Source organism: Mercenaria mercenaria, chromosome 10 (assembly GCF_021730395.1).
Source record: "Mercenaria mercenaria strain notata chromosome 10, MADL_Memer_1, whole genome shotgun sequence".
Lineage (NCBI taxonomy): Eukaryota > Metazoa > Mollusca > Bivalvia > Venerida > Veneridae > Mercenaria > Mercenaria mercenaria.
In genome coordinates, this window is record NC_069370.1 from 7,123,746 (window position 1) to 7,195,834 (window position 72,089).

Here is a 72,089-nt window from a genome sequence, read left to right on the forward strand (position 1 = left end):
TGAAATATTTTACTCAATAATATGTTTTAAACGAAATGTCACATTGCACAAATGTGCTGATTAATTTACACACATACTGAGTTAGTTATTCGCTTTGCTGAATAATTCGCAATAATTTTCGCCCGAACTGAACTCTGCCGCAAGACGTATTACCATTTCCGGTCATGGCGTGTATAAACAATGACCTACTATTGGCGCCATGCTTGCGCGAAGAAACAGTTCCATAATATTTGATATAAATTGTGCACAAAAGAACATATTAGAATCGAAATAACTTATAGCAAAACATTGCTTCATCACTGTTTATACACTCGGGCGGTTATACGTCGTCCGAAATAATTTCACTCGGACTGCGCCCTCGTGGAATTATTACGCTCAACGTATAACCGTCCATCGTGTATAAACAGTGATAATGCACTGTTTTGCTATAATTTACTTCTTAAATGACGTTTAAGAGGAACATGTCTTTAAGAGAATAAACAGAAAGGAAATGTCATACAAACTACAAGTTTTCTTGCATACCAGACGGGGATTTCCGGTATTTTTACCGGTGCTGGAAAAATCCATCTTACACCCCGGGGTGTAAGATGACTCTCGTGCTTTAAATGACGTATTACGAACTACATATATGTAGAAGATTTATGTAGTTATTTATATTTTATTTCGAAAAACGGAATAAAAATCCAATACCTTGACAGTTCCTCTTTGTTCCTGATAGTATATTTCTCGATTCAAAACACGTTATTTTATCAAAAATTCATAACGTTACGCTGGAACTGATAAAGCAAAACCGGAACTAAACATTGTTATTTGTCTTTGAAACGTCATGACGTCTTTCCTGTTTACGGACGTTGATTTCCCGCGCTTTGTTTAAATACGCTGCTATAAGAAATAGTTCTGAAAAGAAAGCCGTTCGACTGATTTTATTTTTATTATTATATCTTGATATCGGTATGCAAGAAAAAGATTCTGTCACTGGTTATAGGTGCAGATGGGAATATCCGGCTCTCGGGTAACTGTTTAGGCGGTAACTCGGTAGGAACCTCGTTACCGCCTAAACAGTTACCCTCGAGGCCGGAAATTCCCATCTGCACCTATAACCAGTGAAAGAATCTTATAATCTTTCCTCAGCTTTTCTGACCAGACATAATGAAATTTCTCATTTAAAAACTACACTGAAAAATACGATCCTACGATAGAATTTCGTTAATAAATTTCAATATTTAAATAATCAAAGTCAGTACCTGAAGCCACATATAACGAACTAGTAGGTCTTAACTTTCATATAATATAGAAGAAATAAGATTATACAAATGAAAATTAATGACGAGAAATGACTAATGGGGATGATGGGTATATCGGGTATTACATAACATGTATACCCATGTGTGACAACAAAAGTAGGCATTGTTACATATACATGAAAATGACATTTTTATTAAAAGACAAAACAATATCTTACATACAAAATAATCAGACTATGTACTCCAAAACATAAAAAATTCATGTAGTGCAATTTAGCCCTGTGGCACTCAGTTTCAATATAGCAAGTCTGTACCATCACCGATGTCACATAGACAAGTAATCACCAGAGCATATTCGTGCTCAACTCACCACTGGTCTATATGTTTTATATTCTTTTGTAAGTCATATTTTGATGTACTAGGTAGTATCAAACTATTGTGTTATTGCACTTCTCAATAGTTATGCTTCCGTAATCAATTTGAATGAACTAGAAGCAAAGAATCCAACAAATCTAACATATGTATTGTGGTCTAGTGATTAATACATCGGACGCTCAACCCGTGGGTAGCGGAATAGAACCCACTAGAGTAACAACCACACCTTCTCATGTAAAAATAGTACTTCTTTTCAGTCAGCGGACACGAGAGTTGTTGAAATAAGACTGAAAGTTACATCACAGTCCAGCTGAAATAAATTAAATTAATATACAGATACGCTTCAAAAAGTTGCTACATAGGTAAATGTCACAAAACTTTTCGTGTACTTTTTAATTGGCTAAACAATACTCACATTCGCGGGTATATATATATAATCTTAGTTTATTATTTTTCTTAAAGGATTCATTAAGATGGTTTGAATTGATATATCATTTTAAATCGACCAAATTTGACATGATATATCGAATGCATAAACCAATTGCGTTAGTGAATAAGTAAGATTGTACTGATTATTAAAATTTATCACATGATAACACGAATAACAAACAAAACGACACTGAAGGCCTGTTACGGACGAAATTTCGGACTAGATTTTTTGGCTTTCAGTTTTATCTGTATTGGTTCCAATTAATTGGTTCCAAATGACAAATCACTACTAAGATTGACTATAAATTTAACGATCAGCCCAAAGCTGGTACCACTATATTTGTCTGATTTCGCCTTTACATAATATATGGGCAAACATTTATTTTTGTAAAATGTGAGACGTCGAATACTGAAAAGTTGATGCAATTGTTTTCTTATCTCCTGATTACCAGTCTATAAAATACTGAACTATATTGTCTACGTACGAAAAAAGCCGACATTGTTACTTTTCTCCAGGATCGGAAGCTTGAAAACTATATTCGATAAGTTTTAATAACCGGATTATTTCCTTGTATACGATTACATAAAGTTACAAATGGTCAATCAAAATAACCCTTGGCTTTGTAGTCACTGCCAGGAACTATATCGGACATGTCCGAGAGGTAAGAAACTACTTAGGCCTAAATCATAATTATTTGATTGAATCTGGTGTTTGTCGTGTGTCCAATGTTGGTATTCTAACCTGTCGTCTCGATCATTTACATGCACATACTAATAGGTCATTGTCGGGTGGGCCATTCGTAGTATGGTCCTTCGAGCCACTTTTTTTTCAAAGCACCGCCATTCCCGCAATATTTCTCCGAAAGTTTTATTTATTGTTTGCTTTCAAGTGATGCTTTCACTTCTGCTTCTTGTGTAATTAGACCCAGATGACGTGCACTTAAATAATTTGCCGTCTTTAAAGGACTGACATGTAGCACTGTATATAAATAAATAATCAACTATAAAGAATTTAAACGGGATCAATTCTTATTACAATGGCTATTTCTATTGCCATTTTTATTGAAATTATATCATTTTCCTGTATGTTTAAAAGGGGCACATATGCCGACGTACGGATTTATTCTGTGGACTGCTCGGCAAGATTAGGTCTCTGCACACAGCTTAATGTGACTGGTTAACTGTAATCTGCTCGATTATAATGGATCTCTGTGCACTGCTCAGTGTAAATGGACTTCTGCAGACTGTTCATTGTAACTAGTTCTTTGTACACTGCTCCATGTGACTAGTTCTCTGCAGACTGCTCGATGTGATAGGATCTCGGTACACTGCTTTATGTGACTTGAACTATGTAGACTCATCTTGACTTGACAGAATTCTTTATTCTTTGGACGTGTTATCAGGGGCTATCGGTAAGGATAGACCCCAACATTAAAATTTTGGAAAAATAACAGATTTAATTTATTAAATATACAACAAACAACAATCGAAAGTTTCTAGAATTTACTTAATAAACTCATAAACGAATTATAAAACGTTCAATAAGATTTAAACACGAAGAAGTCGACAGGTTACTGTCAAATACATGCAAATTAACTGCTTCAGAAGCCAAAGCTTGATTCCTGTAAAGATATTTTAAGGCTATAAGATAATTGTTTACGTCTCACAAAACTTAAGATGCCAAATTGAAACTTATAAAATGTGCACACCTTTCTAATTTCGATATCAAGCCAAAATTCTGTAAATTTCAAAAAATGCCCCCAAATACGGTGCGCTACGTGCATTTTGTAGCTAGAGACCTCGGCTGTAGGTGATCGAGCTGACTATTTACACTAAACAGAGATACACAAAAACATCGTGGTAATCACCACAATAAAATCGTTAAACTATATCAAAAAGTGTTGAAGAGTTCCCAAAAGAAACAATGTGGAAGAACACTTCACAAAAAAGCTTAGACACAATAATTCCTCGGGATCCACGCAGTCACCGTCGGAAATACCTCTAAACAATAAAATTAAAGTAAATCTTATAGAAGTCAACAAAGTTACGAAAATAATAGTGATGAACTGGTATTTCGTTATATAAAATACGACTATACATGAAAGAAAATTTATGTAAGCTATAACACCAGTTTCCTTGGTTGCAGAGTGACCTAAGTTTACTCGGGTATTCCGGATCAATCTAGAAATGCGAGTCACTCTAAACGTTTTATAGCTGATGACAAAATACTCCAACAAAAATTAGGAAATAATTATTTTTGTAAACTTCAAACATCTGTGCACATACATTTACATCGTTGGACCCGGGCCTGGCAAAATTCCCTAGAGTTGAATACAACATTGCAAGAAAAAGATACTGTTAAAATTACCCTATTATATCTTATACCTCTGAAAATAATGATGTTTCTCTTATTCTAAAAAACCAAACACTTGTACTTCACACAGATGCAAATATTCATATCCTAAGTGAGTTATTTGAACATATCGTGCCTCTATACCACCAAGGAAACTGAACGTATGGATGTCGTCAATCTGACCTGGAACATAACCAACTTGTTGCATGGACTGCTGGGATATACCAACACTCAACGTCATGTTACTTGCCCTTCTCGCTGAAATATCCAAAATAATTATTGGTAATTTATATCACTTAAATAAGAAAATCTGTCTTTGAACCCATTATGTTATTAGGCAATCAGTGAAAAGAGATTTGATTTAGTTCTCTTCTTATTTTTTTTATAGATTACTACATAACATCTCAAATACATGGCTGATATTTGTTTGCTTAAGTGTAAGATCGAAATTTCTTTCGATTTCAAGTTGAAACAGTGAAAATATCGATTTTATTTCATTAATGAATTTCTGTATTTCACTGAAGAGCATAAAATAAATTTCATTAATCTATGGCATAGAGGACTCTTTTAGAGGGGTTTTTTTTAAATCGGAACAAGGAGGCCAGTCTAAGGAATAACGGACTAGATCTTCTACCTCCATCAAGATAGCAGCGAATGGCAATGCAGCATTCTGAAGTTGATACAAACTTAATGTAGTTCTGCATGTTTGATACAATTATTGTTGTACACAGTAGAATTTTATCAAACCATAGTTTTTCAAAGCATCGTTGCATCTGAAGGTACATCCGCCAATAAAGAGAGGATCGTGTGTTTGAGTTGTTGTAAGACCCAATTGAAAAGATTGGATCTAGTTGTAACGGTGTCGGCCGGTCAATCCGGGGTCGTGGGTTCGAGCCCCATGGTGGTCACCACCATGACTTCTCATATAACACCAGTACTAGTTTTTCCAGGAAGCGGATTCAATGGTGGTTCAAATAAATATTAAGCTTTCATCACAATCGAGCTAAAAGAAATTAATGAAACTTTTCATAGGTGTACATTAACCTATTTTCAGTCATAGGGTCAAATAAAATGTATAGGTTCATGACCTTACCTGTTAATAAATTGCCAAATATCAATGGGAGTTCTTACATTACTGCTAATTTTATGTTATAATTCTGAATTATTTTACATAAATACCTATCTGCAGCCAACTGTATAAAACATTTAACCGCGCGGTAACCACTAAATGCCAGTAACCAACATGGTAACATCGTGGTAAGCGATTGTATAAATAACGTCATTCGTGGTAACCACAATATAACCACGGTTAATTTTAACCCACCTACGGAAGCTTGGTAACCACAAAGTAACCACTCAAACATGGCCGCCGTACAATTCGACGTATTGACAGACAAAATTTGACGGACTTGACGGATGAAAAATTACGCAGAAGTTATTCAGGTGTTCAGCTCTGACACCACGGCAACAGATTTTATCCGACGACGAATCATGAGTGGATTTAATGCCGTTATACTGTAGGGCTCCCGTCTGTAATTCACTAATCAGTTGTATTGACTGGACCCGTGTTAAATTATCCGCATTGAGGCCGCATTTGTTAATAGAAAACATCAACACAGCATGTCCAGGCGAACTGCGACCACAAAGGCATGCATTTAACAACGGTATTGCACCATTGCACACTAGCTCTCGGTACATTACATACACATTGATACAGTATGTGAAATAAAGAAGCAAACATCTTACTTGATAATCCACATTCAGAAATACAGAACGCGTTTGTAGACATTTCAAGAAGCATTTCCCTTTACAGTCCTACTGTCACTATAAACAAACATTACTCCGAAGATACTTTTAAAATCCATATTTTAATTAAATGCACAGATTCTCTCTAGTAAATGCAATTGTTTACACTGTTTAATAGGGATTATCTAGAATCTTGTATTCGATAATCCTTCTTAAATACATCACTTAGTGGGTGGGTTGGTGCGTTTTTGGTAATGGTACGGTACGGTACGGAATTTAGCAATGCCGTAGATACTCTTCAAAAGAGGCGCAATATTATCACAATCCGGGAACTTGCTGGAACTACCAAAAAAGCGCTAAACAATTGAACGCAAAAAAGGGCATTTACAAGTCATTTCCAGTCCTTTTCACTATGCCTAGAAGAAAGAGCACCAAAGCGGCGTCATGGCCGGACAAGCGGGGACGATTGGAGACAAGAGTTTCTTCACCTAGAGCGCAGGACGAGACTTACGAGAGGCCGAAGCGGGGCAGACGTGATGCCGACGTCGGTGTCTCAACCACGAGGGACACAAAAAATGATAGCCATGGCCAGTTAGAAGGTATAAATACGCCTTCCTTCAGTTTTCCTGAACCTCCATTACATTTATTGCAATATGAGCCTTTTGACACATTGATTGATGGTACGTCACGCCCACCAAATTCTGAGGTTTCGGATACCTGCAACAATTTAGGTAGTGGCATACCATTGAAAATAAAAGAAACAAGAAGCTGCGTTCAATAAACGCTTGATGCCCCCGCTGGCATCCTTGTCAATACAAAGCAACCTAAGTCCAAAACGAGGTCAAGGTCAAACTGAGGTCAGGTGATGTTTGAAGATGAGGAATGGTCACAGGTTACATCTGTATTAGTATCAACTCATTCTTGTAAGCGGTATTAATGCTAGACGAAACGGTCCCATTTGGTTAACCAAGAGATGGCCCATATAAAGCAACCTAAGTCCAAAATGAGGTCAAGGTCAAACTGAGGTCAGGTGATGTCTGAAGATGGGGAATGGTCACAGGTTACATCTGCATTAGTATCAAGTCATTCTAGTTAGGGGTATTGATGCTAGACGAAACGGTCCCATTTGGTTAACCTAGAGATGGCCCATATAAAGCAACCTAAGTCCAAAATGAGGTCAAGGTCAAGGTCAAACTGAGGTCAGGTGATGTCTGAAGATGGAGAATGGTCACAGGTTACATCTGCATTAGTATCAAGTCATTCTAGTAAGGGGTATTGATGCTAGACGAAACGGTCCCATTTGGTTAACCAAGAGATGGCCCATATAAAGCAACCTAAGTCCAAAATGAGGTCAAGGTCAAGGTCAAACTGAGGTCAGGTGATGTCTGAAGATGGAGAATGGTCACAGGTTACATCTGCATTAGTATCAAGTCATTCTAGTAAGGGGTATTGATGCTAGACGAAACGGTCCCATTTGGTTAACCTCGTACGGACGGACGGACGAACGAACGGACGGACGGACAGGACGATCACTATATGCCTCCCACATCAGTAGATGCCGGGGGCATAAAAATCTGGTCAGGGGAATTTATAGACTTGGCACTATTGTTAAAATCCACACGCCAGTTACAAGAATACTCATAAGACGGTCCATTTGGGGAACTGCAGTTCAGAAGTGGCAAACTGTTCATCACCAAACCGAGGGGGTCATCTTCAAAATTGCCAATCGAACAATGGTCATCGGCCTTCATCATATTTATAAGTGTTTTTCTCGAACGTTTCCCACACAGGTCCCAGGAGCTGCTAAAATACCTCTGGGATATCCGCCTGGCAGCAACAATGTCAGATTCATGATGGAAATATGATGAACAATTTCGCCAACTGCAATCATCCAAACCCTCCAGTTCATGGGGCACCATTAACTTAGAACTTTGGTTACTCAATGTTAATGGTCAATCCGCTAAAGCACCTGTTTATGTTAGTCAAACCCCTTATCATGCTTCACCTTACAGCATGCAACAACGACTCCCCCCTCAACCATCCGCTGCTGCATAAAGGGTAAATAAACAACATGGTCCTGTTCCCAATGCATTAAATTAACATGCAATCATTACAATTCGGGACATAATTGTCCTTTTATTCCTACTTGTAGGTACAAGCATGCCTGCAGGCTCTGCGGAGGCAAACATCCAAAGACAATATGCCGCACTGCTCAACGCCACCCCTGTACCAGACAGGTAACACACCTTTGAACATTTCTGAGTTAATTAAAGCTTTGCAGTTATATCCAGACAGCACAGCAGAAGATCTAATAGCAGGCTTATCAAATGGTTTCCCCTTGCAATATGAGGGCCCCCGGGAACACAGAGACTCCCCAAATTTACTAAGTGCTAAACAATTACCAGGGATTTTATATAACAAAATAATTAAAGAAATTCATGCCGGCAGGGTGGCAGGCCCATTTCTAAAGATTCCCTTCACAACCTTGCAAATTTCTCCTGTCGGTTTAGTTCTTAAGAAAGGCGGTGACTACCGCCTTATCCATCACTTATCATACCCCAGAAATAAGTCGATAAATGACTTCATTGATGAACGTCTTTGCTCAGTATCGTACTCAACCATTGATCAGGCTGCTGATATGGTCGCCAGACTTGGCCAGGGGGCCCTACGCTGATGTTAAGTCTGCTTTCCGCCTTCTCCCAATTTCCCCAGCAGATTTTGATCTGCTCGGTTTCAAAGCATTGGTCAACTTTAAAGGCAAGATGGTTACCTATTATTTTTATGATAAAATGTTGCCTTTCGGGTCTTCAATTAGCTGTGCTCTCTCGGAAAAATTTGCCACTTTTTTACACTGGGCAGTAGTCGCCGCTAGTCACAATTCTGACATTCTACACTATCTCGATGACTTCCTTTTTGGCGAGTCAAATATGTCGTGCCAACCAGGTCATACTCTGCAGTCCTTTAAGAATACTTGTAAAAAATTTGGAGTCCCGGTTGCACTTGAAAAAACTTGTTCTCCGTCAACATGTGTAATCTACTTAGGGGTGGAATTTGATACTGTCCAGATGACAATGACCGTCGTTTATATGACTGAAAAATTGTTGAAAAAGACGTTAAACCCGAACACACACACCAGATGACAATGCGACTACCTAGCGACAAGCTCGAAGAACTGACGCAAAAAATAATCTCGGCTATAAATGCAAAGAAGATTTCCCTAAAAGAGATGCAGTCCCTGCTAGGCGCTTTAAACTTTGCGTGCAGAGTAATTGCACCAGGGCGCGCATTCTGTAGAAGGCTTATTAACTCTACAATGGGGATAAAAAAAAAAACACCACAAAATATGGGTTTCGGTTAATATGCGAAAAGACCTTAGTCTTTGGTTACACTTCCTACAGTCCCACAATGGAATAACCTTGATAGCCGACTCCATTTGGCTCTCAAATGACACTCTTCAATTGTATACCGACAGTGCGGGTGGCAATACTGGGGGGTTTGGAATCTATTTCGCTGGCCATTGGTCACAGGGCTTATGGCCTACCCAGTGGGTAGAAGAAGGCCTTACCCGGGATATGACCCTGTTATAGTTATTTCCAGTTGTGGCAGCTATTGTCACTTGGTCAGAATCATTTCGCAATAAGAAAGTTCTATTCCACATAGATAACCAAGCTGTCATACACATTATTACATCCCAATCGCAGATGCACTTTCTCGTTCACAGTGGTGCAGATTCAGACAGGCAGCGCCAGACGCAGACTGGTAACCCACACAGATTCCGCCCCACCTCCGGAACATCTAGATTGCCTTACGCAATTTTTAATTACCAGTTCGGTGGCAGCATCTACCCGTAAAACATACGCTACAAGCATTCAAAAGCTATCCAACTTTAGCGTAAATTATCATTTACCTGACATATGGCCTGTTCCTCTAAAAGATCTGTTACTTTTTATCGCTCACTGCACCTATCAAGGTCTATCTGCATCTTCCCTTTCCACTTACATTTCGGGAATCAGTCATGCCCACAAAGTACGGGGTCTTATGGACCCAACAAAATCTTTCTTGGTGGTTAAAGCAGTTGAGGGCTTACGCCGTATTCAAGGAGGTCAGGTTAACGATCTGAGGGCTCCAATAACACTTCCCTTGCTTAGCGAAATAATAGGCAGTTTGAAGTTCATCTGCAGCAATACATATGAACAAGCTTTGTTCACTGCAGCTTTCTCTTTGGCATTTTTTGGATTGTTACGTGTCAGTGAGTTCACTGCACCTAGCATCACGTCAAGCAGTCAAAAACAATTGCTAGTCAGCGATGTACAGGTGTCCAGCAACACGGTCCTCTTACAGATTAGATGGTCAAAAACCGATCAACTTGGTTTGTCAGTCACTCTACAAATTGAAGCCAAAGGTGGCATCTATTGTCCTGTTGATAGTTTATCTAAGTATTTAAATATCCGCCCTAATTCAGGCAGCAGTAATCTTTTCATCCACTTTAATACGAAACCGCTTACAAAGTACCAATTTTGCTCGGTTTTGCAGAAAGCCTTGCGTTTCATAAATGCACCAGGTCACGTCAGATCGCACAGCTTCCGTATTGGTGGAGCGACCTACCTTCACAATGAAGGTGTGTCCGATGAAAGAATTAAGGTCATGGGTCGGTGGAAGTCTGAGACTTTCACTCGATACATCAGGTTAACCCCCTAAGCGCCTTTCCCATTCCACCTTACCTCATTATAATTATATCCTATTTTTCAAGCCATTCAAATTCTAACCGTCCCCAAGTTATTTCAGGTCATCAACGTCTCTGGATAGTGGGGTCCTCAATTGTACATTGGGCTGAACGGGCAGCAAAACAAGGTGACCCACAACTTGGACTCGGGAGGTTGAACATGTCAGTTAAGTGGATAGGTCGCAGAGGCATCAACATGGATGAGCTCGATAATCTTATGGACTCTATGTTGAAAGAGACACCAAAGCCACAATTCATAATGATCCATTGTGGCTCTAACGATCTGACGTTAGACGGTATCTCTGATAGAGAAAAATTTAATAACCTTGAAATTAGTAAAACACAATACCAGCAATCTTCACAAAGGCAGAAGCGCCGGCTGTGTAAGAAATATATCGGATATAATAGATTCCCGACAACATTTATGCTACCAATATAACGTCTACCATATTATCATTCAAGGGTTTTCTGATAAATAATGTCAACTACCTTAATTGACCCTATAACTAAATTGCTGGGACGAGTGGACATTGGGGCAAAAGCTACGTGCAATAATACAATTCCGAGACGATTAATACATGCGTGAAACAGTAATTCTTGCGTGCCAGACGAAATTTTCCCATGTTACTGTCGGTGCTGGAAAATTTATCTTACACTCTGGGGTGTAAGAGGACTCTCATGTTGTAATTTATTATTGAACGCGTAAATTCATATGCTACTAGAATGAAATAATGCTTATTAGAAAAAAGTTTGTTTTATTTTATTTTTCCCTTTTATCTGAAGAAAGAAATGAAAAGATAAAAATCTGTCACTGATAGAAGGTGCAAACTGACATTTCTGACTCTCGGCAGAGCCTCGTTACTGCCTTAACAGTTACCCTCGAGGTAGATATTTCAATCCGCACCTTCAAACAGTGAAAGATTCTTATAAGCTTAATCGACTGAGAAATATACGTCTTGTGACTTACCTACTCTCTTACTGTCCAGTCTATTGAACAGTTTTACACTGTGAATTTCACATATCGCCCCAAGATCAACCCGCCACCATGGGTCTTGTTGGAGGTCTGTATGAAAGCAGGATCTTCCACTAAAATATTGGGTGGTATTGCCGTCTACTCAAAACTTTCCATCATTACGTTTCATTATACTTGACATCGTGGTTTGTTTGTGTTTTGCAAGATTTGTGTACGGGACAAGATCTGAAATAGAGTCCGGACAAGCAGTAAACAAAACTGAATATCCTTAAAACTAGTTACTGTTAAATTCTGTTATTATGAACGTGTAAGAAAAATAGATTATTTCACAGTGAAACGCGTGCGCAATTTCTATTTTAACATACACCAACAGGATATTGTCTGAAAAGCCCAAGCTGGTGCTGTAAGCAACTTCATTATTAATAAAACCATTTATGGATAAACGCGATACTACTACAAGAAAAAGAGGATAAAAGAACGTTGTTTTTTTTTGTTATGTTATGTTTTTTGCTATCAGGTTTGCAAAGAAATGCATGCAATTTCATATGAGACATGAACCTGTACTGTCAATTTAAAATTAAATGTATCTGCCTTTGATTTTTAAAAGCTTGAAAGAAGCTTGCTATAATTCATATTTTCATTCTGATTCTTGTGTCTATTTTTGTGTGAAATTGTTACACTTGTGTCTATTTTGGTGTGAAATTGTTACACTTGTGTCTATTTTGGTGTGAAATTGTTACACTTGTGTCTATTTTTGTGTGTAAAATTGTTACACTTGTGTCTATTTTACACTTGTTACACTTGTGTCTATTTTTGTGTGAAATTGTTACACTTGTGTCTATTTTGTGTGAAATTGTTACACTTGTGTCTATTTTTGTGTGAAATTGTTACACTTGTGTCTATTTGTCGCATATCATAAGGGCATAGCAGCTGTTCTTTCAAAAACATTTCTTATCTTCAATGGAAGGCTGTATTTGAAAACTGTCTAGTGTATAGCGAACAAAATACTATTTAGTCCTTTAGACATATTTTAATAGGGTGGAGGGAGGTGGAGAGCAGGACACAAGTTCAGGGTGTAGGCCTTATCAGCAACATACGATAAATGGGGATATGAATTGATTTCCTGTTTAGCATTTTTGGTCTAAATTCTGAATAACTGAATACCATTAATTAGAAAGAGATCGAGGAATACAGCGACCTGACTGCAGACATCAGTTTAGTAATACCCCAAATGCTTTTCAACCCCTGGAAGTAAGCACAGGAGTTGGGTCATGTGGTATATCCCTGGAATATTTTAAACGTATATATGAAGTGATGGCCTCGTCTGCATTTTCGTGTATAACCTTTTATGATTACAGATCACTTCACAGACAAATTTGGAGCACACCAACCCCATGGATCCAGACATGCCAAGCTATTTCCTTTCTGATTCAATAATATCTAGGTTTGTGACCATTTGCATCGATGGCCTAGGATTTTACTGACAGTCTTCCCTTTAGCTTCTTACATATCCCTTTGAGAGATACATTGTGTATTAAGCAAGTGAGTCCGCAATGACAATCGGGAAATTACGTTGTTCTCCGTATGCGATTTCGGCATTTTCCGGTCTTTACGGAAAGTTATGCGGGCGCTTAGCACCAACGCGTCCGAACAATCGAGAATACGTATTCACGCGAGAATTACCGAGTGGTGTTACAGGTCCTTCGTCTTAAGAGTGCTTTTAATCACCAATAGGTGAGCAAATTATTGAGTTTGTTTTGTTAATGACCCCCTTCCGATGGAAATATGGGGTTAGTATGATAAATGGAGTGGACAGAGCGTTAGCCCAGTTCCTATATTTATCATACTGACCCCACATATTTCTGTGCAGGGTCACTATCAAACCCTATAATTTATTTGTTTTATCGAAAAGTAATTTTTAGCCTAGATCTATATGAAAACCTACTGATCCTCCGTAGAAATGCAGATTGTCACCACGTGACCACCTTTTATCCAATGAAAATGCTAGAATCTCATTGGAGGTTTACCGAACTTACCTTTTACGCAGTCTGTGCCATTCATACTCCAGTTACCATTGGGAAGACATACCGCTTGTTTAGTCTCATTAGCTTCCCTGTATTTGTATCCGGTGTTACATGCAATTTCTACGACATCACCAACACTATTCAAGTTTCCTAATATTGTGCCATTCTGGGAGGCATTCTAGGAAATAGAAATTATACTTTTAATAGATTTATTACGCATTTCAGATGTTTAAAGAAATAGTCTCACCTCAATTAGATTTATATCGTGAAATCTGCACAAGTTCTGTAGTGGAGTATTGCGCGACTTCAGTTCAATACTGCAACACGCTTTAGTCCAATAAAAGTATGTTCAGTAAACATGATTTATTCAACTCAAAAACATAAACATGTAACTGCCATTGTTGGCGTGTTGTGAATGTTATTACGTCCCAAATTTAGAGAATTTAAGAGGCGACAGTAACGTATGTTATACTAGAATAAAAGTTAAAATTGTACAAATTAGCTGATATTGACATCTACAAACCTTTAGGATAAGGAGATATTCTTAAAGCATTAATAGATTTGTTTTGGTACGTATTACATTGATTGCTTAAATTGATTGCGGAATATTACGGGTTTTCAAGATGAATATATATTATCAAAACTCCATGTGTTCCGAAGATGCCACTTAAGTGGGCGGGGTATTTTAACCCGTAAATTTAAGTGGGAAACGTCAATTGTTTTAATGAAACGGCTACAGCAAGATTTTCATTGCTTTGGAATGATGACATATCTTAAAGAGAGCAAATTCCGCAACTTTCATATACCAGGTTAGTTGATATGTGTACAGATTTTGTTTGACATACGGTAGAAAGCGATATCCCCGCTTAAACTATCTCAGACTGATAGCTATAATGGCTGTGGAAGAAGAGCCAAATTGCCTAATCTTTTGATTGTGAAATCGAAAATACTAAAGGAATTGCCGAACAACATTGACCTTGACTTGAAACCCAAAAGTAAAACATTTTGTCAAATTCGACTTAAACGGTCTTCGAGTTTAAAATTCTGCGAATTCTTGGTTATCGTGGTTGGGTCAGTTTATGAAATTAAATCTCAGTCCAATCTATTTATCTTGTTTGTTTGTCTGTTTGTTTGTTGTTGATTTTTTTTGTTGGGTTTAACGTCGCGCCGACACAACTTTAGGTCATATGGCGACTTTCCAGCTTTCATGGTGGAGGAAACCCACATGTGCCCCTCCGTGCATTATTTCATCACGGGCAGGCACGCGGGTAGAACCACCGACCTTCCGCAAGCCAGCTGGATGGCTTCCCAACATGAAGAATTCACATGAAGGATTCAACGGCCCGAGTGAGGCTCGAACCCACATCGATTCAGAGCAAGTGATTTCAAGTCACCGACCTTTAAATCTTTGAAAGCATGTATTTACGAAATGGCCGGGTTTTTTTTACCCAAATCCGAAAATATTTTGTCCACAAAATTAAATGATTTATTGTCTACTACATTTGAGCCCTGGATATTATTTTATGATTACAGAAAAAGCAAACAGATACCTTTGTGCGTGCACATTTGTTCAGTAGGTTCACACGCTTTCTCATCTTCACAATTCTCGCACGGTTTCTACAAACAAATGAACAATAGAATTAATTTATCGTGGGAATGAAGTAGACAATAGCGTAGTTTTGGTAATATACTAGTGTAATCTCAGTATATATAGAAAACAATAAAGAAAACGTTATTTTCTTGTTTTGAAATTATACAAAATGACATGGTTATGTAGTGAACGCCAAGAAGAAGAAAAAGACATGATTATGTAAGGAACGCAGAAGAAAGTAAAAGCTTGTTTGTATAAATCAAAAAAAAAAAACATGATTATGTATGAAATTCAATAGAAGAAAAAGAAGAAGACATGATTATGTAGTGAACGCCAAGATGATTATGTAGTGAACGCCAAGAAGAAGAAAAAGACATGATTATGTAGTGAACGCCAAGAAGAAGAAAAAGACATGATTATGTAGTGAACGCCAAGAAGAAGAAAAAGAAGAAGACATGATTATGTAGTGAACGCCAAGAAGAAGAAAAAGAAGAAGACATGATTATGTAGTGAACGCCAAGAAGAAGAAAAAGAAGAAGACATGGTTATGTAAGACTGCATGGTAAGTGTTTTATTTATTATGTGTAATTTATTTAGCTTGTGTGTACATATTATCAAAATAAAAAAAAATCTCATATCATTCTATATCATATTTGACATATCTGAAATTTTTCTAATTATCTGCTTAATAAACAAATGGTTTACCTGTTCAGTATATATATCAGATTTCCGTATTTCAACACAATTGCCTTTACTAATGTCACCATCGAGGAATGTTGACGAATAAAAATGGCATGTTAGAAACAATCTTTTATAGTTTACAGATTCGCAATAGGGGCGTAAGCTACACTCTTTTACACATTCCGGAAGTGCTATTCCTTGTATTGTACCGACTCTGTCTTGTTCATCACGGCATGTTTGTTTGAACCTGACTGTGTAACTGATCGTAACTCCATCTTTGCTTGTGTAAGTAAATGCAAGTGTTCCTTTAAATTGAAGCAGAAGCAACAATAACAACAGTAAAGCTTTCAAAATCCCGAAAAACATCACCTGAATAATTTGTATTGCATTGTATTACCTAACCTTTAATCATTTAAAGTCCCTTTATTAGGAAATATTTTATGTCTATGATAATACATATTTTGTACATTTATTTTAAATCCACTTGAATTGTCGTTACGTCTTTACCAAAAACACGTTTCACCTACGGTACCACCAGTCTAAAGCCGACAGATTTCCAGTACAAATTCCGTAACTTACTGATAGCTTTCCATTAGCATAAAACCTCTTGCTTGATATTCATTAGAAATGATACATTATACAAAACTTTTAATTGCTTCTCCTGAAGTACAAAGTAAAACATCATCTGTACGTTTAAATTTGACAGTTTGTCACTTAGAAAACGTATTTTTCTTGAACAAGTTTTCAAATACACTGTTGCCCAGCTATAAAAGCCCCCTATTGGAAGTGGCATTATTCAAATTTATAACCACAAGGACCACATTTTGTACTGAAACTTAAACGAAGAACCTGCATGTTCCCCAAACAACCTACCATCTATGATTCAGGTTTCTATCATTTGTAACATAGTGGGAAGCACCCTGTTCGTGTCATGTGAGAAAGCAATCCAGCTGGCTTGCGGAAGTCCTGAGGCTCCACTTCCTCAAGGAGTTATGTGGCTCCACTTCCTCAAGAAGTTCTGTGGCTCCACATCCTGAAGGAGTTATGTGGCTCCGCTTCCTCAAGGCGTTCTGTGGCTCCACTTCCTCAAGGAGTTCTGTGGCTCCGCTTCCTCAAGGAGTTCTGTGGCTCCACTTCCTGAAAGAGTTATGTGGCTCCACTTCCTCAAGGAGTTCTGTGGCTCCACTTCCTCAAGGAGTAATGAGGCTCCGCTTCCTCAAGGCATTGTGCCAGTGACAGTCCAAACGGAATGACAAAGTTATTCTTCAGGTTTCGTCATAGATTATAACTGATTCAGAAACTCATTGAGTCAGTTTATTATTCTTTTAAACATAATTTTAAAAAGAAACACACCTTTGATTTGCAAAACTTGTGGCAAACATAACAATGTCTGATTCAGTACTGCTTGTTTTTTTCATAGAGCCGATGTACTTAATTTTGAAATGCAACTGTAAAGTAAAAAAGGAACGCGGTTTCTAAACGATTCTTTGTATTTCAAATAAACTACACACGCTTAATGCATTTACCATTATCTTCTGATGATCTTGTTTTGCAATGTATTTTCTATACTGAATTACTGAAGTCCTGAATTCCCCAGATCGTATTAAATTGATATATGATAAGAGTTAAAAGGATTTCGTACGGAAAACTGTGAGCGCAGGGACACCGAAGTAATGTTTATTTTAGAATTTGCAGAGAAAATATTGGTCAAATGAGTTTCAGACTTTCAAATAGTCCTAAATCACAAAATAAAACGTTTACCAAATCTCTAAACTACACCTGTCTTCAGCATACGTCAGTCAACTCGTAAACTTGTTTTGTGATTTAGGACTATTACTTATACCAGTGCTAAATGTCAAATGACAATAGTCATACAATCTGACTAAAGTACTTGATCTAAGCGTAGCGTAATAGGAGATGTACTTTAGTCAGATTGATAGTCATACAGCTAATGTTATTGTCAAATGATAAGTGATATTCTTCAAATACGTTTTATGATTTGTAACTCTTAAATCAATGTATATAACTTATAATAACATGTTCTACCGGAGGAAAATGCGACCACAACTGTTTTTGAAAAAGTTTTCAATGAAAAAAAAACTTTGGAACGAAAGCCAATGGTTATGTTAATGATGCATTTATCAATTGATACATTCAGCTCTTTATTTGAAGAAACACTTAGCAATAAACATTTGGCAATTATTGATTCGCATTTTGAAATTAACAAAAAGCATTAAATTTTATCATTTTGACAATTACCCTGATCACTAAACAACATACACCATTACAGTGCAATTTTGAAAACAATTTTAAATTTTGAAGGTTATACTTAACTGATTAAATAAATGAAAATTATAAACACACTAGCAAGGTATTGTTTTAATAAGAGTTGTCCTCTACTGATCATGTGTCTTTATTATTATTATTGTTGAAATTTTTATGTTATGTACATACTGAGAATTTAGTAATAAACTTGGAAACTTGTTTGTTAACGCGAAAACAAACTTTATAACTGCCGTTAAATGCAGTGCTGTTCATAATTCTCAACAACGGTATATGGCAGTTAACTTTTGTTCTCAAATTCTGGTGGAATTTCAATATTAAACTTTTTATAGATGGCTTTGGCTTCCTCAAATAGTTCGTTGGTCAGTGCAATATTGGCAATATCAGGTGCGTCGAAATTGTCGAATCTCTCAATGAATTCCATGACGCGGGAACGGTCCGCTTTGATGGCAGTGAGTATAAGCAAGTTCTGTAGATTCCTGAAACAAAGGATGTGAGCACGTGCTTAATGTTAAATATTTTAACCATCAAATACTTGAAATTCACATATCTAAAAGAAGCAAGCCCTGCGATTAATGATCAAATTGTCCTATTGAAGGTAGCAAGTCTAGCGATTTCTGTCAAATAAGCATGCCTAAAAATGCAAGCCCGAGTTTTATTGTTAATTTAACATGCCTAAATATATCAAATGTTCCAAAACTAAATGTAATAGGAATTCAATTATACTTTTTGTCATAATTAAAAAAGAGTTAGCTCTGTATGCGCGTCCATGGATGCTCGGCAGACAAAAATAATTGCTCGGCAGACAAAAATAGTACTGGACAAAGAGCGGAAAATAGAAAGAATATTTCGATCAAAATAGATACAGACAGATACGGACGGACTGGCATTTGATATATATTCACAACAGCTCTCCTTCGGTGGTGAGCGGATAAGACAAAATTACCTGTGCTCGCTAAAAACAGAACCTGCCATGACCTTGTCAAGCAATGTTATTAGCTCAAGTGGTAAATCTGCCACCATAAAAGCCTTCACTGCCGTACTAAATTGTTCCGGGTCTTGGATGTCAACAGCGACGTGTACACATTCCTCAATCAGTTGAAGTCTATACACATTATCTTCCTCCAAGACAATGGACCAAAGATGAGGGTCTTTACGTTTGAACACGTACCTAGCTTCACTCTCGAAGAAAGCATTATCATTGCATACCTAAAAAAAACATATACAATATATATATAGTTCATAATATATCATTCATAATCATTTAAAGGCACTGGCTGCCTCCAGATCAGAAAAAAAGGAATACGGAAATTAATGCTATATTTCTTAAGAATGATCTGAAACTTAATTACTGACATACTATTTGTTATGGAAACACATGAGAACTGCTTGTTTTACTAATTTTTACGATGAAAATCGAAAAGCGGTTGTAAAGCTTTACTAGAGGTAAACCGTCCTATTAATCATTAAAAATCTTTACTTAATATTCGTTAAACACATAGTCCTCCTTGGCGGTATTGATGAAGACAGAAGAAAAGTTTTCACTGCCGTGGTGGCCTGGTTTCCATCCTCGAAGCGGGCATATTTTTCTTGATTTTGCATTTTAAGAATCAAAAACTCATAAGGGAGTAGGCCCCCTGGTCCCTGTTCATCCAGATGGCTTCCTTCACTTGCCTTACTCTCTGATTGTCCTCCTTATCGATTACTTTCGCCCCTTCCCAGTCAATTACATGGTTGGTTCTTGATGTGTGATCAGTTATTGCACTCTTTTTAAATATGTTCTCTGAGTTCTTTCTTTCTGATCTAGTGTAAACAGCTGGTGCGTTTAAAGAGTTAATTTAATGAGAGAGTGGCAAGTGAAGGAAGCCACCTGAATCGCGAGCAGCAAACCAGTGATGAACAGGGACCAGGGGGCCTACTCCTTCAGCACCATTTACGGACAATTAGTTCACTCTGACCTGTCCAGAAGTGAACCAGTCCGTACCCGGAAGTCGTCACAGTTCTGAGGAAGGTCAGTGATACCGACCGAAACTGTCAGCCAGGTAAATAAATTTCTGGATATGTCATGATAAAAGTTTACATAAACTACATCTACTATCCTGATGAACCTCATTAACGACCAAACTTCTATTTTAAAGAATTGATCACCAAACTGGAAACAAGGTAAAGTAATTTTCCAGGAGAATGAGTTTACAAATACATTTAGTTTGTCGTAAATGTTGTCGTAAAAATATCAGCAAAATTATCCAGAAGTTTTGATTAGTATATTTAAACAAGGAAAACTTTTGTTATTGTGGCGATATATAATTGGAACACAAATATTTAAAATGGCAGTTTATAGCATATGTGTTTGTCTATACAAAACGCATAGTGGGCATAAATCTTTAGTAAAGGTTTAGCTGCCATATACACATAAAGAAACAATATGTGTACTTTGTTTAGACATCTCCAAGTTTTTGTTAACAGAAAAACTTTATTACCAGATACAAGTAATTCTGCGTGTAAATGTTTAGCAACTAAAAACACAAGGAGAAACGTCATCTGTACATTGTTTAGAAATCCCTGTCATAAAGTCATAAAGGGAGAAAAAGATATGGATTAAACAAAACGTTCTACCATATGAATCATTATTCAAACTTTTGTTGAATATTAGAAAACCAAGTTATCGAAAATAGAATTTAACAAGTTTAATATATTTCATTTTCATAACAAAAAGGTGGCAACCACATTATTAGCAAAGTCTTTACGAGCCTTTAACATATAAAAATTGGAATGCTTTTCTACATTACAGTTTAAGAGACCTTTCTCTTGCCACTTATTTTAATGTGTCTCTGGATAAATAATTGATAACTTGAGACTTTGCATATGACAAAACAAACAATTACCGTAATGAGGTTCATGTCGCTGTGGTAACGTTCATAAATCGAGCAGGCAAGGCGGGGATTTTTCTTTCCACAATACTTTCCTACGTCTTCCATATCATAGTATTGATTAGTGCTGTAAAGAATTTCATTGTAATATGTTAATGCTTGTTTTTGAGCATTGCAAAACTCTTCTGAATAAAACATTTCAATAAATATAACAAAACCGTGATTATGTAGATCACAGACTAGTAAAAACTAGCTTCCTAGTTATTTTTAGGTGTAAAACCTTTTGTATTGCTTTGCACTGTACAGTTGCAGAAAAGGTATGTACGAGAATTTGAAAATTTTCAAACAGTACCACATTTTCTACATTAATTGCACCTTGCAAAGTTGTCCAAAAGTATTAATCTGCCATTAGATAAATAGATGGTGCAAACTAATTGGCAAAAGTATTGAGTATCTCCTCTTTCTGGTGGCGTATCTTTAAAAAATTATCTTCTTAACCTTCCACTGCTAATTTGCTGAAATGGACTGGTCTATCTTTCAATTTGGACAGTTGCATTTATTGCTCGAAGGGGTGTTCACTGAAAAAATTACTGACTGAATAGCCAACAGTGCAGACCATGATCAGACTACACGGATGTGCAGGCTGATCTTGGTCTGCACTTGTCGCAAAGGCAAATACACTTGCCGCCAGCATGCTAAAATGTTAAGCAGACACACGTTATATATGTTTTACGTTTTGTATAAATATATCTAAATTCAAGATAGTTCGATGCACACAGATATTACCTTAAGAACTTCTCTGTTTTGCGTCTGATGTCTGTATCATTTAGTTCAGTGTCCTTGTCTACATATATTTTAGCGAGAGCGGTGTGTGTTTCAGGATCTGTCATCCCTTGTTTCTTGCGGTCCTCCAGCCAGGACAACAAAAGGCGTCTTTTGCCTCTCACTTCAATCTCCTCGACAAGCTCTTTAACCGAACATTGACCAATCACAAGTTGGTTCATCTGTTTTACAATGTCCTCTGATTTAGACAATGCCATAAGGTCGTCAACAAGTACGGATACGCCAGAACGGACAACCTAATACAGAAAATAATTACAAAAACAATAAGTACAGTTATACAGTAGAATAATAACGTTATATCAAAATGCAGAAGGTTTCATCAAACTAGCGCTTTAGACTGGACATGTTTAAATTTAAAAAAAAAGAGCTAGGCTACGTAAGCCCGACATCTCTCTATGCCTTTTGCATCATAAGCTTTTAAAATCTAAATTCAAATGAATAATGACTAAAATACTGAACTGAAATAGGGAATATTAACATGTTTCTACATCTTTATCTTCATTATATTATTGCCATATCTTTAGAAAGAATAACTGGTGTTTATTTCAATGCTTTTCTGTAATATTATTTACAAAAACACTAGTTATGAAAAATGATAAGTAGATCTACTATAACTACATTTGAGCCGCGCCATGAGAAAACAAGCATAGTGGGTTGGCGACCAGCATGGATCCAGACCAGCCTGCGCATCCGCGCAATCTGGTCAGGATCCATGCTGTTCGCTAACAGTTTCTCTAATTGCTATAGGTTCTGAAAGGGAACAGCATGGATCCTGCCCAGACTGCGCGGATGCGCAGGCTGGTCTGGATCCATGCTGGTCGCAAGCCACTATGTTGGTTTTCTCATGGCGTGGCTCATTTGTTGATTCGAAATTCTCAAGAAAAGATTGTAACATTTTTGACATCTTCTTCTTCAAAGAAGGTTTAAATGACTGTAATATTTTGCATACATTTACGTAACTCACTTACTTTCCTTGATTTGTCTTCTTCAACTCTTCCTATGGTATCCGTTTGCATAACAGCAGCGATTAAATCTTTGCTCTCTGTAAATTTCATAAGTATTTGCTCATGAACGAGTAATTCATCTGCTGAAGCTAAATGTTTCTGTCCAAGTTTAAGGTAAACAAACTTTTCTGCACTGCTCAAATTTTCCTTTGAAATCTTTTCTTTACACTCCTTCAGGTTTGCAACAGTCATTGCAATTACCTTAACTTCGTCTTCAATTTGTTTTGAAAATTCAGTACGTGTTTCTTCCACACCTGTTTTTGCCTTTTTCTCTAAATCATCTAGATGTTTAGTCAACCGTTTTCGGAGTTCTTCAATTTCTTTTACGATCGTCTGTTCACTGCCTAACAAAGACTTGACATTTTCCTTTTTCCTCGCACAAGTTTTCTCTAATGCGGAAAGAGTATCGTCGACGTTTGTTTGCAATGCTTGGAATCTAGAAATGTCCAAGTAAGTCTGAGCAGCAGCTGAAACGTCATCCACATTAGCACAAGCCCTGTAGCGAAACAACCCAAACATTGATTAATACTCTACAAAATTACTCGCAAACATTAACATGCAAAAGGAATACTTGTTTTCAATTATTGTTGCTGAGGAATTATTTTGTATTTCCGACCAATTATTACAATACAAAGCAAATTTTCTAACTTATTATTTGCGAATATTGACCAAATTACTCTTTTTCTCTGAAACAATTAGTAGACGAACCATAATTTGAAAAAAAAGCGTCTGTTATTTATTCTCCAAATGTTCTTGCCTACTTAGCGGGGAAAGTATCGATTTGTCCAAGCACGCACCAGGGATAGATATTCCTGTCTTTCCCTAGGGAAAAACCCTTGTCTAAAATAGCCTGCACTTAGGTGACGTCACATAGCCTAGTACTGGGACTATTAATCTATAAATATAATAAAACGAAATACCCAAATCTTTTTGTCGCCACGATCTATTTTGAACGTGATAGGCAAGAAAAATTATCTAGCATGTTTGCCTGTGTAAAACTTTTTTCCCAACCCTTGGGACAGCTCGGATACCTCGCTAGCGCTAAGTTTTTCATTCCGCACTGTCCCTCGGTAGGGAAACTCCGTCATACACAATGTGGATGTTAATGCACAGCGCCATAATTTTGGGCAAATGTTTGTTAGTACCGCCACCCCCCGCCCCCCCCAGACACACACACACACCGAAAGCTTTTGAAAACAATGGATCCAACTGGTGCATTCTGGGCGTTCTGAGGTACTTGATTTGGTTTTGAAAAAGGACAGGTTTTGTGACAAAATCAACCCAAATACATTGCTAAATATAGTTCATGTTTTACGACTCATGCTTGCTAAGTATCTCGGAATATCTTAGACCGATTTCTGAGGTTTTTATGGGGAGGAGTTACAAAGGCATTAAGCTCTCAGGTTTGTCAGCGAGTTTTATGTGCGAGCGTAACGAGCGAGAAATCATTTATTAACATGATCTTTTTATTTTTACCAGAACTAAAGACAAAATACCTATGCAGTGTAGCGATCGAGAAAAATGCACATTTTATTTTTTTTTCATCCAGAACAAAAGACAAATTACCTATGCAAGAGCAGCGAGCGAAAAATGCATATATTATATTTTTCACCCAGTACAAAAGATAAATTACCTATGCGAGCGTAGCTAGCAAGAAAAAAATGCATATCCCATAACAAGAAATAAATTACGTATGCGAGCGTCGCGAGCGAATAAAATCAAGTAGCTAGCAAAGGATAAGTTTACCTGTGGTTTTTGGCAATGCACATTGTACAACATACGACGTCATGTGTACCACAATACATTTCAATATCCCGACTTGTGTGGACAAGACATTTCGCTGTGACTTCAGCTTTCTCTACAGCTGTTCTGTTTTGATCAGCGCGTCCGTTACAGAGGTTAGTAGAAAATCGAATGTATACTTGCAAGTTTTGACACAGTCTGTTTGCAGTAGGGCATATTTAATTGCTTTTTTTGTTTCACCAGCTTCTCATAGTGACAAGGCAAATCAATATTGCATCAGACGCGGAAAACTGTCTCCATAGTTTTCCACCTTCTGCATTTCCTGTAATGGAGTTAATAAAACTATGTCCGGTCAAAGTTAGCAAAAGGTGTTATTGACAACCAGTTTAATTTCTCAAAGGGTTTGTTTATAATTTATACGGAATATCAAAGCTTCGTAAGCAAGGATAAGTACTATCAAGATCGGTTGAATACTATTGTGACACTTAAATAGATGACAAACGATCATGAGGAACTCAGAAATGTACCATTAATAAAAACATTCATCATTACTAAAGTCAGACTGAAAAGAATTAGAATATTGACACATTTCCTCATTCTACAAAACGCATTCTTTTTTTCGTACATACCCATCACAAAATCGTTTATACTCTTACAATTGCTGTTCAAACAATCTACATTTTTCAATGACATTGACGCGACTGAGCGTAAAATGTACATTTTAAGCTAGCGTAGCGAGCAGACAGGTGACCAGGTAGTTTTAATCACCTTTGAAAAAACCGACTGCTTTTCTCTGTCTCAAAGTATGCAACAAATATCTAGAAATATAAGAAAATGCAGAAGCCAATTTGAGAACTGTTGTGTTATTTTGTATTGTATGTACCATATATAGATTGTGAAATGACATGAATATGATTAAGGCCAATATTTAGACCAGGTTGTTCCCCCAGCAAAGAGGGTTTAGGTAAAATCATTACAATAGCATAAAAATTTGGGAGTTTGTTTGCCCCTCCTGTGGCCTAACGCCAATAACCCTTCAGCCACCGTGACATACATACACACACGCGCAATCTAGAAAATAAAATGGATTTAATGCAATATGACATGGAAAATCGCACCTCGCTACGCGCATGTAGGGCTACACACTTTAAATCAGATGTGTTCAAGTTAATGAAAACTTATCCGACCCAGAATTGAAATAAATACGGCAACGTTAATATATAAACTTGCTTACCCACTTTTAAATCCTTTAGTGTTAAAATTTAATATTTAAATGACTTCCGTGTTGTAACTTGTTTAAATCAATGATACATTCATAGGTGTTTCCCTTTAACTCAGCGTCGCGGAACATCGTTTCACATATGTACAATGCATACAAAGTTTGGACAGCTTGAAGTTTTTCTGATATGTTTTAACATTTTAGTTAGTAACAACATATTAAAATTACTGATAAACAACAATTCAAAAGAATAAATCATGTTCTTATAGAAAGAAAAGTATTCGAAAATCGACTTTAACTAAAAGTATAATAATATTGAAATACGAATCTTTAGAATGTACAAGAGAGTTATTTAAAATTTATTTAGAACAATATGAAAAAGACGGAGGGTCCACTGATTAGATGGGATTTGAATGAGTCGGTAATGGTGTAAGGGCGTTATTGATTGATCCTGTGCTGGAAAAAAATGGATGTGGTAGCTTTATGTGGAAGTTCAGTGTCTCCAATATTTGTTCTTCATGTGTTCCTGTATAATAATATTTTGAGATATGTTTTGCGACAAAGTTTAGTTTGCATTTGTGCTCTTTTGTAAACTTAATTCCGACAAGGGAATGGTATTTATTAAGGTATGACCCATGTAATAGTGTACCTCCTTTTGAAGGGTATTCAATTCCTACAATATTTTCAGGGGGCATAGGTTCAAGCCCTACTGGGACCAATCTGTTCACCCATATACTCCTTTTTTATAGTAAGTTTTTTAATTTTTTCAAGACTTATTATTAATTTATTGTACAAGTGAAAACTTTTCATTTGATAAGTGATTTCTTGCTGTTCAAAGTGAATTTACCTCTAAAACAGAAGGGGACAGAGTTAGACATCTTTAAATATACTGAGTTACATTCGGTAAATGTTCTTTATTTTGCCTTAACTCTTTAGAGTACATATTGTGGAAGAAATGTAGGTAGGTTTTACTTCTGCCCCAAGGTTATTTTTTAATGAAGTGAACAAAATTCAAAACAGTCCCACAGGGACTCGACCTCTCATTAAATCCTTTTTCATGGGGCACCCTAGGAAAAATGATATTCAGTTTTATTTTGTGTTTTATAATTGTTTACCAATAGTTTGGCGTTTCTTTTATCAAAATGAATAGTATAATGAGTTCTCTGCAAACGTTTTGGACAGTGGCCATCATTTAGAAATTTGTCTCTACTTGAGCTTGATGAAATATCATTAACCTTTAGCTTGCTGGCGGCAAGTAATTTTGCCTTTGCGACAAGTGCACACCAAGATCAGCCTGCACATCTGAGCAGTCCGATCATGGTCTGCTCTGTTCGCTATTCTGTCCGTAAATTTTTAGTGAACACACCTTTGAATAATAAGTAGTACTGATGGACCAGTCCATTTTAGAAATTTATCAGGGAAGGGTTAATATTACAAAATTTATAAAAAAAAAACGGCACGGTAAAAGTTGTTTAAATTTTGCATACAAATCTCTCACTGGATACAGTATAATGCTGTAACATTGTTTTGAACATTTGAAATATTCACCATTAAGTGGGTCATATCTTAATCGTTGCTAGACCTTGTTGCCCATCCCTTTTGCATATTGTTTATTTTGAATATTGTAGAGATGAACTTGTATGTAAAGATATACCATAAAATATATTTAAAGTAACCAATGTTTAGGGCGGTCTAAAATAGTCGTCGGAAAGTCCGAAATAAAGGGTGTATTTTTATGTTTTGTTGGAACAAAAATTATGTACATCCCAGACTTTAACGAAATTTAATTTTCATCAATTACAGTACTTGTAAATTACAATCTTTAATATACAGTGAGTTTCAAAGGATATGATGTAGAGTTATATTTCAATAAGTCACCGAAAACCAAAAATGGAAAAAATAATATTATGGCGCTCTTTTGCAGTACCAGTTTAAAGATTAGGTATTCTCATTAGTATCTCTGTATCAATATTTCGGGTAAATCAGTCAACATTGAGATTTGGGTTTAAAAGCAGACAAAATGAAAGCAAGACGTTTGTAAGAAGATTGCCTGTCACTGGGAACTTTGTATGTAATTTTTGCATCCGAGGTATGTTGTGACCTATGACTTGAAAATAGCCCAAGGCTATCTTTTACTAAAATATTTTGTATTCAGATATTTATTTCAAAAATAGAAATCTACATATGGAATATCTAGAATTTACTTATAAATACTGGTCGACTATAAACAATATTAATTATGTTCATATATATGGCATGTCAAACGTTGCTAAATTATATATGTATTCTAAAATTTGCATACAATAAGAATAACGATATATACAATAACAATGGTAAGACTTAGAATATGAATGACAAGACATTGAATAACAATATCAAAGATGCAATAACAATAACGAAACATAGAATAACAATCATGACTTTTACCATAAGAATATCGAACATACCATAAGAATAACGACATATACAATAACAATAGCAAATTTTAGAATATGAATGACACGACATTGAATAACAATAACAAACATACAATAATAATAACATACATATATAATTTAGCAACTTTTGACATGCCATATATATGAACATAATTAATATTGTTTATAGTCGACCAGTATTTATAAGTAAATTCTAGATATTCCATATGTAGATTAAGACTTACTGTGAGACATTTATGTATACAGAGTTTGCGTCTCTGTGATGGACAATACAATTTGCAATGGCCGCCGAATCGAATATCTTTTCAAGAAAAGGTCACATGACCCTTGAATCTGGAACGTAGGCTCTCCAGATGACGATAATTTAGCACCCAGGTTGTCATTTGATACACGTCAGAATATATATATTAACTTAAATGATAGAAGGCAGTACTCAGCAAGCACCTGGGCTATAAACTTGACCTTGGACGGGAGATCATTGGCGTAAACCAGGAATAGGAGAGGAACGAGGACAAGTAGCTGAAATGGATCTTTCCAGAACAAATTGCTTGGATACTGATAACAGAAAGCCTTCCATCCTGGAGTGAACGTTCTCCTGGATTTCGTAGTAGGCTAATCTAGCTTTCACAAGTAATACAAAATATATAACACACCACAATATTTAAGACATGCTATTTTTTTTTTAATTTGGTTTGGTAATCAATATAGAAGATAATTGATTAAAGTATATGACAAACTGTATATTTAATATTATTTTATTGTTTTAAACTAATATATGTTTAGCATTATGGTGCACATGAATTCGGAAGTACTTAGACTATACCTTGAATTACCACTTGTTGTATTGTATATCTGAACTGATTTGAAAAATTAAATTTGAAATTTGAAATATCTATAAACATGTATAACTTATAACTATACGGTTATTATCAGTTATATTATCACGCATATGTACATGCTACAGATAATAGCTACGATATCTAACAAACCATACAAAGTGTGAAATGATTTCCAATAAATGTAAAAAAGTAGCACACGTGTTCACTCTTGCGTAGTGCGCACGCAAAGCATACACATTTTAGATGTTAGAGATAATATTGGATAATAATAAATACATTGATATTGTCCGTAAGTATTGACCTGGCACTCATGAATATTCCGTATATTTCCGTAGATTTATTTTCGGTGTCCGAACATAAAAAGCGATATAACTAAATATTACATATATAATTCCTAACTGATATATTGTCACATGTGCAAGTAGCTGTGCGGACAAAGCGATTACCTGCCAATATGAGGATTTTGGGTTCGAGTCCTACATCTGACCATATCGTTTTGCCCCCAAATTTTATATGCAGACTTACTACTCTTTTGATCAAACGTATCGTGATATTTATGGTTCATTTATTAAGAATAATCATAGTTACACGTTAAAAAAGTGGAATAAAATTGTTTTAAAAGTATCTTAGATAAAAAGAAATTACCTGTAACCAGCGTTCCAGAAAAAAATACAAAAGAAAAGAATTAAAATTCAAGAAATATGATACATGAAATAATATAAACGATAGCATTACAATACAATAAACTGAAGAAAAAAAAGGCTCTGTTTAGTAAGTGATTTCGAACCCGTGGTAACGTGCGTGGAAGTCAGACACCTTACCTCTACGCCACCGTTTCATCGATCAATTTTACATGTTACTTTAGTAATGTAGATACTTTCAGGATACTAATATTGCGTAAATTAACGAAAACGCCCGAAAATCTTAGCGAAGATTAATGAGTGCCAGGTCAATACTTACGGACAATACAGTCCATAACATAAATAAACGTGTTTGTAAACATAGACGGACCCAAACGGAAGGGGAAGAAGCCTTTTATAAAAATATTTGGATAGCAAAATACAATACATATCGTAGCCCTGACCAACCTATAAACCGGGCCAGTCTATTTTATAAGTGCATCAACACGGTTGACCCATTTAAACGAGCTGTAGTTGCACTTTCTTTTCTCGATTTACACAATAAACTGGAAGTAAAAATGTAAATAAACAGCAAGTGAAAACTTACAATAGTTCAATAAAAGATGATTCTCGTATGATTTATGTTTACGACATGAGGGGGGCTAGGTTCCAGAAACACTGCTTTATCATTCTTATAATTATCATCCTAGTTTTTATATAGCTCAAAACCTTTTTCTATTCAAAGTCATAACGTCATATCAGTGTGATACACTGGTCCTTACACATTTGCAAGCGAAGACCGGATCGTTATGGGACACTCTGTTTGTCAGCTATTATGGAAACTTCTGTTTCAATTATACCATTACAGTAATTGATAAACCCCCTTTCCGCATCATACACTTTGCCGATGTTCATGCTCTTTGTTATGCTAAACTGACCGTCTTTAAAGGGCATCCGAGTGTTTTCTATTAAGTCTGGATTCTTCTTGGTGCAATTTTTTATTACAAATCTTCCAAACACTGATACTATACAGCCCTTTAATTCATTTGCATCAAATGAAAGCTCTAGCAATAAGCTGTCATTTGGACCACCCTTAACGGTGAATTTTGCGTCAGTTTCCATCATTTTGAATTCTTTCGTCTGCTTGTGATTTTGTTTTTGTAGTTCTTTACCATTCAGTGCAAAATTTAAAGATATACCTTCCCATTTCTCACTGTTCATGATCATAAATCTTTCTATATTGTTTAGTCCTAAAATTAAATATCTATTTACAGACTGCAAGCTTCTGCTTTTTTGTTCAGACTTTTCCAGTCGTCGTATCATTTTATCCTGGATCATGCATATGGTTTTCAAAGGAGCATCAGTCCTCTTCAAAGCTTTGTTTAACTCTTCAATTGACTTTTTAGAAGCTTCTGTCACACATTTCTTGTGGAGTTCATCCATGTTATAAGTCAAGGCTATTTGCAACATATCATAAACTTCGTCTGCATCTGATTCATCTCTGAGCTTACTTGTCAAGAACAACTCACATTTTGATTTCAGGTGTGCAACTTGATATTCTTCAGCAAGAGGAAGTACTCGATACACATTTTCCTCACAAATAAGTTTTGCCGGACAGATGCAATGGAGGAACTCGAGCACGTCATAAAAGTTCTTGTCCGGTAATTCCATTTCTTCTTGATTTTTCTCCTTAAAGTCTGACTGGAATAGCTTGTCAAACACTGGTGACGCATAAGCCAGAACTGCCTTTGATACATAGAGCTTCCTGCACTCTACAATTAGAGCGAAATCGTCTTTCCATGTTCTCTCGATAAAAGCGGGTGGCGCTTTATTCTCGGTTTCTTGGCCAACACCTTCAATACTTTTAGAAGCAGTTTGTTCTGGATCTTGATCCATATTGTCCTTCCAGTTTCACTAACTGATACTCCCACTTTCTCCTGCAGGTTATATATATTGAAGGTTCAAGGTACATAGAAGATTAGATCTCATTTATCAAACAATGAATTGAAATGGCTACGTTTATTTTAAATTGCGTAAAGTTAACGATATAGTCACATGATAAAAAACTAATCACGATAAAGGTAAATTTGAAAAAAACATAGCAGTAGGCAAAGGCAACGAATCAACCGAGCATTATTTCATCACGGGTGGGCACCTAGGTAAAACCACCGACCTTCCGTAAGCTAGTTTGGTAGCTTCCATACACTGTCATGAAGCAATTCTACACTCCAGCGAGGTTCGAACCGACCAAGTGGCTCTTCATTTTAGGTGTAAATGTCAGGATTTAAAATTTCTGCTTTATGCGCAGAATAAATCAAATTGCAAAGTTCTCTTGAAATACGTTGTTGAAAATCTGATGAGACCGTTTTTGATGAAAATTTGTTACATTTTACGTCCGTTGTTATCCCCCGACGAAAGTCGGAGGGATATAGTTTTGGCGTTGTCCGTCCGTCCGTCCGTCCTTCCGTCCGTCTTTCCGTCCGTCCGTCCTTCCGTCTTTCCGTCCGTCCGTCCGTCCGGAGCCATATCTAGGAAATGGTTGGGAATATTTATTTCAAACTTCATATACATGTTCACCACAATGAGTTCTTGCGGCCCGTCAAGTTTCAGTCAGATTGCCCAAGTAACACCAGAGTTATGGCCCTTAGAAATTTCTAGTTTTAACTATATAGGGTACTATAAATATGGCAATTTCTGCATCATAACTTTTGATATATTTGACCTAGAACTATGAAACTTAAACAGAATTTAGATCACCATAATGTGGTTGTGTACACACAATTTCATTTGGATTTATTTGTAAATTAAGAGTTATTGCCCTTTAATTGTATAAAAATCCACATATTTGTACATAACAAACTTACCATTTGGTAGAATTTCATTAAATTTTTTTCATTCTTTTCCATGAACATTTATTGTAAACATGTGAAGTTGTGTACCCACACCTGGTCACCCCCTTACCTTGATCACACACCTCCCCCACTATCCCCCGACACCCCCCCCCCCCCCCCCCCCCTCAAAAAAAAAAAAAAAAAAAATCATTCCTTACTTTAGATTTTTTTTCAAACAAACTTCATATACATGTTCACCACTATGAGGTTATGGGGCCCATCAAGTTTCAGACAGATTGCCCAAGTAACACCAGAGTTATGGCCCTTAGAAGTTTAGGGTACCATAGATCTATAGATATGCCAATTTCTGCATCATAACTTTTGATATATTTGACCTAGAACTATGAAACTTTAACAGAATTTAGAGCACTATAATGTGGTTGTGCACAGACAATTTTGGACGGATTTCTTTTTGTAACTTCAGAGTTATTGCCCTTTAATTGTCTAAAAATCAACATATTTGTACATAACAAACTTACCATTTGGCAGAATTTCATTAAATTTCTTTCATTCTTTTCTGTGAACATTTATTATAAACATGTGAAGTTGCGCACCCACACCTGGTCACCCACTTGCCTTGGTCACACCCCCTCCCCCTCCCAAATTTTTTTTTTTTTCATTTCTTATTTTAGATTTTTTTTCAAACCTTCCAAGTTGTACCATTCCCCCACCTCACTTCTCCACCCAGTCATGCCCACCACTGATCATGCATCCTCTGCCCACCCCCTCCCCCCCTCTCCAACTTCACCCTTTTACCTTTTTTTTTTTTTTTCATTTTTAATTTTCAATCAATATTTATAATCAACATGTGAAATTTTGTTTCCTTTCCCGTTCCCCTGCACCCCCACCCCCTAAAAAAATATATATTTCCATTCCTTCTTTTTTTTAAATGTTCAAACCTTCAACATGTTAAGTTGTGACTGCACAAACCTTGCCCTCAGCCATGTTCAAGATATCTTACCTGTGTTCTCTTAAGGACATCTGATCTTTTAAGTTCAAATGTACATGTAAAACAGCAACACCTGGTGCCAAACCACTCAAAGACAATATTTCATTCCAGTTAAACTTCAAGCTCACATTTCAATTAACTGCATTTAATTTAAAAAGCTAACCTTATTACAGTAAGCATATCCCATTCAAAATAAATTCTTTAGTCAGGATCAAAGTATCATACATTTATTATGTACTCTTTAATTAAACATTTGTTTTCTGTTAAATTGATTTTGACTAATGAAATTATTTGCTTCTTATTAACATCCTTAACTTTTTGCCGGATATATCTTTTTGCCATTTCTCACCACAAACCCTTTCGGCGGGGGATACCAATTCATCGAATTTGCTTGTTTTATTATGTATTTATCCTGATGAAGGCGTAAGCGCCGAAACGTTGATAAAAGATCAATATTCACGTGTTGTTGTTGAATTTTACCATCGTTTACATTTTACATGCAATAACAACAAAACAAACTAATAATGAATCTTATGTTGTCACCCTTTCCCTATTACACGAAGACCTTCAGCAAATTGTAAAACTATTATTGCGTGTTCTTGTAAGACTAGGAGAAACATGCATAAATATCAAAATGATTTCGAAGTTAGTACGATACAAATTTACTAAGCATTTAACATTTCTACAGTGTTTCAAATTAGAATAGAGGTTATACGCCTGAGGAACATTTTCGTTATATTACCGATTTATACTACTGAAATATATCAAAACCTGGTTCTTTCACATATTATTATTTGATGTATACAAGAGGACGAAATAGGAAAGTAACACGTCCCGCGGATAAATCAGGATTGTGTAGACCTCTAGCGAGTTGTTCTGCGCTGTTAATACTTATAAAAAATCTAGTCGACGTAGTTTGTCCGAAAGGGTTTAGGATTATTAACATAACTACGCGTGAAAATAAACTAATCAAAAGATAACTAGATGTTACACTGTAACATGGTTTTATGACTCAGGTGTTAAATAATTTTTAAGATGTTTGCAACACAAACTTTTAATACCCTTATGTGTATTTTTCACTTAGTTAGCCATAACTCTGGCCTAGCTGAGTAAAATCCTAAAGAGAACACTTCACAGGCTATAAAACAATCCTCTAATGTTTTATGATTCTAGGTCAAGTACATTTTAACATATATGTTTCACAAACTTTTTTTTAGTAAGTCTGGACAGGAAGTCTGGTCTTGTGTAATGAAAAAATTTTTTAAAAAAAGTCAAGGGCCATAATTCCTACATGACTGAATGAATCCGTACGTGAAACCCAAGGTGCACTCCTGTAAACTTTGGTGACTCTGGGTCAAATACTTCTGGAGCTACGCGCGATACAACATTAAAAGGACCAATTTTTACAAAGTCAGGGGCCATAACTCATACACGACTGAATGAATCCGGACGCGAAACCCCACGTGCACAGCTGCACATGCTGACCAACATTCCTGTAAAGTTTTGTGACTCTACGTCAAATACTTTTGGAGCTAGGCGCGACACAACATTCTCGGAAGGACGGACGGAGGACGGACGGAAGGACGCACGGACGCACGGACGGACAAGAGCAAATCTGTATACCCCCACCACTCATGGGGGCACAAAAAGGCAAGTGATTTGGTGGAATTACTTATTATGAACAATGCGGCAACTGTTGTTGTATAATTATATTCATAGCAGAGCATAGAATGTAACCAAGTAGAATATAATAGCAGACCCGGTTTGATTGAGTCTGTTCATTCTAACTCTTATTCCTATGATATTATGTATTTCATAACTACAGGTGTCGGTAACTATTTAATATACCGTTAACGTAATCTTTGCATATATTAACGTGTGCATAAGGTACAAGAGCTGTCGGATGACAGCGTGCTCGACTATTCGAAGAATTGATTGAAGAATGGGCTCAAAATATTTCCATAGATTTTCAGACAAAAGAAAAAGAATGGATTAAACAACAAGTATGCAAAATATCAAAGCAACATTTCAATGGACTTTGAAAATATTTGGGGTGGTACGCAAACTTTAACATTACAATAAGCATATTCTAAGTCGAAAAGGGGCCATAATTCAGTCAAAATGCTTGATAGAGTTGCCTCCTCCCTTTTACAGACTGATGGTAAACAAGTATGCCAAATATCAAAGCAATATCTCAATGGACTTTGAAAATATTTGGGGTGGTACGAAAACTTTAACATTTGTGTGACGCTCATGCTCACGCTCACGCCGACGCCGGGGCGAGTAGGATAGCTCCACTATTATATATTCATATAATAGTCGAGCTAAAAATTGATAGAAGCACGGATGAGATTAAAGGCAGACACAGCAATGGACCAGTTGAATAGAACTACTTTCAGTCATTTAGTTTTTTATTAAAGGTCTACTAAAATCTGATTTCCTAGGATATTTTCACGATTCTAAAATATAGCAATAGCATAGTACATGTATCTAAATATACACCAAAAATTCAGCAAATGCAGTATACAATGCATTTAAGTACACATCAGAATTGATAAATTATTTGAATATATATACATATGTAACTGCATATTTGGTGGGCCTTGCTCTGATATTGTACAGACATTGATATAACATATCTAAATCTTCATGTATATTTGATAACGTAGCTGTGTAATGTATCCTCCTATCCTCTCCAACTGTTATTTTAGCAGCACGTTAGCTCAATGATATATTTGGTGAAACTAAGCCAAATTTGGAAATGAATGTATCAACAGTTCTCATTTTACGTCTGAAAATTTAATTATTCTATGAATTAAAGATGAAAGAAGTGAAGAAGTCTCATGTAGCACCGGCCGGAAATAGCACAAGTCATATACGGACAATCCGTTCGAACGAACAGTTAAATTCGACTGCATTGTTTCCTGCAAGTTTTAACAATAAATGCGCCACGCATGAAATCAATAATCACAGCATAATAAAAAAAACTCAGGATACCACATTTTATAAAGTAATTGATCGAAAGGTCCAACAGCGCTACCTAATCCGAATATGCCCGAAGTTCATACGCCGTGCAAAAACAGCTGAACATTAACTATCCTTTAAACGGAGACACCTCTTCCCCTTAAATCCTGGCAAGGAAAAGTAACAAATCAAAATATTTTATACATCATGTTTCATTTATTTATTTTTGTTGGGTTTAACGTCGCAACGACACAGTTATAGGTCATATGGCAACTTTCCAGCTTTAATGGAGGAGGAAGACCCAAGGTGCACCTCCGTGAATTATTTCATCATGAGTGGGAACCTGGGAAGAACCACCGACCTTCCGTAGGCCAGCTGGATGGCTTCCTCATAGAAGAATTCAACACCCCGAGTGAGGCTCGAACAGTGTCTTTCAGTTACCATCAGAACTTTTTTTTTGGTTGGGTTTAACGTCGCACCGACACAATTTAGGTCATATGGCGACTTTCCGGCTTTGATGGTGGAGGAAGACCCCAGATGCCCCTCCGTGCATTATTTCATCACGAGTGGGCACCTGGGTAGAGCCACCGACCTTCCGTAAGCCAGCTAGATGGCTTCCTCACATGAAGAATGCAACGCCCCGAGTGAGGCTCGAACCCACATCGATGAGGGGCAAGTGATTTGAAGTCAGCGACCTTAACCACCCGGCCACGGAGGCCCCACCATCAGAACTAGGTGACAATATAAAAGAAGTTCCACATATTGATATCAATCCTGATGATCGTAAACTAGATAACATTGAATTTGCAGAAAACGAAGCAACAGTAATACTGAAATCATTAACATTAGGTAAGGCTGTTGGTTCACATATGACCAATTAAAGCTCTCTGTAACCTTTCCAATAGCTATGTTGCTATAAGCAAAATATCCTCTTAGTTGAAATCAGTACATTTTTGTTCTGATGATTGAACAATACCGGTATATAGATAATTTCGCACATGTTAATATTTGATCTTTGATCAGCTGTATATCAGATTAATAAAACATTCTAGCATAAAACTGCTGTTATCGTCACTTTTCGGGGGTGTTATAACAAGAGAGAAAACGTGTGTTAACAGAGAGATTCTCGCAATCACGTGCTGTTATAACACCTTTTTATGTATGCGCGTTCCGTGGCAAAGCGTAAACGTATTACGGCACCAAAACGGATAATCCAAATGGAAATGACGTCAACGTAAAACAAACAACTCAGATATTCCCGCGCATTTCATGGAAATTTAATGACGTTGTGGTAGAATGTATTTATTTATTAGTTGTTTTTATTTCGCGTTTTATGCTAGAATAGCGTTAGCGCATGTTCATTTCGTGTTATAACATCTTCAGAATCCCTTGGGATACGTTGGTACCCTCGCCCTACGGGCTCGGGCACCAACCAATCCCTCGGGATTCTGCAGACGTTATAACACGAAAAAACATGCGTTATCCCTACATCATAGCTTGCAAATGTTACTTTCACCTATACATGTATATTTTACGTCTTTTATAAGAATCATAGTGTAATAGCTTGAATTGAACGCGCAATGCTGGAAAATGCTGGAACGCTATACTTTTGTCTCTAATTTGGTTTATTTGAGACAATTGTATCATTTCCCCTTTTTGAATAAAGTTTTTGTATATGCCCTTACCTTTTGAAGTCCGAATAGCATCACAGTTTACGTTAATTCTATATCATTGTAATGTTTTCTGTGACTTGACCTGATAACACTGACAGCGAGCTCTTTGTGTCAAGGATTTTGATTGGTCCACGGCATATCAGCATCCCTTCCAGCGTTGCGTCAATTATAAAAGGACGCAGGTTCTAGCTATCTTTTTTTTTTTCTTTTTTTTTTATTTAACGTCGCACCGACACATGATAGGTCATATGGCGACTTTCCAGCTTTAATGGTGGAGGAAGACCCCAGGTGCCCCTCCGTGCATTATTTCATCACGAGCGGGCACCTGGGTAGAACCACCGACCTTCCGTAAGCCAGCTGGATCAGTTACAACAATAACAACAACACTAAAATCAATCTTTAACAATTCTCAAAAATGCAGTCTAGTAAAGTATTCTTTACTTAGATTTAATATTTGGCAATCCCTAAAATGTGTGAGATATGTATCCTTAACGAAGCGTAAACTTTACATATAAGAAAATGATGAACTTAAAACTAGATAATTTTTTCTTTTAGACATATTTGAAGAAAGTTGATAATACATCTTTTAACCATAAACATTTAAAATCTTCCCATAGTTGCTCTATTGTTCTTTTGTAGACCGAAACAGACTTATCATACTGCTTCCTTTCTGTTGTGTCTTGTTTTGATAAGCTTGGGTATAAGTTGTTTCCGTTGCTCTTTGAAATTTTTTGATACTGTTCACTGTTTTCTACCCGAATTTCTTCACGCTAGTCATAAACTAAGCTATATCACTTCACGAAACTTTACAAGAATTAGCCTGTTTTTGCCCGAAATATAATAAATCATTTAATAACACGACCGTCCCGTGCTATTCTAAACCTAGTTTTAGCGACGTTTAAGAACAGTAAAATGAAGAGATCCGACATTCAATCTTGCCATCCCTCACTTTTTCTAGCTTCTTCCGTTTCGCATTCTGCGAATTGCAAAAGTATTATATTGCCTCGCATTGATTCTACTAAGTCGTTGGTTACCCTTCGATTCACTGCCGCCTTCAAATATTCACTTTCACTATTTGTAAGTATTAATGTCAAATACATGTACTCCATCAGAAAAATATCTAATTAAAACCATTTAAGGTAGAACACGACACTTAGCGAACTTTCGAGTAGCGTCTTGAAATTTGGCATGTGTAAAGTTGACCATGTATCAAACAAGATGCAGTTTATTTTATACCAATAGAGCCCACCAGTTTTTGTACACGAGACGTCAAAGTTGACCAACAAAGCCCGATTTTGAAAATGACGTTGCCGCGTATCCTCGGAGTAGTGAATAAAATAGCGTTTCTAAGCCAATCTGACCCCAATGGACCTATAAAACCTTGGTCCGAACCAACTATGCCGGACAATTTAAAACCCCAGTTTAAACCCAGTTAACAGTTTTAAATACATTATGATCTAGATGAGTGTACCAAAAAAATATATTGTTGAAAGAAAGAAGATTTATGATGAATATTAAATCTCATCTAGTACAAACAAAAACGGGCGAAAAAAGATAAGGCGAATTGTTCATCTTTGTGGAAAAATGAAATCAAGTTTGTTAAAAGTACAGGGGTTAATTTAGATATCACAAAGCAATGTACCTTATTACCTAAGAAAGGTTTATTTTTAAAACTCCCAGGAGTTATAATATGTGGGCAAGGAAATCCCCTAGATAATGGACCCCGCAATGAACGGATGCCGTTATGTCTGGACCATGATTTGGCTTAGACAGGGGTTGTAAAAAAGGACATGTGATAAGCAAAATGCTTTCCAATTTAAATAACATAAATCAAAAAAACATTTGAGAAAGATTGCAAAACAGTTAGTGTGAAACCATATTAAAAAGAAATACAACTTGGGCTGGGAAGGAACACCAGTTCCTATGGGTTTAACACCCAGGACAAAGTCAAAAAAAACGGGAAAAGGGGTAGAGTATACCCCGGAACCACGAGCGATGAATTAGCAGAAGATTACACCAACAATTAAAGAAAATTTAGGAAACGAAGAGTGATGTTAATGATATTGATGATACTTGCGCAGCTGATTTAGTTGACATGCAAGCCTTTTTCAAAATATAATAAAGGAGTAAGTACTTGTTAACCGGTATTGAGATATTAGTAAAATATGTGGGTTATTCCATTAAAGAAAAAAAATGGGAGAATCTGTACTGAAGCATTGATAAAAATTATTTCCAGAGGTAGAACTCAGGGACGAAAGTCCCCCGAAGCTGCAAGATTCCAACCAAATTTATGGGTAGATGAGAAAGAATTTATAATAAAAGTTTGAATCATTTTGAATAAACATAAGATGAAATGTTACCTACATTTAAGAAGAGAGACTGTAGTATAGAAAGAGATTAAGGGAAGGGGGTAGGTACCTTCGAATTTTGATAGTGCCATGCTCGAACGAGAAAGAGGTTCTTTAACGAGAGTAATCTACGGAGAAACGACTAAAATAGGGGTATGAACCTTAATTTTATTAAAATTTTATAAATTTCCTATCGTATATATGGTTGCCAAACGCAGCATTATTTGTTTTCGAAAAACGATTACAATTTGGGAAAAGTTAAGACAAAAGTACACAGGAAATAAATAAACGTTCCCATACAATTACAACGACGCAGAAATGCAGATATTCCGATGATCAGAGAATGGAATGCCTCAATCAGTACACCGGCGTCTCCCGTATAAACAAAAGAGCTGTTCAAGACGGTGATTCGTGTTCGAAGAGGGCAATATATTTATAGAATCTGTTTACACCATTCTTTTTGTATCTATCTATTTTTACTTTTACAAAATGGGCAGGTCCGGTAAATTTAACGATGGCAAAGAGATGGAAAAATGGGCGTTTAAGCATTATACGCCCAGAACAATCAGAATGCTGAACGTGAATTGAAAGTGAAATTGTATTTACGAGAATTTTAGCTCTAGATCAGTCAGGTTAAATGACCATTCTTATGAGACATTATAGATCATGAGCCATAGAAATCTGTCTCTGTTGGATATCATGTGAGATACCATGTACTGAACTGAATTTGATTAATAACGTTGGTGCATATGTAAATGAAATAACGTAGAACAGAGCTTTTGCAGGCAACAGGATCATAGAATATCCGTTACTTGATAAAGTCCAACCAGGGTGTTTCGTGCGGACGCCGGACTGTTTATAAATGACTGTGTTGGGGAGACAAATGCTATGGACTTGGGAGTTACCTTCATATCAAGGTCAAAACCTCATGTTTGTGAAAAAGTCAAAAAAATTTACAACCAGTAACAAATACATGGGAAAGGTGATAAAACACTTAAATTTGCATTCAGGTACATACGGGTTTTGATGTTGTTGGGTTGTGTTCAGGTTTACAATTTTTCGTAATATAAAAGACGGTTGTCTACTTGTAGCAGTGAGCACAATGCTCAACTTTCTAGTGCCAGCCAACTGGAATATCGCGCGTTGACACGTGGTATGATACCCACCCAGTCACATTATACAACACCGGGCTGATAGTCAAAGCACTATCCTAATGCGGAGCGCCAAACGAGGAAGATGCTAGTACATTTCGTTTTGTGATTTAGGACATACACCATTTTTTACGTCTTTGGTTTATGACGCGGCCGTGGCTCGAACCAACGACCTCCCGCCAATTGAAGCAAACGCTCTACTCACAAAGAGGCTGCCGTCTCAAGTTTAAGACCTATGTTTGACACATATACGGGGAAAAGGTAGCGTTTCCAGGTAAAAAATCCATATAAAAACGAGATAAAGTCATACGGTTATTCATTTGATAAGACTCACCACTTTTACGATAATTTTCTGTAGAAACACCATTTCTTTATGGAAAGTGCATAAGTTTATTATGCGATATGAATCTAGTTATAATAAACTCCAGATTGTCAAGTCATTGCGTGGGATCCAGTGGTGGGGGTCCCTCCCCATAGAATTTTCAGAGTTAATGCTGAAACTTTTAACGCTGCACTATCCAGTGGAACCAAAACAGTACAAAAATATCATAACGTCTGCGGCCGCAGGCACCATGAATAAAATCACTATATTGCTGTGTAATACTCTTTGCTAAAATCAGTTCTTAAAAGAATTCGCTACACTTCAAAGTTGAGCAATTCAGTACAAAACTAATTATACCCGCGCGAAAGAGAATCTAAATGTAACTTGCCTTGTGTATCGTAAATTCAATTCAAAAGATAAAGTTAAGTGCGGGACCCTCTTCGTGATTTGAAGAATCAAACTTGCAAACATCCACATCAATAATGCAATACAGTACCATGACTTATATTTGATTAATAACCTATAGAATCAGCGAGTCATGGCAGGGGTTTGAAACCATTAAGGCCCATAATGAATTTTTTCGCTTTGTTCATCCATACCCCCACTATGGCTCGTTTCATATCATGGGCGAAATTTGTAAATACAATTGGATTTCTAATTTCAGAGAGAGTCAAATATGTGATGGGTTAAATGTTTGTTTTTTTTTTATTTTTTTTAGATCCTAGGGGGGACCCATTTGACCGATCTTGGTAGGGCCACTAGATGAGGGACATACTACATACCAGTCCCCCCCACCCACCCCCAACCCTTACAAAGCTTGTACATAATTAAATTGCAGTTTTCCTTTACTTTAGGAATGAGTTGAGGGCTGGAATAGGGGAGAGAAAGCAAATATCTTATTTCAGTTTAAACATACCAGTGCCATGTAAAAAACACCCATTGAAGGTAGTTCAAAACGGTTTACAAGTTAATTACTGGAACTTAACGTATGTGTTATTGATGTTCATTCAAGTTTAGAGAAGCAAAAAAGAAAGAAATTATCATCGATGTTTGTATTGTTGAAGCAGATCTATCAAATTTTAACAAATTGTGATTTTACATTTGTACGGTACATATAACTCTTACGTCATTGAAGTATGTGATGAACATTTGCTTCTTTTTAAAAATTGCTACATGCAGTCAAATTAATATGATCCAAACAGATATCTGTTTGAACGTAATTTTTATCTGACTGTAATGTTTATGTAAACAATTTGGTTTTCAGTTTTACTTCCTCAAACAGAAACGAGAAAGAGAGGTTGCAAAAGCTATCGAAGAATAGCAGATGAAAGTTTAGAAAGGCTAGAATGATAGAGAAGGAGGAAACATTGAAACGGTTTATTCCGTGTTTTTACACTTCAAACAGTAATAGTGTAAATGATCCTTTTTCAATAACCGAAAAGTGTTCACCAAACACACAGTAAAACTGTATTGTGGATTTGAACAATGTAAAGTTTGTTGTACCATTGAAGTGAAAAAAGATCAGGCACAAAATTTGGCATAATAAATAGCAGCCCTTGTAAAAACAATGGTTTGGAAAGAAAAAAACAGTTTCTATCTTTGAAATGATTTTATCGCTATGTCACAGAGGAAATCAGTTTTTTTTTTAAATTTTACGTTAGTCTGATTCATGAAGCGTATCAATACAACACCCTCAAGGCAATAATGACTTGAACTCGATAGGATGGGGTGCTAAGTAATCGGTAACCTGCGGTAATTTTGATTCACCAGAAAAGTCACTGTATTCTTGGCAAGGATGGTGGGTTGCTCAAGAGATGAGGGTGCCAATATGTTAGGAATCAGTAATTTTATTCTATTTGTCTTCCCTTTGCCTTTAAATGTTTAAGTTTTACACCGATTTGTTATTAGTAATGTTGACATAATAGAGTAATCATTGTTAGTGTAACATGTACTATAGAACGTGCTAGTTCCCGGTCTTTGTTAGACCCACTATTGAATTTAAAAAACACATATACTAGTAACATTCCATAGGTGATTGTACAATGCTTTGTTTTACATTCTGTAAAAAGTTATGACTTGAAGGTGAGGCTGAAGTGTGCAGTAGATTGCTGGTTGGAAAAAGAGGGAGTGGGTCGCAGGATTACAACCAGTTTATCAGGTACATACCGTTGTTAAATTAAATTTATTCGTATGAATGAATCAGAAATTCAGTCAACATTGTTAAATCTCACAGGTGTGACCTTACCTTTGACCTAAGGACCTGGTTCTTGACTGTCTCGTTGATAGTGAACAATTGTGCCAAGTTGCATCAATATCCCTCAATGCATGATGAAGAAATGCTGCAGACAGTCATTGACACAAGTGTGACCTTGACCTTGACCTATGAGACAGGAACCTGGGGTCTGTTAACATGCATACTAACAATCCAATTAGGGTAAGAATGCAAACTAATAAACGCATAATTATAGCATTAGTGCAATCACAAATAGTCATAGACTGAAATCAACTGCATATTTACAAACATACTAAGACTTTTTACAAATTGTTGACACGCGACAGACATCAAGCGGTCACAAAAGCTCACCTGAGGCGAGCTTAAAAAGGTGGGGTAGAACAACAAGAGTTATCAAATTAATGGGACAAGTGGTTAGACCGTTTATTCCAAGTATAAGTAATACAGGAAAAACCTCTCCAGAGGGCCCTCTCTAAGGAAAAACCTCTATATAATAACATCATCAAAAAATTCCCTAAGCTGAACTATATAACAAAAAATCAAGGCCTTCGAGTGGGTTATCCTGGATTTACATGGTCGAGTTCAGATGGCAGTTAAGGGAATTGAACATGGGGGCGTTAGCCCGAGTGGTTAAATACTGAAGAATATGAAACGATGGTCGTGGTAAATTAGACGATAAAATCACAAGAAGGCCTTGATTGTTTTCATTCTGAATGCTCATGATATATTCTAATTAATATTATTCTGGGCTTCATTTATGCGGAGTAAGTATCGGACGTAAGCGGCAATTTGATGGCATAATGCCTCGCGAATCAAAAGTTGTTTATCGCAGAATAAGACGAGCTTGATTTTCTTTTTTGTTTAATGGAAATCAAACCGAGCCATGTTAGAATATCAAATTTACCTCTCCAGAACAACAACCTCTACATAACAGTCAATATTTGTATTTACCAAAGGGTGTAGCTCTACAGAGGTTGCACTGTATTTTACAGAGTAAAAAATGCATAATTCATGGTAATAATTTGGAGAATAATTCATAATATTAATTTGGAGAAAACCAATAGTATCATTTCTTATCTATCACTGATGTGAATGTTGATAATTCTTGTTAAGGTCACCTTAGTGTGGTTGGAGATCTCTCCGGTAAGATCGTTGATTTTGAAATTTGTTCAAAAAAGTGTAAAACGTGTGATGCAGCAGCAAGACACGGTATAGACCTACCGGTAAAAATCCACCAATGCAGAAAGAATTTTACTGGCACCTCCAAGTCTATGGAATCACACATGGTTGTGAAATCTATACAAAAATGCAACACTGAACAATTTGTTATTAAAAAATTAGTTGGTGACAGTGACACCACAACTATGGCAAAAGTCAGGCAAGAGGTCGATAGTAACATAGAAAAATGCCAGGACCTGAATCACTTGAAGAAAAATTTAGGCAACCAACTATACAAAATCAGAGAAAATTCAAAGACCATTACATACAAAAACAATAAATATCTACAAAAAAAGTTGGAACATGTTTAAAAAATTGCCTAAGGAAGAAGTTCAATAAAAAAAGGGACTTTCTGCATCAGTAGGCTCCATTGGGCGACCAATTCGCATTGTGATCCCTCATGGTGCCGATTTCTAAGAAATGGTCATTCTAAAAGTTACAGCTGCCTGCCTTATGGAAAACTGCTAACGGATCAGCTGTTGAAAGTACAGATTGAGCAGCTCTTTCAAAGCTATAAACCCAAAGCTAAACACCTATTAAAAATTGGGTCTACACAACCAAACGAGAGTTTCAACATGACAGTTGCATCAAAGGCTCCAAAGAGTACATTCTATGGAGGGTCTGACAGTCTAAATTTCAGAGTTGCTTCTGCTGTACTCCAAAAAAATGAAGGGAAAACTTATGTTGCTGATGTTAGTGTCATCCTTTTGTGTTTTATGCTTGTGTTGTTTATCAAAAATTTGTTTCATTGCTTTATTTACCATTTACATTATTATAAAATGAAGTACATATTTACCTGTTGAACTGTAATGACAAGAACAAAAAACAATTCTACACAACATATTCTCTTTTTTTTTCACGAAAAAAATTATTCAGTTAAGATTTACATGAAAGTAATTACAACATTTCGCTTGGAAAACTAGAAACGCTTGCTCTGTTTAGTCAAACAAAGTTATCAAAATATGATAAAAGTCAGAGTTTAGCCATATAATTAAAGCACAAAAAAGTTCACATTTTAAATTTAAACATATCAAAGAACCTGTGGAAGCGAATTATATAAAAACACAAATATCGTTATATGGCATCATAATGTTAATACAAGGAATTTATATAATGTTCCGATTTCAAAGAAGCTGAACCTTATCCCTGGCAACTCTACTTTGGAAGAGAAGACCAGGTCATGGACCTAGAGAGTTCACCAGAAAGAAAAAATCAAAGAGTAAGAAAGTAAGAGAAGGCGTTTACAGCTCAAACAACTTCGTTCTGGTCAATACCAGGAAATAAGAGAAGGCAAATCTTATGAAACTGAGATAGATCTTGCACCAGGTAAGTGGCTTAACCCTTATCATTATTCTGCCTTTGTGACCAGTGTAAATCATTATCAGCCTGCATCCGTGCAGGCTGGTCATGATCTGCAACATTGGCCAGTCAGTCAGTATGTTTTTGTTAAGTTCTACTTTAAACAATTAATGGTACAGTCCTAACTGAAAGATGGACACATTCATTATAGGAATTTAGCAGAGTAAGGGTTCAGGTGTTCAAATTCAGAGTTGTCAGTAATGGATTGTGCAGACATAGATATATACCATTATGATAATGGTAAACACTGGCCCTTATATACAGATTTAAAGTTGGTATTTTTAAAAAACATCTTATCCAAGCTATCTGCAAGAATTTATTTTAGCAAAGATTGATTAAATACTCTAGTATGTATATGAGAAGTGCCATAAATTACTCAGACCATAAAGTCCAAAACGGTGTAGTCAAACCATCCTTAGAAAAAGCCAAATGTGGTCTATGGGAGGTGGTCTTGCTTACAGGTAGAATACACTGTAACTTAAAATGGGAATCAAAACTGGGGTTTTTTATTAGCGTCCAGGTGAGTTTTTTTTTTTTTCTTTTTTTTTTTTTTTTTTTTTTTTTTTTTTTTTTTTTTTTTGTTTTCTTTTTTTTTTTTTTTTTTTTTTTTTTTTTTTTTTTTTTTTTTTTTTTTTTTTTATCTGTTCAGAGGTGGTCTTTAACATAGATTTGACTGTAGTATTATACTTGTTAAATTTACTCTAAGAATGTATATTTAGAATATCCAAGTTCAGTTTAAAACTATGAAGTATATTCGATCCTAGCATGAAATACATATACACAGTTCTGTTCAAACATAAAGCCATAAAGCACGAGGAAGAGTGCTACTGTATTATAAAAGCAATATATGACAATAAAAATCCATTTCCACAATTAAGTTGATACTGTATGGGTTATTGGGTATAACATGTTGCATCAGAAAACAGGGCAGAGATTTTTGACAGCATTAACATCCAAGATCTGTGATGATGGATAAATAAGGACCAATTCTGTTCCATTTGGGGAGGTTGGCTTTGGGTATTTTCTCTAATGTATTTAAATATCAGTTTCTCAATTATAGATGAAGCAAGAAACGTGTATTGCATAGACAATCATAGAACCAAAGGGCTGACAGGGTGGACTATCATGGGAGAGAGAGATTGATCTTTTTGACCTGAATATGGCTTAGGAATGTATATTCTAAATTTATTTCATAGTTTATGCTAAACTTATGAATATTGTGTTTATCAGAGGGAGAAATAAAATTCCGTATCCATTGTAGTTGCCATTGTTATCTATAGTATATTCTCGATTCAAATTATTTCTTATGAGAATTCAATAAAGTATGTTGCAAGAAATAAACTTAAAAATGGCACTTTGTGTGGGTGACATATTTCTAACGTCAAACAATCTGACGTCAGTTTACCGCGATTAAAACTAGTGAAAAATGCAAATCTCAACTAATTAGCAAAAAAAGAAAAAAGATTCTTTTTACTTTTTTAAAAATTTTCCCTTTTTTTTGTTTTTTTTTTTTTTTCTTTTTTTCTCTAGAATATCTCACTCAGGTTCTGATTAGGGGTAATAATGGCTTGACCCAAACATCCAAAGTACAACAACACTGTACTTAGATCCCAATAAGAACCCCTATTCATGTAGTTTCAATTTTATTCCTAAATGATGTTACAAGACAGTAAAAGCAAATATTACAGCTTATTTACCTGTATCATTTGAAATTATTTTACATTTATTTTCTAGATCCAGGAAGTGATATAATACAGATTTCTGCAGCTGGACCAAATGGTATATTTGAGAGATATGTCAAGCCAAAGCAAAGAATTTCTGAACAAGCAAGTCAAATTACTGGGATAAAGTATGCAAATGGACAAATGTTTCAACAGGAATAAATGTGGAAAGTGATTGATACTACAAACGATGCCCTTAACGATTTCTCAAATATTTGAATAAATAAAGCAGTTATCTTATTGCACAATTCAAAACTTTGATTCCAGATTTGTCAATCAGTTAAGTCTTGTGGACTTTTAAATACCTCCAAACTTCCATTCATTGGCTGTATCGACACATGCCAATGATGAGAGGTGTCAACAAGATGGTGGCCAAAAAAAAGAAGTCACAAGATACGCGTCACAGCAAATTCTTACTCTTAGCACCTGTATTTGCAACGGATTTGATGATTTTGTGTGGTGTGGGTTGTAATAAATAAGTGTTTGTTTGGTGTGAAGTCCACAAAAAAGATACTCGCTATACCAGGTGAGAGACATATTGTTAACATACCCTTGTAAAATGGAAGTAAATTCTATGTGGTACACAGACGTGGGTATGGTTTTTTCCCTACGGTCATTAGAAACAAAAGTTACAATATAGTATTTATAGTAACAACTAAGGGAAGAGTTAATCTTAAAAAAAAAAAAAAATAAAAAAAATAAAAAAAATTAAAACAAAAAAAAATGAAGTCCACACAAAATCTTTACCAGTAGAGACTGGTCAAATACACCTCAAAATGGATTGTTAGCATGCATGTTGTACTACAGAAAAGTGGTTCTCGATTTTCCCTACGACTAGTAATGAAAAGTTACATATAAGATATTTTATAGTAACAACAAAGGAAGTAATTATAAAGAGGGAACTGCGCATGACACTTCGTCTCATGATTTGATAATTGGGTCAGTTACATCAAAATCCCTCATGTACATGAGAAGAAAGAAATGCTTCGGACAAAGTCATTCTTGTATCTGACCTTTGGCCTCTAAGTGTGACCTTGACCTTAGACCTAGGGACCTGGTTCTTGCGGCATGACAATACGTCTTGTGGTGGTGAACATTTGTGACCGTGATACAAAATCCCTCTATGCATGAAGAAGAAATGCTCCGGACAAGGTTTTCATTAATTGTATCTTTGACCTCTAAGAGTGACCTTGACCTTAGACATAGCCGACTGGTTCTTGCGAGGACACTCCGCCTCATGTGGTGACATTGGTGCCAAGTTATATTATCCCAAATCCCGCTATGCATGAAGAAGAAATGCTCAGGACAAAGTTTTCATTCTTGATCCTGTACCTCTAAGGTGACTTGACCTTAGACCTAGGGGACATGGTCTTGCGCATGACCTCTTCTTATGGTGAACAATTGTGCAAACTTTCATTAAAAATCCCTCTATGCATGAAGAAGATATGCTCAGGCAAAGTCATTCTTGATTTGACCTGACCTACAAGTGTGCCTTGACCTAGACTAGGGACTGGTTCTTGCGATGACACTTCGTCTCATGATGGTGACAATGTGCAAGTTTCATCAAAATTCCCTTCATGATGTAAGAAGCTATGCTCCGGACAAGGTATGGGGACGACGCCCCGCACGCCCCCGCCGCCGCCAGGGGCGTTCCCATCCATACGTCCCGTTTTTCAAACGGGCGTATAAAAAGGATAAGCCACACAACCTTAGTGCTTTGTATGAACATTTCTTTCATGAAAAATTTGAAGCTCATAATGCTAGGGAAGATGTGATTGCACTGAAAAAAATATACGAGGTAACTTGCACTGACGCTACACCATATACATTCTCTTGGAGCTATATTTCAGAAAGTCTTACTTACAGTAAACAAACCAAGGAAAACATGATCACATGGCAACCAATGATTTCGTCAAAGGCAATCAGTAAATCAATGGCAAGAAAAGCAAGTGCAAGTGGCTTAAAACTATGTCATGTTATGAAAGCTCATGCAAGAGATGAATCAGAAGGCATAAAAATTCTTTTTTCTGAAAAAAATGCTCTTCATAAAGTCAGAGTAACACAAAGTAAACGAATTATTGACAGTGTGTCAGAGTTTCTGATAAATGAACAATGAAACAGTAGCAGCATATTCTTGCTTTGATGCAAAACTTTTCAGACTAAAACAGCTGATTTGAAACGTACTTTGTCCATTATTACATCATTTTCTGAAAGGTATAATACTCTGAATTCTGTCACACATTTAATGTTGACAAATGAAAGGAAGATTGCATTTTGTTATTGATATTCTTTGAAAAGAATCATAAACAGAAATTGTTTTTGAATCTAACTTTTATGTACAGCTTATGACATTGTGCAACATATCTTTTATATTCTCTAGTACTGAGGTTCTTTGGAAAAATGACTTTGTATTTGTAAGTCATATTTAAGTAATCAGTGCTGTTTTTTTTGTTGTTGTTGTTGTGCTATGATAAACCATACAGTTCTGTCAATGCATTTATGATCTTTGTAGTTGAATAATTGTTTGGCAATAGTTAACTGTTTTCTTGTGTGAAAAATTTGGGTCCCAATTTGGAATATATCAAAGAGGGCATGAAGGCCTTATCCTCGCCTGAACTATTGACCTAGATCATACATATTAACATTCTGAACAGGTTTCATTACGATATGGTTAAATGTTGTCTCTAAAGTGTTAACTAGCTTTTCCTCTGATTTGACCGGTGAACCTAGTTTTTGACCCCACCTGACCCAGATTCGAACTGACCTAAAGATCATCAGATTAACATTTGACTAAGAGTCATGAGGAGGAACGTCATAAATGTGGCCTATAGCGTGTAGCAAGCTTTCCTTTGATTTGACCTAGTGAGTGAACCTAGTTTTTGCCCCCTACGACCCAATCTGACTTGACCTATTTATATCAAGATCAACATTCTGACCAAGTTTCATTTAAGCTATGGTCATAAAGTTGGCTCTCTACAAATGTTAACTAGGTTTTCCTTTGATTGACCTAGCTGACTAGTTTTTGATCACATGACCAGAATGGAAATGACCTGAGACCATCAGGATTAACATTCGAACCAAGTTTCATGCAGATTACAGGTCACCAAATGTGGCCTCTACAGTGTTAAAAAGCTTTTCCTTGATTTGACCTGGGACGCGTTTTTGACGCCAGATGACCCAATATCAAATTCATCCAAGCTTTATTGAGGGTAACATCCACTACGTTTCATAAGATTGGGCCAAAATGTGACCTATAGGTGTTAAAAGCTTTCCTTTGATTTGACCTGGTTGACATAGTTTCGACACCGATGACCCAATATAAGTCTCCAAGAGTTTATTGAGGGCAAAATTCTGACCAAGTTTCATAAGATGGATCAAAAATTGTGACTTTTGAGACTTAACTCTTAACAAGCTTTTCTTCGGATTTACCTTGTGACCTAGTTTGTGATCCTAGATGACCCAATATGGACTCATCCAAGATTTCTATTAAGGGTAACATTCTGCCAAGTTTCATAAGATTGGGCCAAAATTGTGACCTCTACGAGTGGTAACACGCTTTTCTTTGATTTGAACTGTTGACTAGTTTTCGGACCCCAGAGACCCAATAAAAACGTCTGCAGGGTTATTGAGGGAAACATTTCTGACCAAGTTCATAAGATTGGATCAAATGTGACTTTTAGAGACTTAAATTTACCTTTGATTTGACTGGTGACCTAGTTTTGATCCTGAGACCAATATTGACATCCAAGATTTTATAAGTGGTAAAATTTGACCAAGTTTCATAAAGATGGGCCAAAATTGTGGACCTTAGAGTGTAAAGGCAAATGTTGACAACTGACGCCGCTGGACGTGACGCCGGACTCAGGGCGACACAAAGCTAACCTTGAGCACTTGTATATTCTAACAAAACACAGCAGTGTGTGTTGTGAATAAATTGCTACAAATTTTTGGCTATAGGATTAAGATTTTCATTTGGTTAAAGAGCTTGGCTACAATAAAATTTATCCACTGCTGGGAGAGTTAAAAAATGATCCACGAAATGATATTTCTCCAATTTGTTCTAAATCATACCCTTTGTAAGGTAATAGTCAGTAGATCACTTTCAATATCAGCGAATTACGTTCTTGCAGTTGAATTGCCTTTAAATTTAATTTTTTTAATTAAACAAAATATGGATTTCGTATGCCCTGACCTATAATGAATTTACCTATGCATGCAAGGACATTACCAAGGGTTAATATGACATGTGCCTTTTGTTGTAAGATATTGGTATTTTCAATAAGGAAAACTCAATGGTGTATTACGTAAGTGCCAAGTTCAACGTAATTAGATTTTGGTGACTGAATAAAACCATACTTTGTTTTAAATTAGAGTTCCTCCAACATGAATGGTATAATTCTCAAATGTGCAAATCAATGTTGTGAATACAACTTGAAATGGTAGTAAACTCTGACTCCAAACAATGATTTATCAAAGAGCAAATCATTAACTGAGATGTATTATTTTGATCAACAACATTAACAGGACTTAAGGGGGGGGGGGGTTGTCTCCACCTTGAGCATCATTAAAATTTGCCGGTTTTCAATTGGTTTCTTTCAGCCAACGCTATGCCGTAGATGCTATGACGTAAATATTGTGAACATCGGAACATGAATTTTTGTATATGCTTCACTGTTTTCATCCTTTGATTTAATAGGAACAGGACTTTGATCGTGTTAGAATGTATAATTTACAATGTATTATGAGCGATCAGGTTGAATAGTTTTTTTTCTCTATACAGCTCATAGATAAATATGTATTGATTTTAAAGTGATGATAAAACTTTTATATCAAAATTTTTTTATGGTGGATTTGAGAGCGATGAGAAACCTACTTATTGGTAATTGTGTATTTGTGGGTATATCTTTTAAGTTGGGAACTGTGTTTGTGGGCAAAAGTAAAACCTACCTATATTACTTCTACAATATGTAATCTAATAAGTAAAGGCATAATAGAGACCTTTTACCACATGTAATGTATTATTTGAAAGATGTATTATTATGTTATTTTTAAAGCGTGTCTATTCTGCCCCCTTCGTTTAAGAGGTCAATTACTTGAACAAAAGAAAATGTTCAATAAAATGGAAATTGCCACTTTATACAATAAATCACTAGCCTTGAAAAAACAAATTACAAGAAAAAGGGAAAAAATTGGTCCAGGAGGTTTGAACTACAGATCCCCTGAAAGATTTCAGTCGAAGTAGGTTTACTGTAGGAATTGAATACTATTCAAAAAGAAGATACTCTATTACTAGTGTGTTTCCTTAATCTTTGAATAGTAGAGCTAAAAATTCTATGTAAAACTAATTCCTATACTTCTGCCACAAATTCACTGCTTGAACCTTACAGTTATTACTTATCAGCATCAATTCTCATCACTTCTAACATTCTCAACTTGAGGTACAGCAAACAAGAATTTTGTAAGGATTACTCATTATTTTGAATTTTGTTAAAACTGAACATGTCCAAAATAAGTTGCATTTAATTATTAAATAACACAGCAATATAGAAACTTTGTATCATCCGATTTAATTACTCAGCTCAACAACATAATGATCAAATTCCTCTTTCCATCAAATGTTAGAAATTTACGTAAAAATTTCTTTCACATTAGCAAAATAATTGTAATTTTGACAAAAAGTTGGCCAATAAGCATAGACACTGAGTTACAGTAATTCTATTTTGACAGAAAACAGTGCACATATAGGTGATTCCTTGAAAAGAAATTTATGATCATCATGATTTTTATTAACACTTATTATGCTGGACACTACTTATTCAACTTTTGTGACCAAAGTAGATCATGATCAACCTGCACATCTGTGCAGTCTGATCATGATTTGCACTGTTTGGCATTCAGTCAGTATCTTTTAGTAAGCACCCCTTTTAACTGTTAATGGTACTGTCAAAATTGAAAGATTGATAAGTTCATTATAGAAATTTAGCAGGATAAGGGTTTAAATTATTACTTTGTTATGTTGCATTACTATTAGCATTTACTGATACTTGTAAATAGATACGAAATATGTTATGTTACAAAAACGGAATTTTTCTCATTTCATTGAAAGTTTGCATTAAGGGTGTAAACGACTATATCAAAATGTCACTGTATCAATTACTCATTTAGTCGGCAATAAGCGTAATGTGTCATAGGCCTGTTTTCAATATAAGGTAAAATGCATTGAAAAGTAAATGAATGAAATATCCATACAAATAATAAGAAGCCCCTAAATAAAGTATCATTTAATTACGCTTTTTTACTTTAACAATGTGTTTTTTAAAGCAAAATTTTCAAATATTTTTCCAGAGACGGACCATTGATTTTTGGTTTTTTCATTTGTCACATAAATGCTTACGTATGAACTCAAATTGGATCGCAATGTACCATATTGTTGTATCTGTATCCCGAATGTATTGTACTGTGAAACTAACGTATGGTATGGTTACACCCTAATTTGCATTCTTCTAATTGCCATAATTTCACACTGAAAGGTAGGTGAATTAGTTTTCGACATACATCCATTATTTCAAGCCAATTTGGAACACTGTTACATTTACTGTTACTTGTGAATAGCTTGAAATATGTTTTGTCAAAATAAATTAGACTTTTCCATCTAGCTGAAAGTTGTATTCTTCTAATGCACATTTCACATACACTTTGTCGTTTAAGGGATGTTGAACACTTTTCGCCATACGTCAAATATTCAAGCCATGGATTACCTTTTCTAAATGCATATTGTAACTTCACAGCCATCAAAATCTGACTTTGGTGTTAAACATGGCTCAAGCAGCAAAACTTTTTCCTGCATTCAATGCACCCTGGGCTCATGTCCGAACCTTATGTATCAAGTGAGATGATTATGACAATGATTCTTCGATTCTGCCTGAAATAAAAGTTTATGGTTTAGCATTTATTATCAGCACGATTTTATCCATATGCTTTCGAAAAACTGGATATATCATAGAGAAAAAAGATAATTTCCTGATAACAAGTTGTGAACAAAGTCAATGTTTGAAAATTTATGGTTAAGAACTATACTAAACGCCAAAAGAAAGTATGCACTCGGGGTTTCGTTAAGAAGTAGATTATGTTGTTCAAAGTAGATTGTGTCTGAAAGTAGGGTCACGTTATAGTACCAAAGTTAAGGTGCAGTTTAGTGCAAATTTGATGTTTCGATGTCTTTTCAAAATTTTGACATTTATGCGGATTTATAGGCTATCAAAAGCCAACAGGGGCAAAAAAGGTAGTTAGAAAACTCTCTTGTCAGATGATAAAAAAGCTGCCGTCCAAACAATATTCATTTAAGAAATATTTATAGCAAAATTGTGCTTTAACGCTATTTAGGCAATTTAGAGAGACAACAGTTGGTCAGGAGCCATGATGTTCGCTAACATTTCTCTAAGTGCAAACAGACTGTGATGAAAGCGAAGCATGGGATGCCTGACCGACTGCGCGATGAGTGGGGTTTATACGTTTGGGTGCATAATTCACCAGGGCGCAGCCCGAGTGAAATTATTTGAACGACGTTTTGAATGACGTATTACCACCCAATAGTATAGTGTTTAAGCACGCTTGTACTATAAATTATTTCGATTCTAATATGCCCTTAAACTCAAACACAAGATAAAATATAGATTTTGAAGCTTTCTTTCTTTGTCGCGACAAAAATCGTGCAAAAGTCCACTATCGCTATTCTCTTGATCACCCATTTTCATCGTTAACATTGAAGGAAGAGGAAGATATGTAGTACAATGCTTGAGGGTAGGTAAATGAAGGCCAGAATAGTATTTATTAAATTTGTCAATGAGATGTCAGACTGAGAATTAAAACAATCAAAGCCTTCTTGTAATTTATCGTCTAATTTACCACGGTTCATCATTCAGATGCTTCAGTCCTACACGTCTGAACTATGAACCGTGGTAAACTAGGCAATAAACCACTCGAAGGCCTTGAATTTGTTAAACATATCGCATATAAGCATACATTAACGTTTTGTACATCATTTCAACAATAATATTGTAAAAGGGAGCTGGCCTGCAAAATTATATGAGTACTTCCTTAACATAGTACTTATTGAAAATTGACAGCCAAATGCCCAAAGAAGAGGCATTTGGCCTTTCACCACATTCTGTAGTTACCTTCTTGTATGCTGCCAGTGTAACTTGACAAAGATAGTTAAAAAGCTTTTTCATACACAAGGTTCGTTTCCATCGATAAATGATTTTCAAACTTTTGTAAATAAAGATCTTGTTAAACTGGAGTCATTTGCCCGTCAGATCCTTGAGATTAGTTACTAGGGTTAGTGTGAATATTAAAACAGGCAGTCTCACAGATTAAGATATGCTTAGGTGGACATATGTAATATTCAATGGACAGGAGGAAATGAACTAGCATTAATATGTGCACCATATTCTAGTCTTTTGTATTTTGAGGCTCACCTGTCAGGTGAACGGTGAGTATTAGGCGATCATACGGTGTCTGTGGGTGCCCGGTAAAAACTTTTGCTTGTGACCACTCGAGGTTTTAAGGGTTTGTCCTAGCATGAAGTCGATGCAAAGTGGTATTTGTTTTTAAGTTGTTCTTTTCTACAATAGCTGGAACCCCCGGGTTGCACGATGCTGCATTTGCCTGGCTAATGGTGTAATATGGTATTAGTGAATCACAACCACTACAGTACTTGTGTTACAAAGCCAACTAGACCAAGCAGAAGGGACTAATAACCAAAGGTGCATATATAGAAAAAGACAAGCAAAAGTGAAGATACATGCACATGACATAACTAATGACTAATGAAGAAGACAGGCCACACAACAACATTAAAGCAATATACATGTACAACCTTAGGTTTTAAAGTTGACACTGCGTGAAAAACTAAAAGATTAATGTGTCAAAAATGAATCACTTACCTATAAACAAAGGCTGTCCCTAAGACCAGCGCGCTCGACTTTTCTCATGGTTTGACGCTGAATTAGAGATTTGCAGTAAAAAGTTAAAAAGGGAATAAACTCGTAAAAATTCAAATCAGAGTGTCAAAATTCAAATCAGAGTATTGGGAATTGTGTATCCTGGTGTAGACGTTGATAGTAACTGATAGTAAAAAACTATTTTGAGTTTTAAGCAAAAGCTTTAATAGCTAACTAGAGATATTTGACTTTATCAAAAATTTTAACAAAAAATTCTAACTTAGTGAAGTTAAAAGGGGCATGATCGGTCAAAATTCAAATAGAGTTATTGGGATTGGTTTTTTTTTCTCATGTGTAGGCTTTGATGGTAAATAAGTATTTTAAGTTTCACATTCAAAAGTGCAATTAACAGAGAGATATTTGGACTTCAATCAAAAAACTTTAACAAAAATTATAAGTTAAACAGGGGCATTAATTCTGTCTCAAAATTCAAATCAGAGTATGGGGATGTTTCTCCTGGGTAGACGCTTGATAGTAAATAACATTTTAAGTTTAAAGTCAGAGTTTTGATAGTTACAGACTTGTATTAAAAGAGATATTGACTTTATAAGAACTTTAACCAACCGGCAAAGGCGACGCGGGGGAGTACAATCGCTCTACTTTTCTTCGAAGTCAAGCTAAAAAATTTTAAAAAGTCGACCTACCCTACCTAGAATTTTGGCAATCATGTTACAGTACCACAAACATTTTCTTTTTTAGGCCTTAATGTTATTTCATAAGGTTTCAATATTCACACAATCTGTAAATTATATAGATAAAAAATGTAAAAATAGGTTATCTGTAATTTTCCTGATAAGAAAACGCTGCATGCACTTTAATTTTGATACATCGGTACAACAGGTTTAGAGTGCCAGTTATGGAAACATATTTAATACAATCAACTATCGAGAATTAGTCAGTCAGGGGTGGTAAACCGTTTTTCAAAAGTTTATCGAATTATAACCCATCTGCGTTACTGATTTATACCTCATAATGGTTTATCTTAAAATTTACAAAGTTCCCCTGAGCATTCTTACATTTTGAATGAGATAGTGCAATTACTTCATTGAATCCTGGAACTTTTATTATCCAGCTATGGCAGTTAAAATTGTTACACAAGGATGATCATCAGTGATGAAGAACCCTTAACATCCTTTTGCATAATTAAAAAAATATCAGGTCATGATAAGACTAAATTAAATTGTATAACACCGTGCAGTTTGCTCTGTTCAATTTAAAGGTCCTTTGTGAAAACAGCAAAAAAAGTTGAAAGAGTTAACATATCTTTTATGTAATGCAGATTGTAAAATGCTTGAATTATGTGAACAAGGTAATGACATAGGTACATAACTTAAAACAGTTACACCCCTTAATGTCGTAGTATCATTACTATATCGTATAATGAATAAGCCACTACAACATGTACATAATTATAAACACGGGGTAAAAAGGTCGTTGAAGATCGTTGCTTAACACAGGTAGTAGACAAAAAGTCCCTCTGGAATGAATGGAACAACTAATTTCCAGTCAAGTCCATGGCAAAAGTGTCGTATTTGCCTCCCCAGCTGCAGCTTAGGCGACACTGCCAGGAACAAGCACCCAGTTAGGAAATCACCCAGCACGAACACTAGTTGGGATAACATGTTTAACAGCACGACCAGAAATGAAACCCGCGACACTAGCGTTTGTAGTCAGATGCTAACCACTGTGCTAATGACTCCCTATTAAAATTTAAAATTTAGTCAAGTCAAATTAATGTACTGCCCTTTCTTAAGGCATTCGCCAACGTCAAAACAGTATCATTCATATTTCAGGCCGAGTATTTTCTCTTGAAAAGCACTGAGATTAACAGCTGGTCAAATATCATCAACATAAGAAGCAATGATGATTTATAGTACATAGCCGCTTGTAAAATGTATGAGTCTCGTTTAGACCGAAAGTTTACCCAAAATATTGAAATTTTATCGTGCAGTCAAACTCAATATAAAAAATTAAACAAAGCCAAAATTTGAGTAATTTCATAGTACAATATGTATACTGCAAACTCTTATGGATTTCTGTCGCGAAATTGTTCCTGGTTATTGCATTAGACACAAAAAAAAAAAACCCATGTAAATTTGATTTTTAAATGTTGTTTGGTACATGCATTATGACACAGGTAGCCAGGTAAAACATATACATAACCTATAAATCACTGTTATATACATGTAAATTAGTGTGAACCAGATAACACCAAATTGGATAAATTGATGGTTGCTGGGATTTTGGTAATAAATTCATGAATCAGGTAAATTTCAAATAATGTTGCTGAAGACTTTTATTCTTCACGGTCTGCTTGTACAATTGGCTGTAATATATTTGAAAGTATTGAATATATATGAGTTTTGATGCACCGGAAAATTGCTAAATTTTTCATAGAAACATCTCGAAAAAGGCAGACTACAGGTAGTGAAATTGCACATCCTGTTACCTGCATATGTTCACATAGTATTTAAAACATACAATTATGTAAAATTGATTGACTTTATTGTTACCCACTAGTCATTTTTATTTTTATGAAAATTTGCATGTAAAAATTTTGAGGGCAAATGGCCGCACTGTAGGCGGGCCTTACCCACAGCAATAATTCAGAAGTTTATGACCATTCATACGTTACAAACTAAATTGGCTGATCCTAGGAAAATGAGATTAATCAGTGATTTTTTTAAGTTCAAATAATTCCACTTAGTTCGTGCCATGACCAAAATAGTGGAGGGGGGGGGAATTTTGCTGAAATTCCCACTGATGCGCAATACCAAGCTTTGATTTAAAGCTGCTTTTTGCGGCCAATATACATTCATAGATAAACTCAAATGAAACTTTTTAAAAATAACTTTTGCAAAAATGGATAAAAACTGATACAATATTAAATCCAGCTCTTATTTTCAATCAAAGGCTTTAGAAATTATAAACACAACCGAAATAAAAAAAAACTGTACATCCAGCTTTGATGACATAATAATAGAATTGGCTAATTGGATTTGCTGAAGGAAGTGGCTGGGAGAATAGAGCAAGGTGATGTATTATATAAATAGATATAAGTATAGTCCATTGGCTGCTCAAGTTCTTTAGAATTACCAAAACCCATTACCAAAAATCAATGAAAGGATTGATAAATATAAAGATGATGATAATGATGTTTAGAGGTGCATTTAGCTTACAAATTTCCTGAACAAAAACCTTCTGAAAGAGTTTCAAATTATAAAAAAATATAAACGATCTTAATTATAAAGGAATAAAGGTTTCCTGTTAATTAAATCAAATACCTAAAAATAGAAGTTTTTTAAAGAAATATCATTTAATATATTGGTTATGAAGAAAATAGTATTTATCCATTGACATATCAAAATATCAATAGAAGAACACTGTGACATGTTGATAAATACTAAGGATACAATAACTGCTGATGACTGTAAGCCCTCAAGAACTGTAGTCCAACATTATGTTTGGATAAAAGACTTTAATAGATTAATGTTTCAAAAAACAAAATATCAACATAAAAAACACTTCTGTAAAAGCTGTCTGCAACACTTTACCCAAGAAAGAATATTAAATGAACATATTCCAAATTGTTTAGCTATTAATGGTACCCAAGGTGTAAAAATGCCAAAAGAGGGAAGTAAAGTACAATTTAAAAATTATCATAAAGGTTTAGCAGTACCTTTTGTAATTTATGCTGATTTTGAATCAATAACTAAAAAAGTTTTAACTGCTTTACCATCAACTGAATCTTCATTTACTGAACCATATCAAAATCATATAGATTGTGGTTACGGCTATAAAGTTGTTTGTTGTTATGACGATAAATATACTAAACCAACCCAGATTTATAGAGGCCCTAATGCAGTTTATAAGTTTATTGAAAAAATGCTTGAGGAAGAGGAATATTGTAAAGAAATATTTAGTGTTAACTTTAACAAAGAACTAAGAATGTCTAAAAAAGATGAAAGTGAATTTAAAAAACAAAAACTTTGTCATATTTGTGAAAAAGAATATAAGGAAAATGAAAATCCTGTTCGAGACCATTGTCATATAACAGGAAAATTCAGAGGAAGTGCTCACTCAGAATGTAATATTAATTTTAGACTAACACACAAAATTCCTGTTATTTTTCATAATTTAAGAGGTTATGACGGTCATTTTATTATGCAACAAATAGGAAAATTCAAAAAAGAAATTAATGTTATTCCTAACAATATGGAAAGATATATGGCATTTATGATTTCCGACTTGGTCTTTATTGATTCATTTCAATTTATGTCTCAATCATTGGATAACCTAGTAAAAAATATTCCAGAATTTAAATACTTATCTCAAGAATTCGATAAAAATATAGAATTATTAAAAACAAAAGGTGTTTATCCATATGATTACATGGATTCATTTAAAAAATTCAAAGAAACAGAATTACCTTCTAAAGAAGAGTTTTATTCAATTTTAAATGAAACACACATATCTGACAACGAATATGAACATGCTAAAAATGTTTGGAATAAATTTAAAATTAAAACAATGGGAGAATATCATGATCTATATTTAAAAACTGACGTATTACTTTTAGCTGATGTATTCGAAAATTTTAGAAAACTATGTTTAGAGTACTACAAATTAGATCCTTGTCATTATTTTAGTAGTCCTGGGTTAGCTTGGGATGCAATGTTAAAAATGACTGGAATTAAGTTAGATTTAATAACTGATATTGATATGTATCTTTTTATTGAAAAGGGACTGAGAGGAGGAATAAGTTATATTTCAAACAGATACAGTAAAGCAAACAATAAATATATGAAAGATTATGATCCTAAACTTGACAGCAAATACATTATGTACCTCGACGCCAATAACCTTTACGGTTGGGCTATGTGTCAACCTTTGCCCTCTGGAAACTTCAAATTTATATCCGAAAAACAATTAAAGAAATTAATTGCAAAAGGTAAAACTAACTTTATAGTTGAATGTATCTTGAATATCCAAAAGAATTACATAAAACCCACAACGATTATCCTTTAGCTCCTGAAAAAATTAAAATACCAGATCAATGGCTTTCCAATTATAGTAAAAATATTAAAACAGAATTTGAAATAGGAAAAAGTAATGTAAAAAAATTAGTTCCAACTTTAATGAAAAAACAAAATTATGTAGTTCATTTTAAAAATCTTGAACTATATACACAATTAGGGTTAAAAGTAACAAAAATACACAAAATATTAACTTTTGACGAAAGTCCTTGGTTAAAAAAGTATATTGATTTTAATACTCAAAAAAGATCTAAAGCAAAAAAAATCATTTGAAAAGGACTTTTTTAAGTTAATGAACAACTCTGTATTCGGTAAGACGATGGAGAATTTACGCAAGAGGGTTAATATTAAATTAACACATGATGAAAATATTTTATTAAAATACATAGCCAAACCTTCATTTGTTAGTTCAACGATGTTTAACAAGAATTTGTTTGGTATTCATAGAATAAAAGAAAGTTTGTTATTAAACAGACCTTGTTATGTTGGAATGTGCATTCTAGATTTATCAAAATATTTGATGTATGATTTTCATTATAATTATATTAAGGAAAAGTATGAAAACTCAGCAAAGCTTTTATTCACTGACACTGATTCATTATGTTATGAAATAAAAACCAAAGATGCATATGAGGATTTTTATAAGGACAAAGATTTATTTGATAATAGTGATCACGATAGTAATTCAAAATTTCATTTTGATAATAATAAAAAAGTAATTGGAAAATTCAAAGATGAAGCTGCCGGCATTCCCATTGTTGAATTTGTTGGATTAAGAAGTAAAATGTATTCTTATTTATTAGAAAATGAAGTTAATGTTAAAAAATGTAAAGGAATTAAAAAACTTGTTGTTAAGAAAACAATAGTTCATAAAAATTATAAAGATACTTTGTTTAATTCAACCCAAAGTAATCACACCTTTAAAGTTATTCGTTCTGATAAACACAATCTTTCCAGTTATGTTATAAATAAAACATCTTTATCATGTTATGACGATAAAAGATATATTCTTGATAATGGTATTGATACATTAGCTTATTCTTAAATTAATTCTTAAATTAACTCTTAAATTATAGAACCATAAATTGTTAATTGAATATTCATAACGTTTAAAGAATTAATAGAAATAACATCATTTATTTTAAATTCCTTTGCATAATTAATAGAAATAGATTCATTTTTTCTATTATTTTTTACATTATAACTTTGAAGAATTACATTTTCTTTATTTTTTAGTTGTAATTTAGCTTCTCCTTTATCTAATTTAATTGCATCAACAAGAATAATTAAGATGCAATTAAAATTAATTCTTACATTATTACCATTTTGAACTAACCAGGACTAGCACTTACAGTTTTCCATTGAAATAATCCACCATCGGTATCTTGGGTATAACATGTTAAAAACAATAGAGGTTTTCTTATTAATTGTCTTTCTATTTTATTTACTTTTTCATTTATATTATTGAATATTCCCATTATATTAATTATTCCAGTTAAATAAAAACACAGTAATTAATAAAAACTAAAGATTAACTCAAAAGTCTGTTTAGGAAATCATCTCCATAAGATACAGATTCATCCGATAAGTAGAATCTGATGTAACTATTCTTCATAATCGAAAATATTACTTCTGTAGATGTTGAATCGTTATAAGGATGAATGTCAAACATTGTCCCTTGTGTTAAATAAATTTTAATTTTTTTCTTACATAGATATTAACTGATCAGTGTCATAGTCCTCAGCTGCCTCAGCTGCTATATTTACATTATCAAATATACCAAAAATTAGATCATCAACATCATTCCGCAACCTATTATTCCGCCACCTAAATATAAAATGTGATATTGGGCTTTTAATCAGTTTATCCGGTTCACCTATGGGCACGATCCCCTTTAATAAAATCTTAATATCTATTATATAAATTCCAGGTTTTTCGACTATAAACACACCCTTCAAAATCACATCTGGTACAGCTATTTTATATTGTTGGTTTATGTGTATAAAATCTTTATAATCTACAATAATTCCAGGTTTTAATTCAAATATATTTAAATAGCCCAGACCGGCCAGATTTTCATATGTTGAGTATATCCAGGCACCCTGACGGTCAAAATACTTTTTCATTTTTACGTAATCATAAAAACTTTTATTAAAGTATTCAAAAAGAAACACTTCACGTCCCACTTCCTCTAGCCTTTTTTTCTATTTTCCTGTCTTTCTTTTTAAGTTTAAGAATTATTTCAGCTAAATCATCAAGTCGTTTTGTTGTAGCATCTTCAGAAGCAGATAGATTGTCAACAACACCCTTTGTTCTAGCTAATTGTGTTTCTTGTTTTAAGAAAGCATCTTTTACTTCTATAATATTTTTCCAATTATTAGAAATTTTTTCATCATTAGTAGCAATTTCTTCGACATTAGCGGTTATTGCTTTAGTATTAGCAGTAATTACTTGGGTATTAGCAGTGATTGATTCTCCTTGTTTATCTGATATTTCAACTACAGAGTCCAAATCATTTATTATTTTTTTATTTTTATCATTAAATTCATTAATATCTTTTTGTAATAAACCTTTAAGTTTACTTAACTCTTCGTACTTTATATTGTGACGTGCATCAACATTATTAATCAGGTCTACAAGTTGTTTCTTCAAATTTTCTAGCTGATCATTAATTATGTTAATTGCTTCAGTATTAGCAGTAATTAACTCTCCTTGTTTAACTGATTTTTCAACTACAAAGTCCAGTTCATTTTTATGTTCTTCAACTTTAGCATTAAGCTGCGTTGTATCTTCTTGTAACTTTTTTGTAATATTACTTAAATCTGCATACTTTAAATTATGACGGTTGTCAACAATACTAATCCAATTTCGAATTTGTTTTTTAAAGTCATCTATTTTAGAATTGAGCTCTTTTTTAAAGTCCTCTAATGCTGTGTCATGGTCATCACCTCTTTGTGAAGCCGCCTTTTCCAATTCAGATTTATATTCTGCAAGTTTATTTGAAATTAATTCTAACAAATCTTGATGTTTTTTTTTCAGTTTCAGTATTTAGTTTATTTATTTCTGTTCTAATTTCTAACTGATACATATTTTGTAACTTTTTTCAGCTTCAATAATCTTATCTTTTAGTTCTTCATGTTTAATCATACTATCTTTTAATTCTTGAACTTGAGTGTATAACTTTTCAAAATTGGTTCTAAATACTTTTTTTATGTTGTCATCTGTCAAATCAGATTTCTCTTCAAGTTCTTTAATAGAATCAACCATAGCTTTCATTTCTTCTTCAATTTTACCTTGTAATTCAACTATTAATAATGAATTCTTTTTAAAATCTTTTGTTAATTCTTCAATATTCTTTACTTCTGCTTCTAGTGTTTGTTTTATACTTTTGACATCTTCAAGATTATAGTCATCTATTACACTTTGAATTTTTTTATACACAAACCGTCTTGGAACTGCATCAGCGGGTTTATCTGGATTTCCTAGGTTGATTATATTATATCTTCCCATATCTAATGCTCTGTTCATTGTGTTATCAAGTTCCTTATTTCTGTGAAGATATGATTCCATGTCCTTTTTAAGCTTTTTGTATTGTGTTTTAGTAGCATAATCACTTAAATCAATATCAAATTTAACTTTACTTATACTGTCAGGTTCACTTATTTGTTCTATATTATTAAAAACTCCCATTATATATTACCAGTAAAGTTTTTTCTTAAAAACTTCCTTGGTTTGTCAATATATAAGAAATCATATTTTTGATTTGTTGCATTAGCAAATGAATCACGATCTATGTTTTGTTCATTACAAATCATATCATTTTCTCGTTTACCTGGACTTTCAAATAAAATATAATGTGAACAGTTAATTCGAATATCTTTTGGTGTTTTATAGTAAGACTGACTTAAATAGATAACACAACAGTTTTTGTGACGTCCTTGAATAAAGTATTTTGTTATTTCATTTTGAACTTTTTTATCTTCACACACAAAATCATCAAATATTACTACTTTTTGTTTTTCTGATCCAAGATTCTCACAAGGTTCAATTTGGTTGGGATCAGCTGAATATTCAAGTATTTCATTTGAATCTACTTTAATTTTTTTTGCAATTTGGCTTAAGTGGTTAATTAAATCTTGATATTTAGATTGTTCTAGGTTTTTAGCATACAAGTATAATTTATCATAATATATAAGAGGTTTTCGAAGTATATGCATTAGTGTATTTGTTTTTCCAGATCCAGAAGATCCACATATTAACATTCTAAAACATGAATCTGGCATAAAAGGATAATGTTGTTTAAAGTTATTAGATTTATCACTTTTTGTATCATAATTTGGAATTTCCATTTACATTATTTTACATTATTTTACATTATTTTACATTATCTTACATTATCTTATATTATTATATAAATGCAATCAAAACTTAATGAAATAAGAAAAAGAAAAAAATAGTCGGGCAAAAGATGAGAGCTCTTAGAGAAGAAATAATGAGAGAAAAATTAAGAAAGCTACAAATCGGGATATGTACACTGAAATTTATAAGCCAATTACTGAAGGAATAGAAAGTCAAAAAGAAAAATTATCAAGTCAGTTAAAAGCATTACCTGGAATAAAACAACAATTAGCGTTACTAGGTGATGAAATGAAAGACATACAAACATACCAGGGTTTACCACAGCTATTCCAAGAACCATCACCATTATTACCATCAAAACCGGCTCCCTATACACAAATAGATTGGGGAGATGAACCTGTTGGACGGGTTTCTCAAGATGAATTTAAGAAATTAGAAGATTATGGAAGAAAAAAGATGGGAATAACTGAAACATCTGATGATACAACTGATGATACAACTGAAGAATTTCCTGAAATTGTTGGGACAAGACCGAAAGCAAAGGAAATACCTACAGTAGATTTAGATGCTTTTCTGGATAGTAATGTTTTAAAAGAATATGAATATTACAAACCGTCTAAAATGTTTGACTTTTTTACTGCATATGAATCTAATCCAGATAAAATAAGTAAAGACGTACTTAAAGCTACAATAGATGGTGTTACTGTAGATATCAAAAAATTAAATGGTTCAATAACTGGCAAATCAAATTCAAAAGATCCAAATAAGCAAAAAGAAGCAAAAGAATTAAAACATGATCAAGGTGAACTCATAAAGTACAAAGACCGGTTAAATAATATTCTTGATATGGCTTCTACATATGGACAAGGAATAAAACATCATAATCCATATAAAGTTTCACCAAACGGACAATATGGTAATTTAATTATTAACTTAAATAAACTTTATGGTCAAAACAAATTAATTGCTAAGGATAGAATAACTGGAAAAGAAGTAATTAACACTAAAGTAGATAATGATTTGATTGATTTGATTAATAAAAGATATAACAATAATAAAAAACATTCAATTCATTCAAGAAAAATATTTAAAGAATTAACAGAAAAATCAGGATTACCTATCAATAAAAGATCTATGAAATTTAAAAAAGTAATTAGGGGACAAGGTTATGACGTTTGTCCATGTAATCCAAAAGAATTGGTTAATGACTTGGAGTTAATTTGTGGTTCAATTGATGCTGGAAATAATAATGAAGAACTGAAAAATGAAGGTATTAACATAATTGATGAACTATTAAAAATGAATAAATTGTTACCAAAAGAACATGGAATGTTATATAAAAATTATTTTTCTTGAATATATAAAAGGAACAAAAAATAGTATTAAGTTCTGAAACAGTTAAAAATGATAACAAAAATACTCCGAGTGATTTTACAATTAGATTTAGTCGTTCTTTAATTTTAGATAAAAATAAAACTTATGTTGTTGGTTTGGATAGTATTAACACTATGACCTATTCTTGGCATAATATTAGTGTTGAATATGACAATAAAAGAATTCGTTATAATAATGGTAAAGAATGGAAAGATATTATATTTACAAATGGTTCTTACAGTTACACAGATATTAATAATTATATTAGGGAAACATTAATAAGTAATGATGATTTTGAATTTAATAAATCAGAAATTGCTCCAATAAGTTTGGAATTTGATTTAAGTAGTTTTAAGATTTTGATTTCAATTACAGATAATTTTAAGTTGGATTTGGAAATATCAAATTTTCATACATTGCTTGGATTTGAGAAAAAAAATTGGAAAATACTGAATGGGGAACTACAACACCAAATATAACTAACTCCGTGGATACAATTTACATTCATTGTGATCTTATTGATAATTCACTTGTTGATGGTAATTTCAGTGATATTATCTATGCTTTAAGTACTGCAGATTTAACAAGAGCTTATCCATTTACAAAAGAACCACAAAGAGTTGGATATTCTGAAATTAATAAATATATTATAAATTCAATTAGAATATATATTACAGATGTATTTGGTAGAATAATTAATTTTAATGAGGTTGAAACAAGTTTTACACTAATTTTAAAAGAAATATGAAATTATAAATTTTAGTTTTATATAATGTACAAAAAAGTTTATGACAAAAATAAAGGAATATTTATTTATGTTGATGCTCACACGGGAAAAGAAATCATACACGGAACAGGTATCTTTGACACTTTAATGAAATTGCTTTCAAGCGGAGTTGCATCTTCAATTAGCACAGCTGGAAAAAAAGCTTTGGAAACAGCAGGAAAAGCAGCACTTGAAAGTGGAACAAAAAAGGTTGGAACGGAAGTTGGAAATTTGGCTGCTGATAAAATTGTTGAAAAATTTAAAAAGAAACCTGCTCCGGCAGTTGGTAATTTAATTGCTAAGGAATTACAAGAAAAGAATAACAGTAAAAATAATAAGGAGGAGGATATTAATATAAGATTAAACAGATTACTGTCAGGATCTGGGACTTTAGCTCGACAAAAACGTATTAACAGATTAATTTATAAAAAATAAAATAATATATAATATATACATGTTTAGAACAAAACAATATTGTGAAAGATATGAATTAACTCCTATTCAATTAGATACAGTTTTAATATCTGTCTTGGGAAATAATGTTAAGCAACAAAAAAACGGTTATCACTTTACAATTAATGATAGAAGTTCATATTTTGATTGGTTTAATGCTTATTTTGAAGTAAGTTTTAAAGTAAATAAGCTTGCTAACGGTAATAATTATGCTGATGGAGATCAAATTGCTCTAATTAATAATGCAGCTTCATTAATTGATCAATTAGTGGTTAAACAAAATGGAAAAATTGTTTATGATTGTAATAATTTATATAAGGTAGTAAATGTTAAGAGTTTGGTTGAACTATCTGAAGATTATGCAAAATCAACTGGAACAAACGAATATATTTATTTAGATACTACTGCTACTGCTGCTGCTGCTGATAATTCAGGTTTTGCTTTTAGAAAAGGATTAATCCAAGGTGGTAATGAGGTAAATGCTAAAATTCCATTAAATAATTATTCATTTTTTCAGGGTTTAGAAACTAATATTTTACCTCCAAGTCAAATTCAAATAACACTGCAGCTGACAGATGATGATGAATTAATTTTTAGAGCTAATGCTGCTGATGCTGGTAGAGTAATTGTAACAAAATTAATTCTATGGGTTCCACGTTTAATTTTCAATGAATTTGGGTTTGATCTAATTACTACTGAAAGATTTAAAAAAGCAAGATGGTCATACCTTCGGGAAACACAATCAACTGATACACGACAGACGAACATAACTTTTAGAATAACAGCTGGTGTAACAAAACCACAACATGTATTTGTTTATTTACAACGACCTGATAAAAGTAATGCACAAAGACAGAATCCGCATTTATTAGATACATTTAAAGCTAATGCAGCAGATGATGATTGTACATTGGAATCTTGTCGTCTTGAAGTTGGTAATGGTGTTTTTTATCCGGAAAGAGAATACACAAGTATATCAAGAATATATGATGATGTAATTAATTATTATTATAAACAAAATAATAAGACTACTGGAAGTCTCTTAAATAGATTTAATTTCCAAAGTTTGTTTGGATTTGTTCATTTTAACTTAGAATATAAAAAGAAAGTAACTACAGAAGATCCTAAACACATTACATTAACAGCTAAATTAAATGTTCGGCCGGCAGCACATGTCCGTGTTTACGCAATTGTATTGTATGAAGAAACAGTTGAAATAAATACTATTGGAAATGAACTTGTTATTGTTTAAATAAAATAAATTTTAAATATATAATGTCATCAAATTATATTGAATATAAAGTTAACCTTACAGATGGACAAAAGAAAAAATTAGCACAAGCTTATAATAATAAAATTCCACATACTTTTAGATTAAAACATGAACAATTACGTGGAAACTTCCCTTTACTTTTAACAAAAACACAAATTAATCAAATTAAAAAAGCTGTTGCAAATAATAAGGGACTAGAAATTACAATTTCAAAAAGCCAAATGTCCAGTCAAGGTCAAAATGGTGGATTTTTAGGAGCTTTGGCTGGTTTGTTAGGAAAAACAATTCTTCCAATGGCAGCAAAAATAGCTCCAAAAATATTAGCCCCTCTAGGCATTAGCGCTTTGTCTGGGCTGGCCAGTACTGGTGTTAGTAAAATACTTGGAAATGGTATGATTTCGGTAGCTAATGATAAGAGAAATATGATATCACCATATCTTACACCTAATCAAAGAAAGCAACTAGTAGGATCTGGAGTGATTAAATTAACACAAAAACAGAAACAAAATGGCGGCTTTTTAGGCATGTTGGCTGCTAGTCTAGGAATACCTTTGATTACATCTTTGTTAAGTGGTAAGGGACATGGCCAGGGTATACAGATTGATTCACAACGGAGACCTTACAGACGAATTCCTATAGTAAAAAAAAAATAAAATTTATAAACAAACCAATATCTAACTTTGAAATTGAACAATGGGTAAACCAATTAAAAATTAAAAACTTTAGGGGTGTATTTAGTAGAAATAATTTACCAAGAGTGAAACTCTCGGAGACCACAGGTTTACCAAAAACGAAAGAAAAGGTTGAATGTGGAATTATAAATTTGGACGACTCTGTTAGTCCTGGAACACATTGGGTTTGTTACTTTAATACTTTGTATTTCGATCCATTTGGGCTTCCTCCGCCGAAAGAAGTAATTAAATATATACCTGGGGTTAAGTATAACAACATACAATATCAAGACAAAACAAGTACACTCTGTGGATATTATTGTTTATT

At 34.6% G+C, this 72,089-nt stretch overlaps 3 protein-coding genes and 1 long non-coding RNA gene across 4 annotated transcripts in view; all 4 read right to left on the reverse strand.

Annotated features, from left to right (window-relative positions):
* Window positions 1-4,456: 4,456 nt before the first annotated feature.
* Window positions 4,457-16,414, reverse strand: LOC128546286 (fucolectin-like). Its single transcript, XM_053516676.1, has 4 exons — window positions 16,349-16,414; window positions 13,880-14,045; window positions 11,838-11,981; window positions 4,457-4,659 (listed from the first exon to the last, which is right to left on the reverse strand). Exons 1-4 carry the CDS (start codon window positions 16,412-16,414, stop codon window positions 4,457-4,459), a joined length of 579 nt encoding a protein of 192 aa, XP_053372651.1.
* Window positions 16,415-17,447: 1,033 nt separating this feature from the next.
* Window positions 17,448-25,009, reverse strand: LOC123559970 (clathrin heavy chain 1-like). Its single transcript, XM_045352148.2, has 6 exons — window positions 24,886-25,009; window positions 23,104-23,635; window positions 22,079-22,371; window positions 21,308-21,419; window positions 19,369-19,631; window positions 17,448-18,901 (listed from the first exon to the last, which is right to left on the reverse strand). The coding sequence occupies exons 1-6, from the start codon at window positions 24,942-24,944 to the stop codon at window positions 18,703-18,705; spliced, it is 1,458 nt and encodes a 485-aa protein (XP_045208083.2). The 5' UTR covers window positions 24,945-25,009; the 3' UTR covers window positions 17,448-18,702.
* A 4,634-nt stretch (window positions 25,010-29,643) lies between these two features.
* Window positions 29,644-31,920, reverse strand: LOC123543714 (uncharacterized). Its single transcript, XM_045329784.2, has one exon. It carries the CDS (start codon window positions 31,892-31,894, stop codon window positions 30,806-30,808), a length of 1,089 nt encoding a protein of 362 aa, XP_045185719.2. The 5' UTR covers window positions 31,895-31,920; the 3' UTR covers window positions 29,644-30,805.
* A 40,146-nt stretch (window positions 31,921-72,066) lies between these two features.
* LOC128546302 (uncharacterized) overlaps window positions 72,067-72,089 on the reverse strand; it is a 1,010-nt gene continuing 987 nt past the window's right edge. The window contains exon 2 of the long non-coding RNA XR_008365921.1: window positions 72,067-72,089. This exon is cut by the window's right edge and continues 578 nt beyond it. This is a non-coding gene — a long non-coding RNA (uncharacterized LOC128546302).

Excerpts from the sequence above, each read along its gene's own strand:
- LOC128546286 (XM_053516676.1), bottom strand. The coding sequence starts at position 16,414 with ATGGAGTTACGATCAGTTACACAGTCAGGTTCAAACAAACATGCCGTG. Across the intron at positions 14,046-16,348 it reads TGATGAACAAGACAGAGTCG|AATGCCTCCCAGAATGGCAC; the intron begins GTACAATACAAG and ends TCTATTTCCTAG. Across the intron at positions 4,660-11,837 it reads ACTGGACAGTAAGAGAGTAG|CGAGAAGGGCAAGTAACATG; the intron begins GTAAGTCACAAG and ends TGGATATTTCAG.
- LOC123559970 (XM_045352148.2), bottom strand. The coding sequence starts at position 24,944 with ATGTATTGTGGTACACATGACGTCGTATGTTGTACAATGTGCATTGCC. Across the intron at positions 22,372-23,103 it reads AAGAAGACAAATCAAGGAAA|GTTGTCCGTTCTGGCGTATC; the intron begins GTAAGTGAGTTA and ends TTTCTGTATTAG. Across the intron at positions 19,632-21,307 it reads GCGACATGAACCTCATTACG|GTATGCAATGATAATGCTTT; the intron begins GTAATTGTTTGT and ends TGTTTTTTTTAG.
- LOC123543714 (XM_045329784.2), bottom strand. The coding sequence starts at position 31,894 with ATGGATCAAGATCCAGAACAAACTGCTTCTAAAAGTATTGAAGGTGTT.